This window comes from Onychostoma macrolepis, chromosome 14, assembly GCF_012432095.1.
Source record: "Onychostoma macrolepis isolate SWU-2019 chromosome 14, ASM1243209v1, whole genome shotgun sequence".
Classification (NCBI taxonomy): Eukaryota; Metazoa; Chordata; class Actinopteri; order Cypriniformes; family Cyprinidae; genus Onychostoma; species Onychostoma macrolepis.
In genome coordinates this window covers 22480276-22549809 of record NC_081168.1, presented here as the reverse complement: position 1 = coordinate 22549809, position 69534 = coordinate 22480276, and the positions used below count along the sequence as shown (strand labels likewise).

General features: G+C 34.0%; 4 protein-coding genes and 1 long non-coding RNA gene across 6 annotated transcripts; 3 read left to right on the top strand and 2 right to left on the bottom strand.

Moving 5' to 3' along the window:
• Positions 1–348: 348 nt before the first annotated feature.
• On the bottom strand, positions 349–7153 carry arl3l2 (ADP ribosylation factor like GTPase 3, like 2). Its single transcript, XM_058798223.1, has 6 exons — positions 7036–7153; positions 5461–5604; positions 2656–2772; positions 2514–2564; positions 632–817; positions 349–396 (listed from the first exon to the last, which is right to left on the bottom strand). The coding sequence occupies exons 1-6, from the start codon at positions 7051–7053 to the stop codon at positions 349–351; spliced, it is 564 nt and encodes a 187-aa protein (XP_058654206.1). The 5' UTR covers positions 7054–7153.
• A 2445-nt stretch (positions 7154–9598) lies between these two features.
• Positions 9599–15884, bottom strand: LOC131553792 (uncharacterized). Of its 2 annotated transcripts, XM_058798683.1 has the most exons (9): positions 15785–15884; positions 13631–13698; positions 13022–13081; positions 12380–12463; positions 12251–12292; positions 11585–11611; positions 11192–11434; positions 10959–11060; positions 9599–10870 (listed from the first exon to the last, which is right to left on the bottom strand). In XM_058798683.1, the coding sequence occupies exons 1-9, from the start codon at positions 15826–15828 to the stop codon at positions 10785–10787; spliced, it is 756 nt and encodes a 251-aa protein (XP_058654666.1). In that variant the 5' UTR covers positions 15829–15884; the 3' UTR covers positions 9599–10784. The 2 variants fall into 2 exon arrangements, with proteins under 2 accessions (XP_058654666.1, XP_058654667.1); XM_058798684.1 differs by lacking the exon at positions 15785–15884 and having other exon boundaries at positions 12380–12466; positions 13631–13715.
• On the top strand, positions 14925–28003 carry rgs14a (regulator of G protein signaling 14a). The gene is made up of 14 exons (XM_058798682.1): positions 14925–15135; positions 17643–17664; positions 17810–17976; positions 18909–19001; positions 19961–20104; positions 20336–20503; positions 21505–21583; positions 22945–23048; positions 23456–23671; positions 25307–25380; positions 25846–25972; positions 26081–26162; positions 27026–27097; positions 27559–28003. The coding sequence occupies exons 1-14, from the start codon at positions 15022–15024 to the stop codon at positions 27720–27722; spliced, it is 1626 nt and encodes a 541-aa protein (XP_058654665.1). The 5' UTR covers positions 14925–15021; the 3' UTR covers positions 27723–28003.
• Positions 28004–37410: 9407 nt separating this feature from the next.
• LOC131553793 (uncharacterized) lies at positions 37411–40354 on the top strand. Its single transcript, XR_009274265.1, has 4 exons — positions 37411–37564; positions 37662–37733; positions 37925–37981; positions 39130–40354. It is a non-coding gene; the product is annotated as an uncharacterized LOC131553793 (long non-coding RNA).
• Positions 40355–42846: 2492 nt separating this feature from the next.
• slc34a1a (solute carrier family 34 member 1a) lies at positions 42847–64514 on the top strand. The gene is made up of 13 exons (XM_058797060.1): positions 42847–43120; positions 46304–46366; positions 48227–48361; positions 48561–48704; positions 49991–50134; positions 52987–53098; positions 54201–54396; positions 54554–54649; positions 57858–57978; positions 58904–59071; positions 60201–60317; positions 61895–62019; positions 63214–64514. Exons 2-13 carry the CDS (start codon positions 46312–46314, stop codon positions 63790–63792), a joined length of 1992 nt encoding a protein of 663 aa, XP_058653043.1. The 5' UTR covers positions 42847–43120; positions 46304–46311; the 3' UTR covers positions 63793–64514.
• The last annotated feature ends 5020 nt before the right edge of the window (positions 64515–69534 follow it).

The following is a 69534-nucleotide window of genomic DNA, read 5'->3' as shown; positions in this document are numbered from 1 at the left end:
TCAAACAAAATAGTTTGCAATTATTGTTTGTGAGAGATGTCTGTCGATAGAATGCACCCCATTTCTAATTGCTTTTCTAAAGTCAGTCTCTAGTTCATACACTCAGGAGGCTAATTGTGAAATTTAAAATCAGTGACATACTAAACTGAGACACTAAAGGCAAATGTTTAAAAATAAAACCAATTACTCTTTTACAAACAAACATACAAACAATATATTTAAAGGAAAATGCAAACACCTTTGGAGCACTTTGACCTTATTGTACTGATTACATGGAAATCATGTGGTTACTGCAAGGGTGTTGTTATATGCTTGTTCAGCTCACAAGGTGTTGTACGGCAGAAAGGTTCATTTCTTCCTGTTGACGAGGTTGTTACAGATCCAATTCATACCATCCTGAAAATACACCGAGAAAATGTAGGAAGATTTAGATGATGGCTGGTATGCAGTTTTAACCCCTCAGACTGCTATAATGTAATTAGATATACAGTGATGGCCAAAATTATTAGAACACTAGTATTTTCACCTGCTATTTCTTAGCAGGTGAAAATACTTGTGTTCTAATAATTTTGGCCACCACTGTAACACTAGTTATTTTCTAGTAGTTAGTTGATTATATCTGAGCAGTCACCTGTACACCCTCTCCTGTGACCGCCGAGCAGGCCTGGATCTGCCAGACTCGGTCTCTGTATGTGTGCAGGTTCAAACCCTCAGCGATCTCGCTGGCCGGAGACGCCGTACCCAGATCCTGCTTATTCGCAAAGATGAGGATGGGAACGCCTGTGAGGTTTTCCTCATCTATCAGCTCTGACAGCTCCTACAGCATGCATGGAACACCAGCATTCAAATTTAGGTCACAATATCCAGTAGCCTCCACAAGTCTGTAGTCAAATGCTGCCATTCTGTCTTCTAATTTGAATATATTAACTTTCCTAAGGTAAATGTAATAACATTAGGTGATGTGTTGTTGACAAGCTGTTTACAGCTTTTCGTGACTGAAGCACCACAGATAGATAGATAGATAGATAGATAGATAGATAGATAGATAGATACAACCCGAATTCCCGACATGTTGGGACGTTTTTTAAATTTGAATAAAATGAAATCTAAAAGAATTCCAAATCACATGAGCCAATATTTTATTCACAATAGAACATAGATAACATAACAAATGTTTAAACTGAGAAATGTTACAATTTTATGCACAAAATGAGCTCATTTCAAATTTGATGCCTGCTACAGCATATGTTGCTGCTACAGCTCTAAAACGTTTATATACCTTTCAGCATTCATAGTGCCTTCCAAAACATGTAAGCTGCCCATACTGCATGCACTTATGCACCCCCATACCATCAAAGATGCTGGCTTTTGAACTGAATGCTGATAACACGCTGGAAGTTCTCCCTCCTTTTCAGCCCGGAGGACATGGCGTCTGTGATTTCCAACAAGAATGTCAAATTTGGACTCGTCTGACCATAGAACACTTTTCCACTTTGAAACAGTCCATTTTAAATGAGCCTTGGTCCACAGGACACGACGGTGCTTCTGGACCATGTTCACATTTGGCTTCCTTTTTGCATGATAGAGCTTTAGTTGGCATCTGCAGATGGCACGGCGGATTGTGTTTACCGACAGTGGTTTCTGAAAGTATTCCTGGGCCCATTTAGTAATGTCAATGACAGAATCATGCTGATGAGTGATGCAGTGTCATCTGAGAGGGCATCCAACAAAGGTCTTGGCCTTGTCCCTTACGCAAAGAGACATCTCCAGTTTCTCTGAATCTTTTGATGATGATATGCACTGTAGATGATGAGATTTGCAAAATCTTTACAATTTGAAGTTTTTAAAGTATTCCACAATCTTTTTACGCACTCTTTCACAGATTGGAGAGCCTCTGCCCATCTTTTCTTCTGAGAGACTCCCTTTTATAGCTAATCATGTTACAGACCTGATGTCAATTAACTTAATTAGTTGCTAGATGTTCTCTCAGCTGAATCTTTTCAAACTTTCTTGCTTTTTCAGCCCTTTGTTGCCCCCGTGCCAACTTTTTTTAGACCTGTAGCAGGCATCAAATTTGAAATGAGCTCATTTAGTAGATAAAAGTGTAAAATTTCTCAGTTTAAACATTTGTTATGTTCTCTATGTTCTATTGTGAATAAAGTATTGGCTCATGTGATTTGAAAATCTTTTAGTTTTCATTTTATTCAAATAAAAAAAAAAAACATCCCAACATTTCAGGAATTCGGGTTGTAGATGGATAAATAGATTAAACTTATTTTGCTTTAAAATGTACAAGATCCTAAAATTGTATGTTTATTTATAGGTTTAAAAGACAGAAATTGCAGCTTTTCAATAAGAATTCAATCTTTTGGACCCCACTGTAGGCTATGCTGTACCATGTTTTACTGTGTAATTTTACACAGTTCACCGCTAACATGTAACAAACAAACAAACAACCTTTGTACTGTGGGAAGATTCTAGGAATTGTATTTGCATATGATTTCCCGCCTTACCAATCCTGTTTCCTCAAACCGCTTCTTGTCAGCACTGTCTATGACGTAAACCTACGGATGAACCAACAAACATCTCTTGTTTGTTAGCAAATTGTGACAGTTGACACAGAAAATTTGTATTGTGTATGCAGTCGCTTCTTACCAATAAATCTGTGTTTTCTAGGTATTTTTTCCAAAAAGGACGGATCTTTCTTTGTCCGCCGATGTCCCACACGTTCAGTTTCATCCCATGAGAGGCCACGCTTTTGATGTTAAAGCCCTGGAAACATCTTACTGGTCAACATCGCACAAAACAACTTGTAATTAACTTGTAAATATGTAATTTGATACAAGAGTATTGGTAACACTTAAATATTGGCTTACATTTCATTTTAAGGTGTCCTTGTTACAGTGTAATTATATATTTAAGTACTGAGTGATATTAATTAACTACATGTACTTTCTATATGGTTAGGGTTAGGATTAGGTTTTGGCATGTAACGTGTAACAAGGACACCTTAAAACCAGAGCCATAGAGAGAGAGAGTTGCGACAACTCCGTTGACTCCAATGGACCTTTTTTTTCAGCAATGGCGGATCGTGGAGCCGCTCGATAGTTCCCGGAAGTTCGCGCTCACACTATCGCCGCCGTAGAGATGCAACAGAAGAGACCGCTGTGATGAACTTTTAAAAGGTAAGACATTTATAGGACAAAATTGTATATTATCAGCACAGCTAATCAAATTACCTTGTGCATTAAAACAGATTATTATTAGATTATTCCTCACTTAATTAGTAGATTTACGGGATGTTATTCATTCTCTTCAGGCATTTTCAGAGTAATTAAGGCTTTTAAACGTGATTTCTGCTGCTGGGAAGTTAAATTTAAATTTATTGCAAAGGATGCTCATGGACCTAAGTGAGAATAAAAAAAGTTTAAAATAGGCGAGCAATTTTCATTTCAGAATCATGCTAGGCTAAATTTCCAAAAATGTATTATATAGGCCTACCACTATTATTTTATAGAAGTAATCACAATAAACCTGTACTGTATTACTGTATTTTATACTTAAAAGTCTTAGCTACTGTGTTGAAGGAGCAGATGCCACAGGACTGAAATGTGATGGAGCATCACTTAACCATTTCTCCTGTGTTTTTCTCCTTCTCTATCTGGCTCTAACAAGAACCACCTGAAGACCTGTAATGAGATATCACCCTCACAATGAGTCTCTTCACTGGGTTTGGCAAGTCTTTCCCTGTTCTTTGTGAAAAAGTGCCAGTTCCCAAGTATGATTACATCATATTTTGTTGGCGTAATCTATAGATTGCTCCTGCTTACTATATCCAGCCTCTTATGAAGACTTCAGATGACCAGCACCTGTGAAGAGATGACGCCAGCCCTTAAGAGGACTTCAGATGAAGCTGACTCTGAATCTGAACAAACATACAAAACTGATCAATTTTCCTTTCATTGTAATCAACATGATCAAATCATGTAACCATTGCTTTAATTTGTCCGTTGTTTCTGAATACATGACATTACTTAACTGCATGATTTGTATAGCCTACTTTTAGAACATGTCTGCCATATGAACATTACTTTGACACAGTTACACCTGTTAACAGAACTCTTATTTGTAATGTAGAAACATTCATTTTCCGTTAAGCTGCTTTGAAACAATGTTTATAATAAAAAGTGCTATAGAAATAAATGTGAATTGAACAAAACTTGATGCATCATTTTTTCTCCTCTCCATGTCAGTAGGGAAACCATACATTCACACTCCTTTCTGTGAGTGACTGGAGCGCTCCCATGCAGCACAGCAAACTATAGTGGAGACTGTTCAAGGACAGCATGCTTTATAGTATGTAAATAAGTGCATAACAAAAGTTAACATACATAAAACATATGATTAAATGTGTAAAAATGTTTTCAGTTATTTTAAATTTGAATATACTACAAATATATATTTATATATTAATAATGGAGGGGTGCACAAGAATCAAAAACATTAAAAGAGATTAATTCCCACTTAATCTTAAAATATCTTCTATTATTTGGAATGAATTTTCAAAGACAACAAACTTAACATTTACCATGAGATTAATAAAACGACAATGAACATTAATATGTGATTGCACTTGACTTACATACAAGTTGTGTGAAAACACACACACACACACACACACACACACACACACATGATTATATTTATACAGAGAGGCTGAAGTTACCTTGGTAAAAGACCATGATGTCGTTTATATAGCAAACATGGGCTTTTACTATGGTAACGTCAGCCTGAAATATGTTAACATGGCAGGTAAGGATAGCGGACCACATTAATCCTCAAATATTAGCGGATTTTATCTTTTAAAAGCAACACTGATACAGCTACATATACTACGTATACATTATTTTATAAATAATGTAAATAAATTATTTTATTGTATACTAATTACCAAAAATCGCAGTTCTGTCTCTCTAACTCATTGCATTCCAATTGCCCGCTATTAACTTCCTGGAACTATTGAGTTCTACACGAATCACGTGACGATCATGCGTTTTGAACTTCCGTTGTCGCAACTCTGTCTCTCTATGGCTCTGCTTAAAACAAAGTGTTTCCAAATATTGCTTTATTATGAAATAACTAATGATCACACTAAGAAAAAAAATGGTAGCTTGAAGGTTCTTCGGAGAACCAAAAATGGTTCTTCTATGGCGTTGCTGTGAGTGTCCCCTTTTGGAACCTTTATTTTTAAGAAGTGTTCCAGATCACTCACTTATGAGGTTCATTTAGGATACTGTAGTTTCAAAACTTCATGCCAGTCAGATGGTTTCTTCTTGTCTAAGTGAGCAGTTCTTGGTCAGGATAAGCCACAAACTGGACCATCTTCACAAGACTAAACCTGCAGGTTTATGTTGGGCTTTTCAGCAGACAGCAGGGCTGGTTTTGTGTGTTTAGACTCGCCTGTGTTGGTGTGATGGTGTTCACGTCCTCCGAAGCGAGACACTTGAGCAGTGTGGTTTTACCAGCGTTGTCCAGACCCAACAGAACTATCCTGAGCTCCAGCTCTGTGGATCCCTTCAGCTTCTGCATCACAGAGAGCAAACCCTAAAAAGAACAAACACTCACATTATTCAAGCATACTGAGTTTATATTGTTAAAATGTTTACTTTTTGCCAACAAGAACAGGAAATGTTTTGAACCTGATTCAATTTTGTTATTTTTATTACTTTTTACCATATATGTGTTTCAAATATTTCAGGAATATTCTTACATTCATGTTTTTGCATTTGACTTTTATTCAAAGCAAATTACATTGCATTCGAGGTTTACATTTCAGTTATCTTTGCTATAGCACCATGGTTTATTAATGATATTTGTTATGTTGCTACTTTTTAGCAACACTTCTTAATATATTTTATTACTTATAACCACAAACTAACATTTCTGGAACGTTCTGAGAACCAAAAATTCATAGCTGGGTCAATATGTCAGCATTTGCCAGCCAAAAATGTAAATGTATTGTAATTGCTTATATAGTATGGTTTGATGATTTATTTATTTAGAGGTAAAGGGTTAAATTCTTCAAATGTTGACATTTAACTGAAATAACATTTAAAAATTAGACTTGTTAAAAACAAGTTGTTTTATTTCAGCTTGTTTTTTGTTTTATTTCAAAAATTTTAAAAATTGACAGATAAAATTGATAAATGCTATGTAGACCATAAAAAAAAAAAAATGAATTAATAAAAATGATAAAACGCAACAAATTTACTAAAACCTGAACAAAAATAATATAATATAAAGAGTCTTAATTATACTAAAATAGCACTGGTTTATTTAAATCCATAGCCCCCCGTATGAGTAATAGTAGTGATGCTTGTGTAATAAAAATGTTAAATCAAATGCAAAATTGCCTGCATTAACACTAATGTTCTACTTCTTTAAGCAGTAAGGAAACTAGCATGCAGGGGTATTTTCTCAAGCACAGATTAAGCCTCATTCTGAGGTGAACAGATTAAGCTAATGGTGCTTTGCCTTGGTAAATTTCCTCTAGCACATGAAGCATGTATTTAAGAAAGCTGCAGTTTAAATTAGCAGTAAAATAGTTGACTATTGCACCGTTATCAGATGCAGTTTCTCAGGGTAATGCACAGATCAGTCTGCCAGGCTCCATTCATGTGGTTAAGGCTTATTGTAATGAGATTTATCTGGGTCACGTGACCTATCTCTGATTGCTTATGCCCCTTTCTTTCTATAAGACAATACTAATCATCCCAGATCATAGAGTGTGCTCACACCTAAAACATACAGAATTGATCCAGATTACTGAACATACTATGTTTATGTTTATGCATTTGGCAGGCACTGAATCCAAATTAACTTACATTTCAAATATATAATTGCATGTCCATTAAATTAATGTGTAAATGACTTTATCTAGGCTGTTATTGACAATTATTGAATAGTTTATTCTGGGCTTTCTGATCACAAATGTACTGGGTGGTGATACTAACACAGAGAAAGTGACAAACGTACCTTTGGCGCTTCACCCATTTTGACTTCTGTCCCGTCCTGGTTGCCTTACATTCTCCCGTTGTCTCCGCAGGTTTATGGATGCGTATTTAAATCACGATTACCACTGTGCTGATAATCCCTCTGCCATATTTAGGGGTTTGTGAGTGTGATAGAGAGATAAAATTGTTAGCTTGTGTTGTTCTGGACTCTGTCAATGAGCGTAGAAGACTTGCAGAATGGAGGATTAGGAAAGACGGAATTAGTGTCTCTCTCCTTCCCACCCCCACTGAGACTTTACCAGAATTATCTCTAGCTGTAGGTGCTGAGGGGAATCACAGTGACTTACTAACCCTGCTAACCAGTACTGTTACTACAGGTTTAAAGTAGATGAGTTTTGAGAAATGATGAAATGAGAAATTTAAAAAAAAAAATGAAATGAGAAATTTAGCAGTGAATGGGTGCCATCAGAATGAGAGTCCAAACAACAGATAAAAACATCACAATAATCCACAAGTAATCCACACAACTCCAGTCTATCAATTAACATCTTTTTTAAATACATCATTTTTAACTTCAAACTGTTGCTTCCAAAATAGTCCTCTATCCATGAAATCGTTACAGTACAGTAAATGTTACAGTATTTCTAAGCCTGCAGTTTTCCGCCTAGCTTTGAATGGACATTTGGCTGATTTCTTAATGCAAATCTGGCAACCTCAGGGTCTTCCCCACTAAACTAATGTAAACATCCGCGCTACTGCACGCACAGCTAAAAGCGCTCTAAAAAGGCATGTGTTAACCATAGACCTGTAAACTCATTAAAGCCCTTTGGAAAATTAACCATGTTTTTACTATAGTAACCAGAACTATGGTATTTGCAGTAAAATCACAGTATCCACAAATTTATTATTATCTCACTATAGTAACCATATGCTATTTGTAGTAAAACTTCAGTAACCACAAATTTACCATAGTTTCATTATATTAGTTTGATTTTTGTAGTTAAACTATGGCAATACAAATAGTAGGCTAATATATCTGTCAAAAATCGCTGCCCTCACTTTACTCTCTCTCTCTCTCTCTCTCTCTAGGCTATATATAAACTTAGGCCTACTGGTAAATTGCTGCTAAAAACTGGTCAGGGAAGTATATAAATCTGAACATTATTTTATTGTCAAAACATATGATAATATATATATATATATATATATATTATTATTATTTTTTTTTTTTTTTTTTTCAAACAAATGATCAAAAAGTAGGCTAAATGAAAACTTTGGAATCTAAACTGGGAATCAATAATATTTTAAATTAATAAGCAGAATCAGAATCAGAATGGATAAAATTCAAACAATACCCAACCCAGCCACATGTTGTGAAGTTCACTGATTTCTGAGTATTTTATGAACACTGATCAGTTGATGGCAAAATTCAAAAAGATGGTTATTTGGTGCAACCTTCACACCCGTGGCCATACTGAGAGAATATGATCCAGTTTTCTGAAGAGACTAAAGGTTTGTTTTCTTTTCAATGTTTGCTTTGTTTGCCTAAAATGAACCACATCATAGACTTCAATATCTCTTTGAAAAATAACTTTGTAACTTTTAAACAAGTATTAAAATGAGTTCAATGTAGTTGTAGGAGTGTTAAATAAAAAAAAAATAAAGATGATTATCTTCATTCAGTTGTTCCATTTCTATAGGTTTGGTAACATAAAGCTCTTAATTCCTAAGATAACACAATCTAATCAGTGTATTCCGTAGGTTGCATTAGTGGCATAAGGTATTGTAAGTATACAACAATGTGACAATAAAACAATGCATTTACTTTTTACTTTTGATACTTAAGTACTTTTAAAAACATGTACTTCTGTACTTTTACTTAAGTAAAAATCTGTCTTTACAACTTTCACTTGCAGTGGAGTAGTATTTGATCAGTGGTATCTGTACGTTCACTCAAGTAAGGAAGTTTCGTACTTTGTCGGCCTCTGTTTTGATGTGAGAGGACAACAGGGGTTGAACTTTTCACTGGAGAAAGCATTAATTTGATTTATGTGGGTTACTTGTGATTTATTGTGATGTTTTTATCAGCTGTTTGAACTCTCATTCTGACGGCACCCATTCACTGCAGAGGATCCACTGGTGAGCAAGTGATGTAATGCTACACTTCTCCAACTCTGTTCCCATGAAGAAACAAAAATGTCAAATTAGTGACATGCAAGACAATAGCAGATTAGATTGTTTGATCTTGAGAGAGTTTGATGAAAAGTTTGAGTAGAGATTTTTGACTTGCAGATTTTAGTATCTTGACAAATCTGAGCACAGTTTGCACTATTGTTGAGATGTGATATATTCAGGAGAAAAACAATGTAATAATGTAATCAAGAGTCTCAATTTGCTCTCTAATCTCATTGCTTTAGGAGAAACAATTAAGATGTTAAAGAAATCCCATTTGTGATTTCTCTCCTGTTCAACAGAAAAAATGCTCCTGTCTTTCTAAAAATATTAAACAAAAGAAATCACACAAATATGCAAAGAATCACGCATATTTCAAAAACCCGCTGAAAAAGGTGCTACAACACAAAAACTATTGTGCAAATATTAGACTTTAATGGACTAAGATAAAAACTACACAGTATACTGTAGTTTAACTCATAACACAAAAAATAATGCACTATACCCCATACATTTATTTTACTCAGCCTAATGTATGAATAAGGTTATTTTGTCTGATAGCTCCTCCCCCTCCACTATGTAATTAAAGCTAACATTTGAGTGACATTTTTTGGTAAATCGAGTGCATCATCTGTGCATTTGAAGCACACTTTTTCTTTTCAAATTTTCAGCGTTATTTATACTGCAAAACTGCATAGAATAGTAAATAAGTACGTAAAGTGACACACTCCTTTGGAACGGTAAAAATACAAGACATTTACAATGTGGAATGTGCAATAAAGAGCCAATAAAACAAAATATAAATCAAAATAAGGTAGAAGAGAAATTAATTATACATGTACCTAGAAAAAAATGAGTTGTGCAACACAAGAAAACGAGGTAACACTTTACAATAAGGTTTCATTTGTTAACTATAATGCATTAACTAACATTAACTAACAACATGCAATACAATGTTACAGTATTTATTCATCTTTGTTAAAATTAGTTAATAAAAATACAATGTCCATTGTTAGTCCATGTTAGCTCAGGTCAATTCAATAACATTAATAGATACAACTTTTGTTAATGTTAATTGTGTATTAGAAAATTGTATAAATGCTTAAATAAAAGTATTTTTCAGTGCTAACTAATGTAGTAAACTAAAATTAACAATTGGAACCTTATTATGAAGTGTTTGCACCCAAAACAGTGGAAAAACGAATCTTCCTTGGTTTGCTGTTTTCACTGACTACTGTGGATGATCTCTGTATTTCACATTGGCCATTTCTGCATGTGTTTTTAGGATGACCTAACAAGTTAAACTTGTTTAAAAAAAAAACATGCCATTGCATTCCTTAGCCATATATCCAGCGAGTCAACTTCACACGAAATCATTCAATGATAATATGTAAACAAAATTGATTTGAATTGTATATGAAGTTCATAGAGTTCATTTTAAAAGCTCAATTATTAGTTTATGTTAAAATTGTGTGCTCCAAATGGATGGAAATTTAATATGCAATTCAAAAACCTAAATCCTAAATATAGGTCTAAATATTTTTGGAGTGTAGAATTGAAACGTCTCTGGATCAGGAGCTCCGGGGGAAACGCTCTCTCTCAGTAGTAGCTGGTGACGGTGTTCACAGTGCTGTGGATGTTCTCCAGGTTCTGCTGTCTTTGTCTCTTCCTGGCCTGACTCTGAGCTGAGAGAGAGAGAGAGAGAGAGAGAGATGGTATGAAATACAGCAGGACAACATGCGTCTGTTTAATTGCAGAAGGTTATAAATGTACCTTGTCCTCTCTTGAGCGCGATCTTCATGACTATTGCAAACAGCATGAGGAGAGTAGCTGCTGCTCCGACACAAATCAGTAAAACCAGCAAATTATTAGCAGCTGAAAAGGAGAATGGAAACAAAATACTATCAACTGTATATACTATCTATCTATTTTATATAAAAAACTATCGTCGTTTATTATTATTATTATTTGATATCATGGTCAGAAATAATGAGCAGTACAATCACCTTCTACATCAATTGTTATAGTAGAGTTGTAGTTCCCACAACTACTATCAACCTTGCAGCTGATGACTGAGGTTTTTAGAATGTTCTTGATTTTAAATAATAATAATTTAATTTCTTTTTCCTGTAATTGATTGTCCTTTAGCCAGCTGATGGAGCCGTTGGGAACGTCATGAGTGCAGTTAACAGTCACGGTTGTACCCTCTGGAACTTTGGTGGAAGACGTGTATACGTTCACATTAAAATCTGGGAAGGAAGGTCAAAAGTCATCATACATTTCGTCTGTTTACAAATGATATCTAACAGCTGAAGTAATTTTCTTCTTGAGGGTTAATCTTTATTTCCAATAGCATTGATTTGATCAGTGTTTCAGTCAATAAAGCACAGTACTTGTACCTTTTATCGTGCAGTTTTGCAGGACATCTGGGGAAAAGGAGAATGGGAACAGATTTAATGCATTCTCAGAAACCGAATTATCTTTGTCATTATATATTTTGTATTTTTATATTTTCAGACATTTCTGATTAGTATGGAAGCTTGTTTCCACCACAGTATAAAAAAAAAAAAAAGAGAAAAAAAGTAATTGCAACTTTTTATCTCACAATTCAGACATTTTTACCTGCAATTGAGTTTATATCTCACAATTTTGAGGAAAAAAAAAAAAATAATTGCATGATATAAACTTGCAATTGTGAGATAAAAGTCCGAATTGTGCATTTAAAAAGTCAGTTACCTTTTTTTTTTTTTTTTTATTCCTTGGTGGGAAAAAACAGAGATGTGAGATTTAAAATCAGAATTTTAAGGAAAAAAGCCAGATTTGCTACATATAAGCTCAAAATTGAAAAAAAAAATAAAAAATCTGAATTTTGAATTCTGTTTTCATCTCAGAAGTGTGAGTAAAGAGTAATAATTTATTTTTGTACTTCATAGCATTCGTTGTTGATTACAAAAATTTTCTTTCTCCTAAGCTAGAATTTCTTCATTGATTTTTGTACATGCAAATATTAAATGAGCATTTCAATACAGTTTAAATTCAGAATCAAAAAACAAAGTGTAACTGACCGTTGGTGCAGTTAAGTGAATTGGATTGGCACAGTGGACACGCTTGAGATAGAACAAAGAAATATAATCAGGTTATTTACAAAAGTCGAATGTAAAATACATTGTGCAGGTTCTCTACCTAGACTCTACCTTGTGTTGTATTTCTACCTAGAGGTTGAGAACAGTTCAAACATTCAACCGGTTTACATGTTTCAGCATGTCCAATGCCTGCACCTACTGAGAGAGAAAAAGACAATAAGATATACTGGATAAAATATCAACCTCACAAAATGTTAAAAATTGGAAATCATGTTTTCTTTTATCATACGACAGTTGGTAAACATAGGGTTGAACTTCCACTTCTGACCTGTGGAACTGATCATTTATTTCCAGATGTTTCTTGATTATCTTTTCCTGCTTGTCTTTAACTAAAAAATGACAGTTTCTTACTGACAATATCCCGTGCCACTTTCATTTGTGATATTATCTACTAGTGGTTTCATATTTATTTAATAAAGTTCATGGTTCAAAACATGGTTAAAAAATATAAAGAATAACTTAAAATCATATAGCTTGAAATAAAATAAACATTAACTGAAATAAAATATTATCCAAATAATACACAACACTGAAGCTTATTTTATTACAGCTGTAGTTGCCAATTTTTAATGTAATAAATAACTAAAACTAAAATAAACAAAACAAAACAAAACAAAACAACAAAATCACTAAAACTGTCACTAAAATAAAACGACAATAAATAAATAAATAAATAACTTCACATAAACTTACAGAGATGAAGACAGACGATGATAAGCAGCGTTCTGCTAAACATTCTCGTGATCGTGCGTCCTGACACGAGAGGAAGATGAGTCAAAAATACAAAATAAAAACACATACATGGGAGTTTTATTTTACTCAACATCTGCTCTTAGTTTTTTCTCACCTAAATTATAACATATTTTCTCCATTATTAAGAAACTAATAACATACAGTACACACATACATACATCAATACATAAAAAAATTGCATATAATTTGCTTTAACAATTTAACAATTTGTCACTCAGGAATTGCTACTAAATTTAAAATGTGAAATTTTAGTATTATTAGTATTTAGTTTATAGTAGTATTTATTTAGTATATTAGTATGTAGTATTTTCCTGTAAAACATACTCAAACCATCTTTATTTACAATTTATTTACATTTCCTTAAACTTAATTTAAAACAAAGAATCATTTTTATTTTAACAATACAGGAATTTCTGAAGTTAAGAATGCTGTTCGTTTTTAATTTTGTTATAAACTGTATTGAAACAGAATCCTAAAGGACACTGACATTCTCTCTTACATAGAAAGATGACTAAAATGCACATCAAATATATTCAGAAAGTCTTTTACCTGCTATTTTAAGGCTGTATGTTTCAGATGTGATAGTGTCAGGAATGAGTGTCTCAGACAGGAGAGCTCTGTTCATAGACACATATTTACACACAGATATAACAGATAATCATGCAAATCACCTCAGGAACCTGTGGGCACAGGAATATATTTCTATACACAGCTGACTACTTTGCTTACAGTGATGCTCGGAGGATTCTAGCAAACGTGAAGACCTGTTGAATATATGACATTAATTGTTTTTTCTGTCTTTCATTTGACATGTGAATTTAGTTTGTTTCAATACCATTTGTAATAAAATTAAAGCTACAATATAATTTCTATATCTTTATTTACTCCAAGGAAAGTGTGTTATGTATTCTAGCATGTATTATATTATAATTAAAAAAGTTATGCTAGGCATTTGTATTCAGTATCAACATGCATATTTTCTTGAAATAATATACATACAACCTGTTGTATACTTAAACGTTTTTAACTTTTACAACTGTGTAAAGAAATAAATTTGAAAAAACCTGATACAAAGACTACCATCAGATGGCGTACATATACCATCAAATGCCCTATACACCACTAAAAACATTAAACACTGCCATGCTATGAACTCAAATAAATCATTTCTGTTTGTTTGTTTTTCTGTTTAACCTTTATGCATATGCTGTGTACAGCATGTAAATCAACCAGGCCAAAGAACACATTTTAATCTCTACAATATGTATTAATATGTCAAGGACAAAATGGCACCTCATAGAGGAAATGTGTGTAACCAAGTTTTAAACAAAATGCATGTAAATAAACACAGTATCATATTTCAGAAATGTCATACCATGTTCTGAGCAGCTAAAAAAAAAAAAAAAAAAAAAAAAAGCATTTAAAACATTTTTTTTTTTTAGCAAGTAAAAATATGCCAATATAAACAGCCTACATAAAAGTAAATAAATAAATACAAGTAAATAGTAAATCACATTTATTTTGACTTAGCAACGGGTCAGGTTAAGTCAAAGAACCTCAGCTAGCTTTCTGAAGCCAGCAGGGTGAAATATGCACTTTCTGTACAGATTTAATTTAATTTAATTTAATTTAATTTAATTTAATTTAATTTAATTTAATTTAATTTAATTTAATTTAATTTAATTTAATTTAATTTAATTTAATTTAATTTAATTTAATTTAATTTAATTTAATTTAATTTAATTTAATTTAATTTAATCTGAAATCTTGAAATCTAATTTTTTGTTCTGTGCAATATAAAAATCCTTTAAGTGGTCTGCGCATGCGCGGCAACTGATTCTCTGTTCACCTGTTTGATTTTGAAGCACGTCAAATGCACAAGAGCGCGTGTCACGCAGGTTAAACGCACGCTGTCTCTAGTGTTCTCGACTTCTGGTATTATGGTGGCGATTAGAGGTTTAAGCCAAAGCTTCTCTCGGCTGGCCAGAGGAGCATCTTTACAGATACAATTCAGCAAGAGTCGTATGTTCAAGATGCGCTCGAGCTCGTACCAGGTGAGCTGACAGGTGGATAAAAATATTTTATTTTATAGAATGATGAAAATCTGTATGAATATAAACGCATTTGGTTACATTTATCCTTAATCTAAAATAATAATAATAATAATAAAAAAATATTTTTCTCTATGTTTATTATATTTTTGTTATATTGTTTTTATTTTATTTTCATTTATTTATTGTCCATGTTTTATTATTTTAGCCTAAAATTTCTCAAATGGTTTTTGCTTTTTGTTTCTTATTAGTTGAGACTGTTGAGTTTTAACTGAGACTCTTAATTCACTGATACAATAAGAACATGCTGGGACGCTAAATTGATCTAGCTGTTACATAAGCTAAGCAAAATTTTTAAAGTTAAGATAAAGCTATAGTTTTCTGACAACTTCCCCTAATATGACAGTAATCATATGTAATTCATTATGTTTGCAGTTTATTATTATTTCCCACAGTAATCTCTCTGCTCTGATTCACTAACACAGTATGACAAATGCTGTGAAAAATGTTGCTTAATTTCTCTCCACATGAAAGGACATGTACATTTCATTGTGCAAGTTCCCAGGCCTGTTGTGCATGTTTCCATACTATACTTTAGTAACCAAGAAACTGGTTACTTTACTGACTGTTTAAGTACATTTGTGGCCCCTACCGGGTTGAGGTTATCCACCATGGTTGGTTATTTGATTCTCTCATTCGTCAGGTTTGAGTGTATAAGCGCAGGGGTAGGTGGGCCGTAGTATACGTCTCATACCACACAAAGGGTTGCTTAGTTGAAAAAGAGGTTTAGTCAGAGTAACCGCAGTTCCTCTTGCGGCGTGTTGCTATGGTAAGACTTCCCTTTGAAACAGGAAGTGACAGAGCTGTAAGAAAGACGGCTGGAAGGCAGCATAGCTGTAGAGGCAAACAGTTTGGAGCGACGTCCTCGGTGTGGGCACGGTCGACCCTACCCTGATGTGGCCATGTCCAAGAAAATGAACACACTGGCAGTGCCAGCGGGTCAGATGGTAAGTCTGGTTCAGGCCTGCTGGTGTTTTTTCTCCAGCTCAGAGATGCAGCTTCCCTGATTGATTCAGTTTGTTGGGTGTGTGGCTGTGTGCATATGTTCAGAGTTGTTTCATTGTAGGTTTATGATCATGTGTTTAATCTTCCATTTCAGCAATCCAAACAAGATTTGATGAATATTTACAATCCAGAAGGTGATGAATTTTGGTTTGTGGTGTTTAGTTGAGCATTGCAACTTTCCGATTGTGGCACAGGGAGATAAGTGAGTGGTTTGCTTTGAGGAGTCGCGAATGTGTTGCTGCTGTTTCATTACAGGTGTTTTCTTCTGGTTGGCTTGTTTGACTAGTCTTGGCCTGTTTTTCCATCCACAATCAGTCAGAGGGGACTTTGCATTTACAAATTGGTCTGTGTGTGTTTGATTTGAGGACAAAATCATCCCCAGAAATTCAGCGGAATCTGACAAAGCAGCTTTGGAGAAGTCTAGGGATGTCTTCAGAGGCAAAAATTATTTGTAATTGGAACTAAGTCACTGGTTCAATTCCAGGGAATCTGTGAACCGATAAGATGCATAGCTTGATTGCAATGTAAACTGCTTAGGACAAGTGTCTGCCTAATGCGTACAAGTAAATATAATGCTAAAAATTCAGCAATGTTTACTTTTAGGTAAAAGGAATGGTTCATCCAAACATTAAAATATGCTGATGATAATGTACTCATCCTCGGGCCATCTAAGATGTAGATGAGTTTGTTTCTTCATGGGAACAGATCTGGAGAAATTTAGCATTACGTCACTTGCTCACCTCCTCTGCAGTGAATGGGTGCCGTCAGAATGAGAGTCCAAACAGTTGATTAAAAACATCACAGTAATCCATACCACTCCGGTTTATCAATTATTGTGTTATAAAGCAAAAAGCTGTGTGTTTGTAAGAAACAAATCCATCATTAAGGTGTTTATAACTTTTTTTAAATGTTTTTAACCAGTCCATAATCCAAAATAACACTTTCTCGTCAAAAAATCGTGTCTTCTAAAATTTTAATTTCTGAGTGAACTATTCCTTTAAGTCTGTAAAGGTAATAATTAGCTTTATGTAAAATTTATATAATATAGTGTATTATAAAATTCTCCCTAGAAGTGCGGTGAGTCTTAATGCGAATGAAGCGAATGCATGATGACCCGCTGAGAAAATAAGCATTTCGCAATCAGGTTACCACATTGTTTCCATGGCAATGGAACTTTCTATCACACAGACATTTGTTTGCCCAGTGGGTCAGCTGAAAGCCAACCTCACTAATGTGACATGCTGTTTGATGAATCGTGTTATGTCTCCTAATGAACTTTTTCTAACATCAAACACACCCATTTCCTGTGTGAGTGTACAGCTCAGAAAAAAAACAAAAACGTGCAGCTGTTAAAATGTGATTTCCTGTGATGCATTAATTCATGACTATGATACAGGCCTCCATTGATTTCATGGTAGACTGATTGTGTTTGTTTGCTCTTGCAGACCCAGGCGGTTTCTGATGGAGGTGAGTGTTATTTCTTTACACTAAACCTACTGTTCTTGTCAGTCTTGTGATCGGATCACAAGTGGGCCACCCAGTGCATCATGTCAATCACTTAAACCACTTTTTATGCATGTCTTACTCGTCTCTAACTGTCATTTCCATACAGAGCTCAACTTCAAGTTATCCAGTCGTGGCAGCAGCTCCAGCCTATCAGAGAGCTCGAGCAAGTCAGGTGGTTCTCAAGGTGCGGATGGTCCAGCCAGTCGGGTGGTCACCTGGGCGGTGTGTTTCGAGCGCCTGCTTGAAGACCATGTCGGTCTGCGATACTTCACCGTAAGTTTTAATGCACATTATTATGAAGCAAATGTAAGAATAACTTTGATATTCTTAGTAATATTTCAAGATGAATACTTAGGCCTACCGGAATGAAGCAGCTTAACTTTACTTGATTATCCAAACATAATTTTTTTTTTTTTTTTGGAAAAATGATTGAATATCAAATATGATAATCAGGCTTTTGAGGAACATTTATTTGTTCATCTCTCAATCATCATTATATGACATCACATTATGTTTTGATCATCAAACTAAACATTTAAATATCATCTTACTAAGACCTATTATTGAAGATATAGTGTGACCACTGATATTTATATCATTTTATGTAAGTATATTTTATACTGTTGTAAAGATCTCATTGATTTACATTACAAGCTATCAGAATTTCATCTTACTTTTTGATCATATAAATATCAGCATCTGCTCCAAATTGCGTATTTTTGCTCAGTTTGGGCCTCTGAATAAAACAGCTGTTTTTTCTTTGAGTGTGAGCATTTAGAGATACCACACCATATACAAGATTTATATAATTGTTAGGGATTGTGAGTTAAACAAACCTCTTCTTTGTGCAAATGTAATGAATGCTATAACTTTTCAAGAGATATGGCTTTCGCTTCTGATATAAAATTAAACAATTTTTTATTGTTTCATGTTGTTGGCAGTAGCATTAGATATTAGCATAATAAAATATGACACCTTTTCTTCTCTTCTCTTCACATCCAAGCAGTTGATCAGGATTTCAGGTTATTAAAACTAGTTTTATGTGTCAGTATGTAGCAAGTTGATGCACAAATGTTACTGGTTATGTAACATTAATTCGTAAAAACACACAATTTACACCTAGAGCTTTGTGAATTAAATGTGAATCATTGAAGTGTTTTGTTTTTTTCTCTTTCTTTCGGTCTGACTCTAAACACGTCTCACAGGAGTTTCTCAAATCAGAGGTGAGTGCTGAGAATATCCTGTTCTACCAAGCCTGTGAAAAGTTCAAGAAAATCCCACCCACTAAACTGGAAGAGGTATGCAAAATACTTTCTTTTTTTTTTTTTTTTTTTTTTTTACTTTCAAGATGAAAATGTTTAATGTAAATGAAAATAAAATTTTTAAATTTAATTTTAAAAAGAAGAAAATCTTATTTAAATGAGAATTTTGGATTTCTAAAGATACATTATAACTTAATAATAATAATATATACAAATTTCCTGCTAATTTTAAGTAAAACTGAATGTACAGAAACTGGATGGGTTAAATTGATGTTTAATATGTGAATATGCAGTCATGAAAAATTCATGTCATCTTAATTGCATTTTAGCGTCTTATGCAGACACTTCACTTTTATTTTAAAGGTGCCATAGAATGGAAAACTGTATTTACCTTGGCATAGTTAAATAATAACAGTTCTGTACATGGAAATGACATACCGTGAGCATCAAACACCATAGTTTCCGCCTCCTTATGTAAATCTCGTGAATGCAAAAGACCACTGAAAAATAGGCGAATCAGAACATAACACCGACTGTGATGTTACAGTCGGGATCACTAATAGTTACGCCCCCAACATTTGCATATATATATTACCCACCCATGTTCTATGCCAGCCGAAGGCACGGAAAGTTCACTGACAAACTACGCAATTCGCGCTCAGAGTCGCAGATGAATCGCCTGCGATATTGAACGTGATATTGCGTAGTTTGTCAGTGAACTACGGCTCTGTGTATTAAATGCTGCTCCATTTGAAAACAGGTGATGGAGATTTAGCGCTAATCACGGAACCGGCTTTACTGACTAGATGCACATGACTATCGCATGCAAAATATCATGCAGCCCTACTAGAAATGTTATTTTTGCACATTGATTTGTCTTTGAGTGTTTGTCATTTGCATCTGCGCTTTTTCTTCTCTGTATGATCTGAATCTTTAGTCATACCTAGAAATCAAAGGCAATTATCTCCCTAAAACTCTCAAATGTCCCCCATCAGCTGAAGAAAGAGGCACGTTCCATCTACGACAACTTTCTTTCTGAAAGCTCTCTGCATGCGGTTAATATCGACGATACAGCCCAGATGGAACAGACTGCATTAGAGACGCCTACAACCGACATGTTCGATAAAGCACAGGCACAGGTATGAGATATGGGTGGGTGGTATGATAAAAATCACATGCCAATACTGACATATAAAATTACTCATTGTGATATACATGTCATTAAATATCATAAATATTGTTTTTGCTGAATATTTAATGAGCAAAAGTGATTGCGTATGTAGAAACTATGCTGTAAAGCATCTTTTGGATAATATGATAAATACTTTACAAATAACCCCCCCCCCCTTCGTTCTTTTCCCCTGCTGTAGATCTTTAAGCTGATGAAAATGGACAGCTACACGAGGTTTGTCCGCTCTCAGCTGTACCAGAACTGCATGCTGTCTTGTGTGGAGGGTCGTCCTCTTCCCAGCATTGGAACCCCGGAGCCCAAAAGCAAAATGTCCAAAAAGAGTGCAACGCCACCTAGTAACAGAAAGGTAACGCTTTTAAAATCTATTGAAGGCATGGAGTTATTTGAGAGAGTACTTTGGAATCAGTAAAATATTTTAAAAGTTTTAAAAGTCATTCCTGTGACACAAACCATAGTCCTAACCGTAGTAATATCAAGTCAGACTGTTGACTAACGGCAGAAGGTTTGCCCCTTATTCTGACCAAGATCTGACAGGATGTAAACACGTGAAGTGACCATAAAAATTTAAACAAGGTCGCAGTTATACATTAGTTCAGTCTGTCCAAATGTAATAACTGATTATCTCAGACATACTGTAATTCTGAAAAATATACAGTTCAGCTTTTAAAATGGATTTCTACACTACCGTTCAAAAGTTTGGGGTCGGCACCTTATTTTTTTTTCACCCAGTGATTTGAAAAAAGTCTCTTCTCTTTGGTTCAGCAAGACTGCATTTATTTGATCAAAAATACAGTAAAAACAGTAATATTGTGAAATATTTTTACAATTTAAAGTAACCGTTTTCTATGTGGATATATTGTAAAATGTAATTACTATTTTTTTTTTTTTTTTTAAAGCTGAATTTTCAGCATCATTACGCCGGTCTTCAGTGTCACATGATCCATCAGAAATCAGTCTAATATGCTGATTTGCTGCTCAAGTAGTGTTTCTTATCAATATTGAAAACAGCTTAATATTTTTATCTAGATTTAGACTGTACTGTATAGAAAGTTTTTGCATGCTGATCTTGAATCGGGGCTGACAGTCTTTTTTTTTTTTTTTTTTTTGTCACCTTTGAATAACTAGTGAGTAGTTTTGCTCCACTGGTTTGTTGCTTCATAATGTCTAAATTGCAAAATATCTGTAGTGCTTTTTCAATATGCCTTCAGTTTAGTTTAGTGTGCAGTAGAGTGAGAAAGTGTTGTCAGCTCCACCGTGGGAATATGATGCTGTGTCAGTGAACTACTAGTCTGTAAACCACAGTGAAAAAAGTTCTGATACGTGTATAACTCTGTGTTTTTGGAATAGAGTGTTGAGTTGAAAGTGCCCTCATCCGACAGCAAGACCAACAGGAAGAAGAGGTTAGAGAAGAGAGGCTCATGGGGAGGTACCATCTGACTCAGCGCTTCTCTATCTGTGTGAGGCATCTTTGTGGACGTGTCTGCAGTGCATGCCACCGTCTCACAAAGAGTCGCTCTCATGAACATGCATATTTCATGTGATTAAGGGTTTGAAGATGCCCATAGTTAAAGGCTCATGCAATGCATTGTCATAATTTATATACAAATGGTCATTTTCTACTCTGATTTTAGCTTCTGATTTGAACACTTCATTTGAAAGGGCATGTCTGCTGTGAGACTTCAATGGAAACGCCCACTGCTGTGATTGAGCATAACTATACATGTGGAAGTCTCACCGAAACGTTTACTGTAACAGCCGCCTACTGTAACAGTTTTGATCATAGCATTGTATTTTGATCTACTCGTGTTGCATCAAAGGTTGCAGCACTGCATTGTAGCCGAACACAGTCATGTCTACTCAGCACACGATGATCTTCTTATAATTACTGCACAAACACTTTAATCAAAACTAACATAGTGAAAACACGATGTAAATAAGAGCAGAGTGTAAATTGTAGCATTGATTATAACAGGAGTCTTGGCAAATATTCAGAAATCAGATCACTGATAGACTCGCGCAGCTCCAGAAATTATAAAGAGGAGAAATCGCTTTCTGTATATAAAAATAATCAAAATATATAGATAACAGATGGTTTCCACACTACTAACAGGAACAGTGTGAAGTTAATTTAGTCACTGGCTTGATTCACTAATGTGTAAATGGCAAAATGTCCGTAAAATTATACATATTACACCAATCACAGCTCTTGATGCTTGTGAAATATAGTTTTAGATTTTTATATTGTTTCTCGAGTTTAATTTATAATGTTAGCAAAGGTTTTTGCACGAAAAACCTTCGTTATTCGTCATGATTTCACAAGGGTAGAAAATCATAATTCATGTTTTAAACAAGGGTGTTTTGAGTTCTGAAACTTTCTGCACACTTTTAAAGATAAAGGTTCTTTATTGGCATCAATGGTTCCATGTAGAACTTTGAACATCCATGGAACCTTTCAAATTCAGAAAATGTTCTTTTGTAGTGGAAAAAGGTTTTAGATTTTAAAATTTTCTTTAAAATGGCTAATTTAAGAACTGTTCACTGAAAGGTTCTTTAGGGAACCAAAAATAGTTCTTTTATGTCATCACTGCAAAAACACCCTTTTTGAGCCTTTATTGTTAAGAGTATATGTTTTCATTGCAGAGTAACATTGTTTAAATATCAAGAACCTTTTGATTCTCCATTTCATGAGCCCTTTAATGTCTCTTTGTTTGCATGGTTTTCTTTTATGTTTTGAGCTGTTGCACATGAACTGTTCGTAATTATGCTAACAGTATTTATGTTTCTCAGCTGACCAGTCGTATCATCATGTAGTGGTGTCTCGTAAAGAGTCTCAGATCTCAGTGAAGTCTAACAGCAGTCTGGAGTTGGTCTCTGGATTTGGGCGAGCTGAGGTATTTACATCAATCCAAATATTCCCTAAATGCGCTTTTAAAAAAAAAAAAAAAAAAAAACTAATAGCCATCACAGCCTGCTTGCTTTTGCTAGCTGCCCTTGTGGGAAAAAGTACACTTTAGCATACAAGAGTATTTAGTATGGAAATATTTTGCATTCAATTAACACTTAAATATTGGCTAAATTGATCTCTGATCTCTTCTGGAAGCTGCTTCCAACTGGCATAATAGCTAAGAGTGGAGTCAATTTGTTTTTGTGGACATAAGCTTGCGAACAAGATAATAGACATGAACTAAAAGTTTCAAAACTGTAGTTTGATTTCATTTCAGCAGTTGCAGGAAAATTTTAGATTGAAAAATGGAAAGCATTAAGTTTGTAATAGTTTTTCGTTCTTAATCTCTGTCAGAACGGACGCTGTAGTGTGCCTATCTCTGATCCAGAAGCCTTGAGTTCTGGTTCTCCTACAGCAGATAAGTACTGCTGCGTCTTCCTGCCGGACGGGACCGCCAGCCTGGCCCCTGCCAGACCCAGCATGAGCCTCAGAGACATGCTGAGCAGCCTGTGTGAGAAGAGAGGCTTTCCTCTGAAAGATGTCATCATCTACCAAAATGGCAAAGATAAGGTCAGTACAGCAACCGATCTGCCTTCAGTCATTTATCTAACCAGTGACTTCAGCATTATGACTCTACAAGATCTTTAACAATGGCAAGCATTGTCAGGTTGCATTTTATTTATATAGCGATTTATATTATACAGATTGTTTTAAAGCAGCTGCCCAGTAAAAGTTCTTCAGTTATGAAATTAATACAATTTCAGCTTTAAATCGGCTACGAAAAGCCAATAGTGTCATTATTCAGCTCAAGTCAGTTCGGTGTTTTAGTTTGTTCAATAATAGTGCAAAATATTTGTCTATTGTATACTCTATATATATATTTATATTTATATTATTATTTTTTATTTATTTTTTTTTTTAAAGCTGTAAATGTAGTTTTTGCAAGATTATTTTCTGCACTCTCTCTAACAATGAGAATTCGATTTGAAGTGGCATTAAAACATCCAGTTTATGACTTTATGTAAATGAACCCTGCTGTGATTGGCTAACTGCTTTGCATGTGAAATGAGCTGCAACTAAGTATTTCTAAATATTTATAGATGGGTTATTTTAGTACCATTGAGATACTATTACTGGTTTATTAATATTTCAAATTAGTTTTTATTTTTATATTCTGTTTTTAATTTAAAGTTTTAGTAATTATTTTATGTATGTACACTGCCGCTCAAAAGTTTGGGATCAGTAAGAGTTTTAATGTTTTTTTTAAAGGGAGTCTCTTCTGCTCATCAAGGCTGTATTTATTCAATCAAAAATACAGAAAAAAAACCCAGTAATATTATGACATCTTATTGCAATTTCTAATATTGGTTTCCTATTTTAATATACTTTTAAAATAGAATTTATTTCTGTGACGCAGCGCTGAATTTCCAGCATCATTACTCCAGTCTTCAGTGTCACATGATCCTTCAGAAATCATTCTAATATGCTGATTTATTATGAGTGTTGAAACTGTTGTGCTGCTTCATATGGTTTTTTGGAACATGTGCTACTTTTTTTCTTTGAATGCAAAGTTAAAAAGAGCAGCATTTGTTCAAAATAGAAATCTTTTCTGACAATATACGTCTTTACTATGACTTTTTATTAATGTAACGCATCCCTCCTGAAGAAAAGTATACAATATCACAGGTCCCCAAAAAAATATGAAGCAGCACAACGGTTTCCAACATTGATTATAAATCAGCATATTAGAATGATTTCTGAAGGATCATGTGACACTGAAGACTGGAATAATGATGCTGAAAATGCAGCTTTGATCACAGAAATAAATTATATTTTAAAGTATATTAAAATAGAAAACTGTTATTTTAAATTGCAAAAATATTTTTGATTAAATAGATACAGCCTTGATTAGCAGAAGAAACTTCTTAAAAAAAAAAATAAACTTTTGAGCGGCATTTATTTATTTGGCGAATGGGCATAGCTGAAACACTGTTAAAATGTTTTCTCATGTAAAGGTACACCTTTTTTTTGGGCTGAATTGGAAAATTAACAAGTTTAATTATTATATTCTGTTACATATTACATATATTTGTCTTTTGAGCTTTTTAATGAACCAGTTTTAAGAGTATATTACTGGTCTAAGTTTTTTTTTTTTTTTTAACCATCATATTTGTGAGGATAATGAACGTGTTTGCTTCTCGACAGCCTCTTTCTCTGGATCAGGACAGCTCTGTGTTTGGAGATCAACAGCTCACTTTGGAGCTTAAAGTTACATTTACGTGAGTCACACATGCTATACGCACACAGACCATAGATAATCTCATAAACACAGCAGTTTAAAAAAAAAAAAAACCTTAAATCACTAAAGTAGTACCTCCATTAACATTTTAAGGATACCCCAATATCTTATCTAGGCTAATAAATTGGCTAATATTTCGCTGTTTTGATTATAATAGCATTAGCTAATAACAATACTCAAAATAAATGTCTAAAGAAACAGTCCTTATTTCTAGCAACTTTTTTTGCCAAAAAAAAATTATATATATATATATATATATATATATATATATATATATATATATATATATATATATATATATATATATATATATATATATATATATATATATATATATATATATATATATATATTATTATTATTATTTTTTTTTTAATGGTTCTAGTTTTAGTTACCTGCAACATCCCTGGTGCTCAGATGTGTTGACAGGTTTGTTTGTGTGCAGGCTGGACATTACGTTTGCAGGAAGAATGATAGGAATCATCGCAAAGTCAAGCAAGAATTTGGGCGATGCACTTTCCACTGTCCTACAGAAATACCAACTGCAACCTCAGGATGTGCAGGTTACTCTGGTGTGTAAACGCTTTATCCCACATGTCAAAAACTGATGTGAGATGGTGAACAATGGAAATTTTTACCTAGTATATGAAATGAAACTTCTTTTTCCCACCTCATTTCAGAGTGGCTCAAGTGAACCTCTAAACATGAGCACAAACGTGTTTCGTCTTGCCAGCAAAACAGTGCGTTTGGACAAAGTTAAAGGTGCGTTATTTCATTTTAAATTGATATTGTTTTGGAGAGAAATTCAAAATTAGGCACAATTAATATAATTGTACTTAAATAGAAATAAACTTATTTTTAAAAATAATTGAATAATCTTATTTAAGATGTTTTAACTCATTTTATTTAAATAATTTTATAATTACACTTATCTATCATTTTAGTTTATGTATATTTGTGTATGTGCATTACCAGGCAAAAGTTTGTTTTATTATCTTGAATATCTCTTGATCTGCTCAAATGGTTCAAAATAAATTTATTTTGTAGACTGACATAAATTGTGCCTAATTTTGAAAATCTCTAAAAAACTAAAATTAAAGTGAAAAAAAATAAAGTAGATAATTTGGACCAGATTGTGAAGGAAAAACAAACTGTTAAATACATAAAGTTAAGGCCTTTATTTTTGACATTTTAAAGTCAGTCAAGCTGACACAATGAACTGTTTCTTTTCTTTTCCACTTCTAGTATCTTCCTGCAGGATTTAAATCAATGTCTCTGAGTTTAGTTATGCAAACCACTCGTGATATTCTCTCTTTCTGTCTCTCTCATGTCAGTTTGCGTTAGGCTTATTGTACTTTCCCGTCACAGTATTTTTGCCCCACACAAATGCAACCTCCACCTCAGGGGTCATCGCAGGCTTTAAAGCAGCGTTGTAAAGCTCATTTTCTCGCTGTAGCTCTTCAGATGAAGCAGAGAGGGCTGGAGGGACCACCACATTACACCAGACCTTAAAAATAGGATTATGGGGGAGGTGTTAACTGACATGAGATCCAGCATCTTTCTTTCCAGTGATCTCATTTCCTCACTCATCAGACTGTTTAATGATGTGTATCTCTGCGTTTTAGTTGGTTTGGAGACTCAAGCCGCTTCAACACCCAAAGCAAATTCCAGACTCAGAAAAAACCAGGACATGGACGGTAATGCAGAAGTCTTACATTATGGTGTATATCAACATGCTAGTTTTGCAAGCTTCAATTGAATGTCAAAGCCAGGAAATGCACATTGTGTGATCTCCTGTGCAAACTACCCTGTGTTTTCGAAAAGAAAATATACAGACTGTGCATTTACATGCAACAAGAGCACACTGCATAGGATACTGTATCCCACAATGCAGTGCTCCCAATTTGTCCATCCATTGTGTAATCATTTGTATTTATTTTTTTACATTTTGTTTCTTATTATATTGTTATATTATAAATGTATTTTATTACATTAATTTTTGTACTTTTTTAAAAAACATTTTTTAAATGATTTAATTAGTTTTATTTATTGTAACACATTAGGTATATTCCATACTAGCCAGTGTACTACAAGTATGCATAGCTTGTATTCTATTATGAATATGACACATCCAATCTGTCGGACTGTTGTCTTTCAGGTCTTGTTGAGCTGCTGTCCCGCGCTCAGTGCAGTCGTGTGGATGACCAGCGTGGTTTACTCACCAAAGAGCAGCTGAAATTACCGCAGTTCCTGCAGCTGCCAGCAGGGAACAAAGAGCAGACTTCCTGTGACCAGACACAGGAAGAGGGTTGTGCCCTTTGACCTGAGAACCATTCAAGCAACTTAAGACTCAAAGCTGTATGGCAGACTGAAGGAGAGAAACTCTGATAAGGTTATGCAAGGTTATGTGTGTGTGTGTGTGTGTGTGTGTGAGAGAGAGAGTGTGAGTTGAGGTTTCTTAACCTTGAGAGTGATTGAATAAGGTGTATATTTTGTATATTACAGACACTGCCACGTAGAGCTCTTAGAAACGCTGCATGTCAAATAAATTAATTATTGAAAAATTATGGGATGTTGCCTCAAAAAAAAAAAAAAAAAAGAAATCCAACTACATTTGCCTGCTAAAACAATTTATTTATTTTCATATCAGATTGTATTGTGTGCTCTTATTTATCAGAACATATTTGGTATGGGAACACATTAGTATGACTTTATATTGAGTGTTTTTTGTTCACAGTGAGTTTTAGTGTCTGATTAAAAAAGGTTTTGTGTGAGCTGTTGTGGGAAACTGCACTGTTGCGTGTGATTTTAGGCACTTTGTTTCATGTGGTGACACAATCTGATATGAAATGAGACAAGCACGGTCATATTTAGTTTTTAAATAGTAATATATTTTTAAATTTCCTAAATGAAATGTCATTTCCAATCCATGTCATTCCAAAACTGTATGACTTTTTTTTTTTTTTTTTTTTTTCAGATCATTCATTTAAATTGTTTATGTATTATTTGGCTAGTGCTGCTCTTCTCTGTAAAATGAAAGCATATATTGGACATCATTTAGTTTAAATTTAAACTAATTTTTAAATTTTTTTAAAAAATCACAGTTCTACAAGACAATTCTAAATTTACATCTTGCTGTTCTGATTTTATATAACACATTTGCCTGATTAAAAATAAAGGTAATTGTGACTCTCGCAATTGCGAGTTTACATTTCACAGTTTGGACTTCTTGATTACGAGTTTATATCTTGCAAATCTGACTTTATATCTCGCAGTTGTGAGAAAAGTAAATTGTAAGAGTCCAGTTACCTAAAACAGGAGTAAACAAGTTCCATGCGATATTCCAGGTTTTCTCAAGTCATGAATGCTTTCATGGTATACTGTATGAGCATAGAGCAGTGTGAAACTTCAGAATGTCTCCTTTCCTCGTACAAAAAGTTATACAGGTTTAGAATAGCGTGAGTAAAAGATCATTACATTTCCTTTAAATGCGTTTCTACTTTGATATTGAGTCATGTACTGTCATTTCAACTAGAGCAATGAATGCACAGTATCAGTCTTTTTTGCTGTTTTCCTCTAGTGTGTGTAGAATGTGTCACTTCCTCTCTGATATATGGCGGTCTCAGATTTGTTTTGTCTGAAATACATTTGATCAGAGCTGCATTACGGTGTTGTCATTAACTAGGCTAAAACTATTAAAAAATAATTTTTGATGATTAAAATATTTTGATAACTAAAAATATAAATATTAGATGAAAGTTAAGACAACGTAAACTAAATTTATTAAAACTGAAAATATAAAGCTGAATGGAAAAAAAAACACACACACACATTATGTAAACAAATTTTTGGTACGAGTCTTTCAATTACAGCATTGTTTTAACCACTGCATGTGTGGAACTTCACTGAAAACTTTGTTTTATATATTGTTACTTTTGATAAGAAACAAAGTCTCATCTTTCAAATGATTGTCCATTTTTTTTCTGGAAATTCAAACAAGAAATGCCTTTTTGACGCTCTTTGATGTGGCGCGACAGATCACTGTATAAAAGCCTCAGTTCAAACGGCAGAGCGATCCTTCCTTCCTCTTTACTAGTTTTAATGCGAAATAAACATGAATGAACATCTCATGCTTCATGTAATCGCTCAATCATTGTTTCAACCGCAGAAAGACTTCAAAACTAAATGTCACATAGTATTTGCATTTTCATTTCATCAAGTCATCAGTGTCCACAGCTTGTTAGTTCGCTAGAGAAATGAAGAAAATTCGTGATATATTAGACTATGTACTCATATTTTACTTCAACTGTTAGTGATGTCTTATTTAATTTATTTTTAAATGTTATGAAACATGTAATGACAGCCACGGTGTAAATTAATATTTCAACAATAAATAGAAATTGTATTGTAATTGAGAAGTTAATTTAAAAACTGCAATATATAAGTTTGGGCTCTGTTGTTAATTATAGCCTTAGTAATGTAAAAGGGCTCACTATAGTTTGGAGCATAAGTAGAGGTACATTTTTATCCCTACGAAAATTAATTGCAATTGAATTTATTTAAAGAGAGAACAATTTGTTCAGGAAACCACTGGGGGAAAAAATAAAAAATAAATAAAAATAAATAAATATATATATATTTAATTTATGTGTGTGTCCATCCATCCATCCATCAGTATGCTTGACTTTATACCTAGAAAGGTAAACAAACATTTTGTCCCCCGTTTACTTTAATAGCAGCATCAATGTCGTTCATTTGCTCTTACTCGCCAACTGAAAATATTTTCAAAGTAATTTTTCGTCATTACACATTTTCAATAATCCTGAGACTTAATTTTCACATTTAATCAGACACATTGATTTGAACAGAGAAAAGGTTGCTTTATTATTAAATATCGCCAAAAACATGTTTACCTTTTGAGTGCATTTTAATGTTAACTGTTTCCAGCCCTTTATCTCCCTCTGTCTCACCTTCATCATTCTCTTACACTCATCAGTAGTGTGTGTTCGTGACTGGGCTGATGGTTGTGTACGCTGGTCTGTGAAATTATGAATGGGACGTGTGTGTGTGTGTGAGAGAGAGAAAAAGGGAGGGATGGAGAGACACTGCATCGTGAAACGAGAAGGATTCACTCACTGGCTGCTCACCTTCACAGACAGACAGGAGAAGGGTAAGCCTTCATCTATTTCCGTTTTATCACCCTTCCGTTATAATCAGATGATTAATATTATGTTTTTGTATTTGTGTAAGTATCGTGTAATGTGCTCCTGTCTTGAACACCAGGATGTGTGTTATACTGGTGTATTTGTATGCAGCAGCTGTTCCAGAATCACTGAAGGGCGAATTGACTCAAACTGCTTCCTATTCTGATGATTTGTGTTCAGTAACATGGATTAAAATGGTGTTTGTTTCCTGACATTCAGAGCCCTGCTTCTGATGTAATGTTGTTAGACAGCAAATCTTGCTCTTTAGTGTCTATGGAAGAGGATAATGTGTCTATTTCTGTTCTCCCCACTGAATGTTTTCTTTTAATAATTTATTATGAACAACAAATGAAGGTGTTGGTGTGTTATTAAATATGTACTGCAGGTCTGACTCACAGAAATATCATCACAGCATAAGAATATGACTGACGTGACTGGAACTGATGTTAAAGAAATTGTCATTTACTCAAAAAAAAAAAAAAGAGAGATTTTGAAGAATGTTGGTAACCAAACAGTTGACTGTAGCTGTTGACATTATTATTATTATTATTATTATTATTATTATTTTATTTTTTTTTTACTGTGGAAGTCAATGGCTATCATCAACTGTTCTTCAAGATATCTTCTTTTGTATTCAGTATATAAAGTTGTATCAGATGTTTGATAGTTATATACCAGATTACTTAAATGCTACTGCAAGATGCTTTACTATGGTAGCATTTTTTTAGCTCTTTTCTAACATCATTCCAACTTTAATGCATAATGTCTAAATATTAACAAACCTTGAATTGATCAAAAGTACAGAGACACAAATTTGCATTGCTGTTTAAATGAGTCTTTAAAGAGTTAACACTGATTAGAATAAGTTTCTCGACCTTCAGAAAGATGATAGTCTCTTAGCATTATTTAATCCTCATTTGAATTACAGAACAGGCTGATAGGTTTTACATTAGTCCTCTTAATTGAAGCGTAGTGTGAGGTCACATCTCACCTCACCCTCATTTCACTTCTAAATCACTTCATTGGTTTTAAGCCCCTTTTTTGGGGGCTTGTGTTTTGCACAGAACTGGAAAAACTAGATCTAAAGTCAAGTGTCATTGTTATTATTGCTCAGTTCTCAAGGTTTGAGTTGAGGATGGTTCAAAACACCACAGTAAAAAGGGAAAAATCATCCATTAGATCAGTGGTTCTCAACGTTCTCAACCCAATATTTGAAGGCTATTTTTGTTATTTTTATTGTACTTATGACTAAGCTGCTTGTTTTTTTTTTTAATTTATTTTTTTTATTAACAAACTATACTAATTGGTTGATTTAACCACAATTCACAATTTCAGAAGTTTCAAGAGCTGTGTTCATTTAAAAAGTGTGTATGTACTGTACATATTTAAATATGTAAGTTATATATAATTTCAATTTTCATTTGAATTTTTTTTTACCATTTTACCTTTGTTATTAGTAGTAATGCAATTGTTCTATAAATAACTCTAATATACCAAAACAAAATTGAAATGTATTTATCATATTGAATAAATTACATATACAATTACATATCTGTTATGCAATATGAGAATTTTAATTGACTGTTTTTCATGTTAGTGATATTATTTTATTATATAATGTATGTAATCTATATACATTAATAAATGATCATAATACAATTATATAAATATCTATATATAAATCTATAGATTTATATCTGGTTAATGCACTTAATACATTTATTTCAAGTTATGACTTAAGCAATTTAAAGTTAATAATATAATTTTATTGCAGTATAGATTATATAGTATATAGAGAGTTTTAGAGTAGACCTTTACAATAATTATGAATTATTAATGTTATAAAATTTATTTGATGTATTAATATAATTGTATTATATAATTTGTAATGTAGATAATTGCATACATTAATATATAATACAATTATATAAATTATAAATCTATATTCTATAATTTATGCAATATATAACAAATACATTTCAAGTTATGTTATGACTTAAGTATTTATTATTAATAAAAATATAATTTTATTATAGTGTGTATATATGAAGTTCAGATGCAAAAGCCTCTAAGTGCCTTCTGAAATAAATAAATATATATATGCATGCACACACACACACACAGTGGAGAAAAAAAAAATTTGATCCCCAGCTGATTTTGTACGTTTGCCCAGTGACAAAGAAATGATCAGTCTATAATTTTAATGGTAGGTTTATTTTAACAGTGAGACACAGAATAACAACAAAAAAATCCAGAAAAAAGCATTTAAAAAAAAAATATATATATATAAATTGATTTGCATTTTAATGAGTCAAATAAGCATTTGACCCCTTTGCAAAACATGACTTAGTACTTGGTGGCAAAACCCTTGTTGGCAATCACAGAGGTCAGACGTTTCTTGTAGTTGGCCACCAGGTTTGCACACATCTCAGGAGGGATTTTGTTCCACTCCTCTTTGCAGATCCTCTCCAAGTCATTAAGGTTTCGAGGCTGACGTTTGGCAGCTTGAACCTTCCGCTCCCTCCACAGATTTTCTATGGGATGAAGGTCTGGAGACTGGCTAGGCCACTCCAGGACCTTAATGTGCTTCTTCTTGAGCCACTCCTTTGTTGCCTTGGCCATGTGTTTTGGGTCACTGTCATGCTGGAATATCCATCAACGACCCATTTTCAATGCCCTGGCCCTGACGGTACATGGCCCCGTCCATCGTCCATTTGATTCGGTGCAGTTGTACTGTCCGCTTAGTAGAAAAACACCCCCAAAGCATAATGTTTCCACCTCCATGTTTGACGGTGGGGATGGTGTTCTTGGGGTCATAAGCAGCATTCCTCCTCCAAACACGGCGAGTTGAGTTGATGCCAAAGAGTTCGATTTTGATCTCCTCTGACCACAACACTTTCACCCAGTTCTCCTCTGAATCATTGGCAAACTTCAGACGGGCCTGACATGTGCTTTCTTGAGCATGGGGGCCTTGCGGGCGCTGCAGGATTTCAGTCCTTCACTGCGTAGTGTGTTACCAATTGTTTTCTTGGTGACTATGGTCCCAGCTGCCTTGAGATCACTGACAAGATCCTCCCGTGTAGTTCTGGGCTGATTCCTCACCGTTCTCATGATCATTGAAACTCTACGAGGTGAGATCTTGCATGGAGCCCCAGACTGAGGGAGATTGACAGTTATTTTGTGTTTCTTCTATTTGCAAATAATTGCACCAACTGTTGTCAGCTTCTCACCAAGCTGCTTGGCGATGGCCTTTATAGCCCATTCCAGCCTTGTGTAGGTCTACAATCTTGTCCCTGACATCCTTGGGCAGCTCTTTGGTCTTGGCCATGATGGAGAGTTTGGAATCTGATTGACTGATTGCTTCTGTGGACAGGTTGTCTTTTATACGGGTAACAAGCTGAGACTCCCTTAAGAGAGTGCTCCTAATCTCGGCTCCTTACCTGTAAAGACACCTGGGAGCCAGAAATCTTGCTGATTGATAGGGGATCAAATACTTATTTGACTCATTAAAATGCAAATCACTGTATACAAAAAAATCGGCCCTGGCATTGTTTGGTCCTAGTGGCCCTATGTTATATATTACAAGTATAATACTTTGGCGCCTCCGCTCTGTCTCTATGACTCGTCAGGATTGTAGCGCGTTCTCAGTGATTTGCTGGTATGCGCGTGATTTCATGCGTGAGGTAAACTGTCCGCGAAGCGCTCGCCCAAGTGGAAAAATTCGCTGTTGCTGCTAGATCTCGATTGCCGAAAATTACATTGTGTTTAATGCAAAATTAACCCGACGAAATCACATGAAAAAAACAACAACAACAAAAAAACATCATAACTGTATATTTTCATGCTTTCTCAAGCAAAGCAAATTTTGAAAGTCCACTAAAAATATATCTGGTCATAGACAATGTTGATGGCGTTATTGTCAACATGCCTAAGTAGTAAATAAATAAAAAAAGTTTATAAAAATGTATATAAAATTTGAAATAATAACAAACATCAGGAAAAATAGGAAACAATATCTTTGTTTTCCGTATACTTGTGTCGCTTACAGTTAGTAAAGTCCTTCTGTGATTTTCATTGTTGTTTGCAACGTTACTTGGCAATATTTATATATTTATTTATATTTATATTTATATTTATTTTATTTTTGGTATTTTGCATGGTCTAATGGTTAATCTTAGCACTCAGCATACCCTGTTAAAAAAGTCGCCGCTCGCCACTGGTTAAGTGGCAGATCAGTGGGTTTAATGCGGTTGAATTAATGCGAAAGAGACATACTAGGTTACAGATGAAACCTAAAATACTATGGATGACGCAAAATAATAATTATAATATGACCGCGTGGTGAACCATGAACTCTATTTAAACACGGTCTCAATGCTATGTATACATGCTGTGTAGGCATATCTATCCTTACAAGTACAATTTTGGCTGTATTATTTGTGTCCCCTTCAAAAATTGCTCTTGAGAAATTTTACGTTTATTGTCCCCCCCTACTGTCAGATTAAATTTACGCCCCTGGGTGTACTGGCTTCTGTGAGATAATGTAGCCTAAATACCAGGGATTGTACATTTAAAGGGAATACTTTTATAGTTATTATTAATTGTTAATGTTATAGAATTTGTAACATTTTATCATTATTAAAAAATTATTAATTTAAATACTTGTGAGGCTCTCTTGTACAAACCCCAACCAATGCAATACACTTTAGAATTAGTGAAAAAAATCTATTGGTTGCTTAATATACTCTAACCAAACACAAACCTTATTTTCTCAAAAACATAAACATGTACATACATGATGCTTAACATGGTATTGTTGCCCAGTTTGATTACAGTGTAATCAGTCTATAGCAATTAAGATGTTTATAAGAAACTGAAAAAAACACATGTCAGGGCATTTCAAAACTGTCAGGGCCCCAAAACCCCCTCAGACCCCAGAGGGTTAAAACAATCACACTTTGGCAACCACCTTGAGCAGGAAACCACAGCAACCTCTTGAAAAGCTTTGCCACCACGCTTTTCTGTCCTAGAGAGCTAAAAGGACAACATTGTGTACGGCTCACAGAACAACGTTAGAATCATGAAGATCATTGTTATCATTCATTTATCCGCTCGTCTGAGCGTGTGTATGTGTGTGTCACTGTATCGTGGTCTCTCTGGCTCAGAAACGTCACCTTTAGTGTTGTTGACTCACTGGTGTGGATGAATCGATAGGAAGTGTGTCTTCCTCCTCTCGAGCCACAGAGCTCTTCACAGTGACACCAGAACATCGAGAGTTTAACCTCTCACACTCACACTCATCTCTTTCACTTCTCACACGCACACTGTTCACAGAGGATCAACAGGCGGTGGATTGTGAGGGTTTAATGAACAGCTGACTTTAAAATTATGATTTTTATCAGCATTAATTCACCCCCAAGGCTTTCTGGCTACAAATTTTTGGAATGAAAAGTAGATATTAGGTTGCATGTCAGAGCTGCTTTTTTTTTTTTTTTTCTTCCATGCAGTAATTTATACTGTCATGCAAAAGTAGCATAAAAGTAAAGTCTTTATGCATCAACATTAGATGTTAACACAAGGCTGGTGTGACCAAAGCATTTTTGCTTTTTAGTATCAAAACGTCTAAAGTGAACTCCTCCTATGCCCTGTCTTTGAATCGCATTACTTTTTTTTTGTTTTGTTTTTTTTGCCATTTTTAAAAACAATTGAAGAACAAGTCAAAATTATTTTGTGCTGTCAGACATTATGCCAGAAAAACTGTACAGTATCATCATATTTAATATGCAAAAGGCCTCTAAATTATAAATATGGTCAAAGCTTTGCTTAAAAACTTATTTTCTTTACTGATTTTTATAAAGTAAACACAAGAATAATTTTATTGTTGGTAATATTTCAAGATAAACACTTACTGGACAGAAGCAACTTTGCTTTACTTGATTATCTAGACATCATTTTGTGGAAAAATTATGCTCGAATGTATAACGTAAATGTTCCTTTTGAGCAATGTTTATTTGTTCATCTCTCAATCAGCATTATATGGTTTGATCATAAAACCAAGCATTTAAATATCATTTTAGTAAGACACATTATTCAAGCTATAGGGTGACGACTGATTTTTATAATTTTATGCAAGTCTGCTATACTGTTATAAAATCTCACTGATTTCCATTCCAAACATCAGAATTTCATCTTCATATCAGCGTCTGCACCAAATTGCATATTTTTGCTCCGTTTGGGAGAATACATTTTGAATAAAAATAAATGAATGAAAATAAAATGGAGATTGTTGTCATACTTTGTGAGCCACAGAAGCCTGATATTTTGTGAATATCATACTCAACAAAAAACATGCGCACTTTTCTCTCTCTCCCTCTCCCTCCTCTCTCTCTCTCTCTCTCTCTCTCTCTCTCTCTCTCTCTCTCTCTCTCTCTCTCTCTATATATATATATATATATATGGTTTAATAAACTGTTCTTTTTTTTTTTTTCTTTTTTTTTATAGACTATTTTTTCAGGCATTAGAACAGGGGTCACCACACGGTTCTGGAGGGCCGCTGTCCTGCAGAGTTTAGCTCCAACTTGCCTAAACACACATGTACAAGTTTCAAGTATACCAAGCAAGACCTTGATTAGCTGGTTCAGGTGTGTTTGATTAGGGTTGGAGCTAAACTCTGCAGGACACCGGCCCTCCAGGAACAAGTTTGGTGACCCCTGCATTAGAGGGTTAACTTTTATTGAGGGTTGATTGTTTCTCTTTAGACACTGGTCAGTGTGCTGCAGTGCCCCCTAGTGGTAGTGAGACGCGACACAAATCAGCTCCATATACTGTGTATAATAACCTCTCTTCTTGTGTATAATAATCGTTCCATTCTCTTCTCTGTCTGACAGGCGGCTGCGCGGCTAGATCAGATTCAGTTTGAGACACTCAGTCTGAGCTCACGACTAAACCATGGATCAGAAGGTTTGTAAAACTTGCTGAGCTGACAGAAAATGGCTCTTTTGCTGAGTGCTCGTTTTACTGTGCTGAATTTCTCTCTGTGTGTGGTGTATCTTTGCAGTCCACTTCACCCCAGAGACATGCGGTGAAAAGCAGGTCGAAGTCTACAGAGGAAGTCCAGCAAGCTAAAAAGGTCAATTGATACAGTAGTTGCATCAATATAAATGCATGTACTTTCCTTCAGCAGATTTGTATTTGTTTGTGTGTGTGTGTGTGGAAAGTACTGAGGGTTATTAACACCAAAGTGCTGAAAGAATGCATAGGACCACTACGCAATGCATTTCCCAAACATTATTTGAATAACTATCTTTTGATCAATGTTAGGCCTTCCACATCCCCCAGAAATCACTGCCTGGAGGGTCAGAGCTGGAAAAGGTGAAGGTGAGTGTTGAACCGTGTTTGTCATGACCAAATATTCCTATAATGATAGCAAAAAAAAAAAAAAAAAATCTTAATGGATGGAGAAATAAATGCCTCTGACTAGAAAGAAAATATATAGCTATTTATTTATTTGAAAAATAAATTTTACACATGCATTTGACAAATATTAATAAATGCATAATAAATACATTTACAATTTAAATTAAATATATAGGAAAAATGAGTATTTTCCCCAATATTTAGTTTATTTTTCAATATATTTATTTATTTATATTGTCAGTAAATAAATAAATACTTCTAAATGGCCCAATTACTTCCATTATAAAGCTTGCATAAAGTGTCCATAAAGAGTTAAAATGATTCTCTGTGGTAAATGGTCATTTCTAGCAAAAAAAAAAATTCAGACTAGTGGAAAGAAAACATCCAAAAGACATCTAAAAGTGTTTCTTTTATAGCACTTTATCTATTTGTGTCAATAGATTTCAGTTACAATACCTATTTTTAAAGGACGTTTTCTCAAAATGAGTTTTTTTCTCCTACACTGAGCCATAAATCTCCACTTCAGAAGATTTTTAGCTCTTACACACACACACCAAACTTTACATTTTTATTTCTGTCTATATCGTGAAGGTTTTTACAGAGGGATTTGTTCGTATATAATTTGGTTGATTATATAGAACATTTTATTCCCCCCAAAATTGTGAAAATATATTGTTTTCTGTCTTTTCTAAGTATTTTCTGAATTATTGAGTGACAAAAAAGAGACACAGAAATCCCTTTGTAAAACATTTGATCCAGTGTTTAGTTTTTTTTTTTTTTAACTAGAAATGTATGCAAATTAGTGCATATTTCATTAAATAATGCCTCATTTGCACATTTAAACCTAACATTTTAGAAAACCTGTAATACAAAAAATGTTTGCAATTATCAGTGTAATCAATAAACTGGGTAAGTAACTATTAGTTAATATTAGTTTTTAGTTTTATTTTTTTTACCCTATTCACCTGCAGTGTCTCACCTTAAATGCTGTTTCATGATCTATCATGATCTAGCTCTTAAAGATTTTATATAGAACAGATAAATTAAATCTAAATATATCCAGCATGATATAAAACCGTGTGTTTATCTCTTGGTTCTGTATGTTTCAGGAGGGACCAGAAGAAAATGTGACTCCAGCATCATCCACGGAAGAGCTCAAGTGATGCTGCCATTAATCTGTGTTTCTCTCACACACAAACACACACATAAAGACAAATGCTTGGTTTTCTAAACAAGGTTTGGTATAGTACAGTTAAAGCATTAGTTCTTCTTTTTGTTGGATTTTCAGTACAGCTCAACACATAGAATTATGAAACCTGTCGATCTGCAGCACGTTCAGTCTGCATCTCTGTACACTGACAGTACAGATATAAACACAAAAAATGCTTTCACTATGAACATCCGCGCATGTGTGCTTTTACAGTAAAGAAGCACAAGTTAAATTTAAATCAGTTTAAATTAATAGTATCTTTTGCTTTTTTTTTTTTTTTTTTTTAATTACCTCATCATAATTGGGCAGGACAGTTTCTGCACAGCCAGTAGGTGCTGCTGTTAATGTGTAAATTTTGGCAGTCATATTAATATTTTGGGTGTCTGACATCATAAATCTACAGAGCCCCTAAGGGATATTGTGATGGAAAAAATATGAGATGGAAGAATTATATTTCAATGCATTTGTACTGAATGCTTTTGCATTTTGCATCACAAAAGTGATACGTTTCTTGAGGGAATGTAAAAGTTTTACGAGTAAATGCAAACTTTTCCTCTCATCTTATTTTTTTAAACCATCATGTCTTTTTAAGGGCTCCATAGAATTCCTCAGATATCAAAAAGTATAGTAATTTTTTCAATTTAGTTTTGGTGAATGCTCTTTTCTTCTGTGTTCTGAAAGTTACAGCACATTCTTTTCTAAGAACGCTTAATGCGGGCTTTTTTTCTGCAGTTGTTTCCGCAATGTTTGTCGAACATTTTCACTCCACACTAGCTTTCTCATGTATTTGGGCCCCTGTAAGTCAAATGGTGTCAGATGCTCATTCGTTGACTTATTTATTGGCATCAGCTGAATCACAGAGCTGACATACTATATGAGTCAGCTGAAGATGTTGTGTAAGTGTTTACAGTATCCATGCCATAAGTTAAGCAGTTTGTGCTAATAAAGTTTTAACCACTCATCATACTAAAGTTCAGTGATGAAGTGAGTGAATTTGAGAATACAGGAGTCACTCTCACAGCTGTAAACAAGATGCATGAAAACCTTGCAGTCTATATAGTTTCTGACCAAAGTAAAATTGAACTAGTATCAACAAATGTTAAGGTGTGTTTAAGTAATATTTCACCCCCATTATATCACTTGCTCACCAATGGATCCTCTGCAGTGAATGGGTGCCGTCAGAATGAGAGTCCAAACAGCTGATAAAAACATCACAGTAATCCACAAGTACTGCAATCCATACCACTCCAGTCCAGTCCAGTCCATCAATTAACATCTAGTGAAGCAAAAAGCTGCATGTTTGTATAAAGAAATCCATCAATAAGATGTTTATAACTTCAAGCTGTTTCTTCTGGCTCAAATACCAGTCCTCTATCCATAATCCATATTCTCTAGTGAAAAAGTCAATTCGTCTGAAGTTTTGAAGTGAGAGGACAACAGGGGATGGACCTTTTCATTGGAAGAAGCTTTATTATGGATTATGGTCTTGTAATTTAAGCGATGGTTTGTAGTTAAAATGCTTTAATGATGGATTTGTTTCTTAAACGCAGCTTTTCACTTCACAAGACATTAACTGACGGTCTGGAGTCATGTGGATTATTGTCATGTTTTTATCAGCTGTTTGGACTCTCATTCTGACGGCACCCATTCACTTCAGAGGATCCGTTGGTGAAAAAGTGATGTAATGCTATATTTCTCCAAATCTCTTCCAATAAAGAAAGAAACTCATGTACAGCTTGGATGGCCTGAGAGTGAGTACATTTTTTGGCAAATTTAAATATTTGGGTGATACAATTCTTTAAGACACAGCTTTTAAGCAGGCTTCTACAACACAGATTTAATGAACTAATTTCTCATGAACTGCATTTTTTATATAACTCTTTTATAACTGACTTTATAACTCAAAATTGCGAGATATAAACTCACAATTGCGAGGAAAAAAAAGTCAGAATTGTGAGTTTATATCTCGCAATTGTGAGTTTATCTCACAATTCTGCAAGAAGGAAAAAAAAGAAAAAGAAAAAGTCAGAATTGTGAGATAAAAAGCCGCAATAACCTTTTGTTTTATTTTTTATTCAGTGCCGGAAACAGGCTTCCATACTACTTAAATACAGTTGCCGCTTCTGTAAATAACCAAACTCTGTGTGTACAATGAATGTGGCCTAAACGATGCTAAACACTTGCAACCCCTTTTTTAGACTTATTTTTAAAATGGCTGTCCTGAGATTAAATTTTTTCAGAGGTGAACCGGTGCATCATGCTGTCTGACTGCTGACACTGCAGGCCCCTCCACAATAATTAATCTGACCAGACCACACATGACTGAAAACTGACCACAGCTTCATGAGCTAATGCTAAAATCATTCATATTGCTCCAATACTTGGTCCAGTTTTTAATTTTCAGTAACTAATGACAAGTTTAGTTGTTTTGTTTTAAGCGTCACCATTACTCATTGGGCTTAGTAATTTAATAAACCCATAACTTTAAATATCAACTTTTTGTATGGGCAAACACCACTAATTTTCTTTCGTAAATTAAAAAAAAAAAAAAAGGTTTTTATCATCACAGCTGTCCCGAAGACTTAAACATGGTGTGTTTAACTCTAACACAGTATCTTCTTGTGTATTAATCACCAAAACATTTAACAAAAGTAGTTGTACATCAAAACTTGTTTTGTTGCCCTGAGGTAATGTCACTAATGCCAGCTGGCAGCGTCTCAAAAGTTCACCTATGTTGACGAGATCGAGGAAGTCAGATAAACTAGAAAATGTTATTGTTTACCAAGTAACCTTTTCAGGAAGATGGAATGAGATTTTCCAGTGAGTTCACCAGAGTTATCATATACTCATAAACTGAAAGACGTTTGGTGTATTCACTCAGAAATTGCTTGTAATTTCACACTGAATTACAAAGAAGCGGCGGATCATATTGAACCAGAAGTAGAAAGATTGAAATAATATTTTCAATAAATAATAAATATTGAAATATAATAATAAATATATTTTCTACAGGCAAAAACAGGCAAAATGTACTCCAATAGTTTTACAACTTTAAAAAAAAATCATTTACAGTTAACTAAAACGAAAACCATAAAAACTGAAATAAAAAAAATAAATTGTATATTTTTTTTCCCCCTTATTTCAGCTAATTGTCAAGGCAACATTTATATTTGAATTTAGTTTAACAATGTACTAAAATAACAAACTAAATAAATAACTGAATAAACAAATAAAACCTTTTATAGACATTTACAAAAAAAAAAAAAAAAACTTATTTTTGAATTGTAATGAAGACAGAAAATGTTAAAATTCAGAATATTAATAAAAACTATATTTGTCTCAGTGACACTAAAATAACACTGTAGTGTCTACATTGGATCCAACCATGGAGATATAGAAACATTTCACACACATTCAAATATAACATTTTTAAATTAAAGACAGATCTAATATTTAAAAAGATGTGAAGTGTAAAATTAATTTAGAAAAAACAACAACAAAAAAAAAAAAAAAAAAAAGAAAGAAAATTGACATTGTGGCATATCACCACAAGATGTCATGATTTTACAGTAAAGAGACACCAAAGTCTGAGGAAACAGGTAGACATTAAACAAAATGCCAGTTTTCTTATAGAATCTTTAGAACTGTTCATCTGACTTTGATATTAATTTTTAAGTGGTTTATTAACACAGCAGTTTCTGCATCACTGATCATGCGTTTGGGTCTTCGCTCGTTTGACTGAACTCTGAAGGCCCATGAGTTAATTAGTCAGAGAAGGTCATTATTGACACCTCATGACAGGGTTTCCCATATAAACCTCCTTTACAATGTGGACTGTCAATTTAAGAGCCTCATCAACCACCGTGGCAACAAATCCGGACCCCTAAAAGGTATGATTTAATGTGACCTTTATATTAATCTGTCAATGTTACTAGTGAAGAATCACCTGCTGCTTCTTGTGTATATATTAGTCAGGCTTGGTATATTCTTATTGAACCTTCACTGTTTTTTTTGTCTCCTGTACTGTACACTGTTTCAGTCTTTCTATTTCATTAATAAAAAAGGTCATTGTTTAGGTAAGCACTAACGTCAAACTGAAGCCATAAAAAAGTTGCTTGAAATAAACTTTAACTGAAATAAATAAAATAAAAAATAACAAAACCCCTAAAATGTTTTTAGGCTATTTATTTAATTTACTTCTCATTTTCTTTTAACTTGATGTACTATAGCTGAAATAAAAATAACACGAAACATATAGAGATGACAAAATACAACCATTTAATTAAAAAATGTAAAGCTAGAGTGTCCAAATAGTCACTACAATCCACTATGGAGATATAGAAACTGTTTCATTTCACATATATTAAAATATAAGTTATAAGTAAAACAGATTATTGAAGTATGTTTTACAAGAAAATACTATTTCAGTCTTTCTACTTCAAGATTTTACATTTAATTAAATGTTTTACGTGCCGTTTCTTTGTAATCGTGATATTTATCATCGATTTTTGAGTGAAATTAGTTTTTCCCTTGTTTTTTTTTTTCCATCAAGTGTATATAGTGACCCCAAAACACATTTGAACACTTTATAATGTCTTGATGTAATTGCATTAGATAACAAACAAGTGACATTTATTTTAAAGAAAGCACTCTCAGGGCTCTTGTTGTTCTGTGCACGTATTCCTGATTGAGTTCATGCAGTGTTGTGGCAGGCTTGCATTCAATAAAACCATATTTGGCCCTCAGGGTCACAATGGAGAGCCCGGTCCAGTGCTCAGAATGGTATTGCACAAGCCGTCTTGTGATTTTGCCGCTTGCTGTGCTCTTGTGCTGACAAGGGTGAGATTTTAATGCCATGTGCGGCTCCATTTATACAAAAGCAGGTCAGTGTAAGAGCACAGGCTCCAAATGCAGAGCTTTCAGTGGCACAACTGAGAATGAAATGGTGTCTTTGAGTTTATCATTTGGTTGCTGCAAATGTGTGGAATGTACCAGTGTTTAGGCCTTGGTTTATTGCAAAACATATGTTTCAAGGCAGGGAAACTCAAAGTCTTGCCCATGCACGGTACTGTACATTGCCACAATACAGTACAATGCTTTAGCTAAAATAATCAGAAAAGTCACTGCTTGAGTGCACTTTGATTGTGATATAGTTTGATTATGTTCACAATCTTTTCCAAATTTGTCATTGGTTAGTAGTTCCAGAAATACATATTTTCACCCCAAATTTCTGTTATGGGCTCGTTGGGATGCTCAGAAGTACAGAGCAATTTGTTGTCAAACTGACATAGAATGTCCTTTCAGGAAAAAAAAAAAAGAAGCAGCAAACTTTTAAAAGTAAAAACAGACAATTTAACCCAAAATTAAATGATGCATTTGCTTTGACATCTCACTTCAATTTTAAAACACTGCATATAACAAGAAACCACCATTTTGACTTTGCAGATTAATTATAGTAAATGAATAGCATCTATTTTGCAGAAATATACATATTTTTTTACTTTATATAAACATTCAGATTCATTTACTGGAGAGAAGTCTGGTTTTGTTAAAAAGTAAGTAAAGTAAAACAAAATGGAAACAATTTAACTGTATAACAAGAAAAAAAAAATGTCTGTCAATGTGTTCATTCAAAAAAATAAATAAAATCAAAGTGAAAACAAGAATCTTCTTAGCAGATATGTGTTTTTGTTTTAAGCATTTCTTACAGTCATGATAAATGACATAAATGTATTCAGAAATGTTCCTAAGTTTTAAAGAATGTTTGTAACCAAAAAGTGGCTGGTCTCCTTTGCCTTCCTAAATAAATAAGTAAATAAATAGTAAATACATACATATCACATACAATGCAGACTGTCCATCGACTGTTTGGTTACCAGTATTCTTCATTTTTTATTTTTGTATTTTTTGAAATTCATACAGCTTTGGAACTACTTAAGGGTGAGTAAATGGTGACACAATTTTGGGTGATCCCTTCTAAGAGGCTTTTACCTTACAGGTGAATTTGTTGCGCTCTGCCATTTTTGCGGAATTTAAGTTACCCGCTCAAAAACATCCTCCCAGAACAGTGCGGGAGAGAAACCGAATCTATTCGCCTTATAAGTCAGTGAATGATTTTGAAACTGATATTTCACGGTAAAATAAAAGTTCCACACAGTTGCTTTAACTAAAACCCAGATTAAATGTGTGTTCCTCCACAGAGAGCCACGAAAGCAGAGAAAGCGGCACCTGTGACAATGTCGCATCCGCTGAACAAGAACATAATCTGTCATTCACTTTAATTGCTCTGACATTCAAGAGCTCCTGCTTTCAGAAATGCATTAGTATGTGGTCCTGTGAGAGCTCTTTCCAGACAGATTGTGTGATCAACAGTAACCTTGACATAAAAAGCACATTTACCTGTTATTAAAACAGAGCACCTGTGAAACAAAGCTGATGGCTGTGGAGGCATTCAGATGGGAAACGCGGCCGTGAGGGACCACAAATGTGTTGTCGTCTTCACTATCTTGACAAGCATTCACTTATTTGAATGAGCGTCAGAAAAAAGCAAATAAGAAATAAATTAAGTAGACCATAATGGATCTGAAATGACAGCAGGTTATTCATTTTGATGTTGTTTGAACAAATACTTGAGTAGTTCACCCAAAATGAACATTTTTATTATGTAGGGTACTGTAGTATTCATCCTCGAGTTGTTCAAAATCTGTATGCTGTAGAAGACTATTACACTGTAAAAAGTGATAAATTTACTTTAATTTTAAGGCAATGGGTTTCCTCAGTTTTTTTAAGTTAAGTAAATAATAATTTTTTTTTTTTAAAAGTTAAGTGAACTTGACAATTCACTTATTTTTTTTAAAATGATCATTTACTTAAAAAATTTAAGGCAACGGGTTTCCTCAGTTTTTTTAAGTTCAGTCAACTTATCACTTTTTACAGTGTAACATTTGCATATGAATTTAAATATGCAAATCCTCTGTAACCTTTAAACGAAGGGAAAAAGCTGAACACCTTAGTCAAAGATCAATATGCAACAAATGGAAACGGTCATGAAATATATTTTGATCTCTACACAGACTGCAACATGTCCTCACGGCCAATCAGAATCACCTCTGCAGAGCAAACTATCACCTTCAATGGTAAGATGTCAGAAACATTTAGACATTCAAGTTAAACTATCAAGTTTTCAATGTTGATAATGTTTATTAAGCATCAAATCAGCATACAGTATCAGAATGATTTCTGAAGGATCACGTGACAATGAAGGCTAATGATGCTGAAAATTCAGCTTTGCATAACAGTAATAAATTACATTTTATATTACAAAAACAAAGACTGTTATTTTAAATTTGAGCAATTATTTTCAGTAATTTTTTGCTGAATTTTTAATACATTAAATGCAGCCTTTGTGAGCATAAGAAACTTTTAAAATATTTAAAAATCTTTACTGACCCCCAAACCTATATATATATATATTTATTACATTTCTATACATTAAATATATTGTCATATAAAGTATAAACATATATGAAATGTATTCAAAATTTTAGCTATTTCATATATTAACAAATATTCATGTTTATGTATGTGTAATACATGTAAATATACATTTACATTTAATAATTTAGCAGACACTTTTATCCAAAGCGGCTTACAAATGAGGAGAACAATAGAAGCAATCAGACCAACTAGAGAGCAATGGTATACAAGTGCTATGACAAGTCTCAGTTAGTCTAGCACAGTACACGAAGCTAGGTTTAAAAAAAATTTTTTATTATATATATATATATATAAATAGAATATAATAGGTAAGTGCTAATATTAGTTGGTCAGGTGCTGGCGAAAAAGAAAATGGTTAAAGACTCAGCTGTCCGAATTGAGATCGGGAGGTCATTCCACCAGCTGGGCACAGTCCAGGAAAAGGTCAGTGAGAGTGATTTGGTACCTCTTTGTGATGGCACCACAAGGCGTCGTTCACTTGCAGAACTCAATCTTCTGGAGGGCACATAAGTTTGAACTAGTGAGTTTAGGTATATTGGTGCAGCGCCAGTTGTCTTCTTGTAGGAAAACATCAGTACCTTGAGTTTGATGCGAGCGGCTATTGGTAGCCAGTGTAACCTGATGAAGAGAGGGGTAACGTGAGCTTTTTTCGGCTCATTAAAGACAGCTCTCGCTGCTGCATTCTGGATCAGTTGCAGAGGCTTGATAGGCCTGCCAAGAGAGCATTACAATAGTCCATACACAAGATAGGCATACATTTAAAAATTTTATTACAAAACCACATATAAACAGATATGTTGTGTATATCTTGTTTTAATGAGGTTATATAAAATCTAGGCTATATTGTTGACAAAAAATCATCATATGGATATTGTTAGAATATTTCTATATACATTTTATTATGGGGATTTTATATATGTTATAAACTTAATATCTTTATTCTACCCAGAGAATGTACGCACACTGTAAAAAGTGATGTTGACTTAACTTAAAAAAATTGACGAAACCCGTTGCCTTAAAATTTTTAAGTAAATGATAATTTAAAAAATAAGTTAATTGAATTGTCAAGTTCACTTAACTTTTTTTTTTTTTTTTTTTTTTAATTATGTACTTAATAATTTTATGGCAACGGGTTTCCTCAATTTTTTTAAGTTAAGTCAACTTTCACTTTTTACAGTGCATGTAAAAGTTCTATATTGCATGATGGGTAACATACTGTATATGGCAAAGTCATGTCATGTCATGTATTATATTTACATATGGGTATACATACATATCACATGTCAGGCCCTCATAAAGTATTAGGACACTTAAGTCTCACTTAAAATATCACCATGTTGTTGCATTATATTACAATAAATGAGACCAAGTGGCATTTATTTTAAAGAAAGACAGCAGAAGCACTGTTGTGGGTTTTTATGATGAAAGAATAGATGTGTTTACATGCTCAAATTGTATAGAATAAAGCATAATTTCTTAATTTCTTTTTTCTGACCTAGCGGGGGGTCACGACCCCAGAAAATCCAGCACAGTTCTGGACCTGGTGAGCGGCTGCCGTGACCAGATCTCCAACACTGATGCTGACCGTCCTTCATCCAAATCCTGGGAAGCAAGACAGCTTCCCATAGTCCATTGTGTGTCTAAGTCAAATGTTCTGTATGAATTTTTTTAGGACTTTATAGGCTTTTGCATTCCGGAATGCTTATTTTTAACTCTACAAAGTAACAATGTTAATAAATCAGCTCACATGCACATAGACAACACTGAGACAGGAACATTGTGTAGATGAAAATGTATTATACTGTATCTAAAGAGGTTTGCTCTTCTCTGTAGTGCCCACAAAGACCAGCGAGGACAGACGTGGAAAAATGTCTTCACTCTTCATTAACCTACTGAGGATTCCTCTCCTCTTGCTCTTGCTCTATGGGTTTGTGTGTTCACTGGACATCCTAAGCTCTGCTTTTCAACTGGCAGGAGGTAATTATTCATCCTTAACTGACCCGAACTCCACTTTTTGCATCTTTTAACCACATCTATTCTTCTAGCACGTTGGCATTTTACTTGGTTTAAAAAATTCCTTACATTTCTCAGTTTTTTTCACGCTTTATTGTCATGACAATTAAGCATATTTCTCAGACAAATTCCCAAATTATTTATCTTTTTCTTTTATTTTTGGGGTCAAATGTGATTTGTTTTCATGCAATACTAAAAATCTTACAGACTCCAGACTTTTGAACCTCAAATGGCATTTTGAAAGATTTATTTATATGTATTTTTTATTTATTTACTTACATAGGCTATAAATGAATATGAATATTGCACATACACAAATAGACAAACTTTTTTTTTTTTTTGATGAACAACATATAATAAAGATAAAAGAAACAGACAAAAAAGTGTCTTTTGGAGTGTTTTTTATTTCATATCGTTGAATATATAATATACAGTATGTATATTTACTTTAAAATTTTAAATATTTATTTGTTATAGACAAAACATGTCTTTTGTAAATATAGTGTTTGTTTTTATTTCTTATCATAGAATATATAATATACATTTACTTTAACCTTTCAGCCTTTTTACATTTTTTCTTTTATTTTGGGGTCAAATGTGATGTGTTTTCATGCAATTAAATTTTTTTTAGTTATTAAAGCTCCTATGTGATCTTTTAATTTCAATTTAAATTGTATTATTAATTACCTGCTGCTTTGTGAAGAGGGTTGTTTGCCATATTTCAAAGACCTTAACACTTATACATGTGAAGAAATGCTGTGTTCTCAAGGTTGTGATAATTGGTTAGGCATTAAGATTTAGTTAATCAATTCTGTATGACAAGGAAGAAATTGATTTGCATGATTAGCTTCAGCATGGTGCTCTGTGGTGCATGTCATCTGTACAAAAAAACCCATAATATGCTGTTAAAGGTTCAGTTCACCTAAAAAAAACAATGTTTTTTCATTATTCTCTTGCCATTCCTTGTCAAACCTATTTGAATACCTTTTTTTTCCTGTGGAACACAAAAGAATAGGGACAGATGGAAAAAAAAAATGAATCAAAATAATCAACAGTACCTGTCCCTACAGTTTCACTTTGTGTAAAGTTTTGTGTTCCAAGGAAGAATATGTTGCAATTACAGTACATGAGGATGAGTAAATGATGACAGAATGTTTATTTTTGGGTGGACTGGTCTCTTTAAGATTATGACATCAAATCTAGTTCACTAAAATAAATCAAATGTTTCAAATGTTTTGCTCTATTGTCAGGCAAAGTGGCTGGAGACATTTTCCAGGACAATGCCATCCTATCCAACCCCGTAGCAGGACTCATGGTGGGGATTCTGGTCACGGTTCTGGTCCAGAGCTCCAGTACTTCCACATCCATTATAGTCAGTCTGGTCTCATCTGGATGTAAGAGAAACAACTCATTTTTAGTTCTTTTAGTATTTCTAGTCTAAACCAATAATCTCCGATTAATGTCTTTTCATTATGGCTGACAGCTGATTACATTTAATTAATTGAAGTGCACTATACTATTCAAAATTTTGGGGTTGGAACCTTTTTTTTTAAAGAGATTATTAATTATTAAAATCAAAAGTCACAGTAAAGACATTAATGATGCTAAAAAGGTTTCTATTTTAAATAAATGCTGATCTTTTGGACTTTCTATTCATGTAAGAATCCTAAAAAATGTATTATGGTTTCTACAAAAACATTACTCAGCATGACTGTTTTCAACATTAATAATAAGAAATCAGCATATTAGAGTGATTTTTGAAGGATCATGTGACACTGAAGACTGGAGTTATGATGCTGAAAATTCAGCTTTGCATCACAGGAACAAATTACATTTTAATATATATTTAAATAGAAAGGAGTTGTTTTAAATTATAATAATATGTCAAAATATTATTGCTTTTACCACGTTTTTGATCAATCAAATAATTGCAGGTTTGGGGAGCATAAGCATGTATTTTCATGCATACATACGTATATATTTTACACAGACATAAATATATATACTTTTCATTTTTGCTGTGAAACACCCCCAAATTAAGATAATTTAAAGGCAAAAACTTTAAATACACAAAAAGTGCCTTTAGAAGTCAATATATTGTTTGTTGTTAATGGCCCACAATCAGTCTTTCTAAGTTAGTTATTGTTTTATGTACTTGTGCAGACAGATGTAAAATAAGGACTTGTGTTTAAAGGCCATTAAACTATCTTGGCACCTTGCCTTTGAAGCCAGCTTTATTTTAAAAGCCTTTTGACATTAGCTTAACTTTTTATCTGATCCAAAACTTCATGACATCCAAAGTTCTTTTTGAATTGTCTGTTAACAAAACAGCTGCGACAAAGCTTATTTCAGCGATCATCTGTAAAACTGTTTTGACTTCAGATACTTTTTTGCGAAACTTGGCCCTGGATGATGCAACCATGTTCTTTTTATTCCACATTATTTCCGGAAAGCCTTATCTCTAGATGTTGTTCCTGCTTTAATCAAGTGGCATCTCTCACGGATGAGCTAATTAGCTTGTGCATATGCAGCGTTGGCCTCAAAGTCTGAGAAGCTTGTGAAGTGTGACTGTCAGAGCTCATTCCAAATAAACATCAGAGTTCAGATGCAATCACAACAGATGCAGCAATTTAATGAGGGAGTTTTGTTTGGGTTAATGAGCTTATGTTTGACACAATAAAGGGTTTAATATATAGATGCTACCGTAGGGTCCAAAAGTCTGAGACCACAAGCAAAAAAAGCACATGACATTCACTGTGTGAATTTTCAGTGCAACTTTTGCTCAAATTGTTGTGCTGACAATATAATTCATGATAAAATAAATGCACTAAAGAAATATTTAATCCAAAAATGAAAATTTACTCACTCTCAGGCCATCGAAGATGTACCTTAATGGGAACAGATTTGGCATTACATCACCTGCTCACCAATGGATCTGAATGGGTGCCGTCAGAAGGAGAGACCAAACAGCTGATAAAAACATCACAAAGTAATCCACACGACTCCAGTCCATCAATTAATGTCTTGTGAAGTGAAAATCTGCATGTTTGCAAGAAACAAATAAATTATTTAGACATTTTTAACTTCAAATCATTGCTTCCTGGCTAAAATATGAGTCCATAATCCACAATTTAGCTTTCTATGAAAAAGTCATCTTGTTTGAATCAGGAGAGAAATATGCACAGATCAAGCACCATTTACAATCATAAACAGTCCAAAACAGTTCTAAACAAATATATCGATAGATTTTGATGCGAGAGAACAACAGGGGATGGACTTTTTCACTGCAGGAAGCGTTATTATGGATTATGGAAACATATTTTTAGCAGAAGCAAGGGTTTAAAGACTAAGCATCTTAAAGATGGATTTGTTTCTTACAAACACATAGATTTTCACTTCACAAGACATTAATTGATGGACGGGAGTCGTGTGGATTACTTGTGGATTATTGTGATGTTTTTATCAACAGTTTGAACTCTCATTCTGACGGCACCCATTCACTGCAGAGGATCCATTGGTGAGCAAGTGATGTAATGCTAAAGTTCTCCAAATCTGTTTCCATGAAGAAACAAACTCATCTACTACAGCTTGAATGGCCTGAGAGTACGTACATTCTCAGCACATTTTCTTTTCTGGGTGAACTATTTTTTTAAATTAAAAAAACAAATGCAAAATAGATGCATTTTCACTAGTGGCCTTGACCTTTGAACCCCACCTTATGAGTGCGAATGTAGTAAATAGAGCACAGGTATATGTAGTTGAATTTGTTAGAGCAGGTGAGTTTCTTAACCCCCAACAATCAATATTGATCTTTTGAAATGGTTTGAAGAGATCAACCTTGAGTGACACAAAGCTCTTTGAATATGAATTGACTTTTTCTCTGAGTAAATGAATTGAAGCTGATGGATGTCAGGAGAGTGGGTGCCATTCACGCAATGCTCTGTGGGCCTTCAGTTAAAACATGAGCTATGTTTCCCTCCAGCTGCAAACCCCGGCAGCGTAAGGGGCAGTAATTACTGCAATTACTGATGCTAAACTACCCATTCATAGTATCTGAATGGAAATTTGACTTGACTCTAATGCTCGCCTGATTTAAGAGTCAGTGGAAACAAATGAAATAGAAATGACGAGGTATCTGCCGTCAGTGAACAGAAGAGATGGACAATATTAAGTAGTATTTGCAAAAGCATGCATCATTACTGCTATTGCTCATGCTTTATGATCTATGTGATGTATGTGTGTGTAGTGCTTGAAGTGAAGTCTGCCGTCCCCATCATCATGGGCTCCAACATTGGCACGTCTGTCACCAACACCATCGTTGCCCTGATGCAAGCAGGAGAGAGGAACGAGTTTAAACGGTACCAAATGATTTTCACCATTGCCATTATCATCACTATTTAATTAAACTGGCATTCAACCTTTCTGATCACTTAAAGTATCCATGAGTTCAAAATGCATTCTTATTTTTGGCAGAATTGATTTGAAGTGAACATGAAATCAAAATTGTCCCCATTTACATTGTCAATGCATGTTCTAGGTCTTACTGTGAATAATTTATCAGTGAATGCTACTCCTAAGAAAACAAATTGTCTTTCTAATCTGTTACCTTTCATTAAAATGACTTGCGTCACCTAGCAACATTACTTAAGGTATTAAGTCTTGTTTTCTGGGGGGAAAAAAAGAAAAAAAGATTAAAATTAAGTGATTTTATACTTAAAACAAGAAAAATCCATTGGGGTAAGAAAAATAAACTTAATTCAAAGGAATATTAGTTTTCTTTTTCTCATTCCGTTGGCAGCTATTTGATATCGTTTTAAGAATAAAGTCATTAATTATACGTTTTTCTGAAAAATAGTGTTTATATATTGTGTAATTTTGCTTCCAAGTAAATGCATCTTTATTTAATATTTTCTATTTTTTATTTTTTATTTAATTATTTGTTAATTTCTTTATTTAATTTTCTATTTCATTATTATTATTATTATTATTATTATTATTATTATTATTATTAAAAAAATGTTTTATCCACTGACCATGTTCCCTCATGGCATCTTATTTTTATTTTATTTTTCTTTATTTTTACTTTCTTATTTATTTCCTTTCTTTCTTTCTTTTGTTTATTTACTTTTTATTTAATTATTTATATTTATTATTTATTTAACAATTTTTTTATTATTATTTGTTATTGATTTATTGATGTGTATTGTTTTGTTTATATTTATTTATTTGTTTTATTTTATTATCTGTTTATTTTATTTTTATGTATTTAATCATTATTTTTATTTCCTTTTAATTTAATATATATATATATATATATATATATATATATATATATATATATATATATATATTATATTCTTTCTATTAATTTAATTATTTATATATATTTTTAATCTATAGTGATCATGTGTATTTGTAGTTTTAGACCTCATGTTGATCACCTGTGCTCTCGTTCTCAAGGGCGTTTGCTGGGGCGACGATCCATGACTGTTTTAACTGGCTGTCGGTGCTGGTTTTGCTGCCGGTGGAGGTGGCATCTGGTCTGGTGAGTTACCTGGCCAGAGTTACTGTCAGCAGCTTTCAGCTGCACAGTGGAGAAGAAGCGCCTGAACTACTGAAGAAGCTCACCGAACCCTTCACCAAACTCATCATACAGGTGTGTGTGTGTGTGTGCAGTATGTTTTTAGACTCACTCATGTTTCCTTGAGTGTTGAGATATCCAGAATATTTTGTGTCAGGCTATAATTTCTGTCAGTACTCGCCCACAGTGACACAGAGAGTGTGATATTGACTGTGACGTCTCGTCCTTCTAGCTGGATAAATCAGTAATAACAGGGATCGCTCTGGGCGACGAGTCCATGAGGAATCACAGCCTTGTGAAAGTCTGGTGCAAGTACAGCAGCTTTGTGGTAACTTTCTCCTGACACAAACATTTTTCATGCACCAGATCTGCACTTTTACCTATAATTAACTAAATAACTTTTACCTATAAATTCCCTCATTAACCTGAAGTTTTTTTTTTCTCTATGAAAAAGATGATGCAATTTAGTTTTATTTTAGCTTGCATAAATTAATTAATGGATGAATGAATGATTAATTGAATGAATGAACAAACAAACAAACAAATACTATAATAATATAAACAGAAGTACAAAATCAAAGCGACAAAATAAATGTTTTAATAATAAATATAAATATAATAATAGTAATATAAATTATATTTAAAGTACAGAATGAAAAAGATGAGAAATGTTTCCATAATAAATATAAATATAAAAATACATAAAATAATAAATTATAAAAAAAAAAAAAACTGAAAGAGACACAACAAATGTTTTCATAATGAATAATAATAAAAATAATAAATCAAAATAAATACTGTAATAATATTATGAATAATTAATAAAATACTAAATGAAACAGACAAAAGAAATGTTTTAATAAATAAATTCTATAATAATATTGCAAATTATAAATGAAAATCAGAATCAGAAAGAGCTTTATTGCCAAGTGTGTTTACACACACAAGGAATTTCTCTTGGTGTTAGGAGCTTCCAGTACAGAGGTACAAACATAGTGCAGACAACCTATAATTAAGATAATAAAAACACTAATAATGAAGAGAATAGACAATAAATTATAAATAACAACAGTTATAAAAATAAAAATATACAGAAAATAAAAAATGTCCATAGACAGAACTGTGAATGTACATATGTCCTATGTACGGATGAAGGTTTGACTTATTTACAGATATACAGTACTGGGGTGTGTTATGTGTTGTTCAGGTGGGCTATGGCCTGGGGGGAAAAGCTGTTCTTGTGTCTGACTGTTTTGGTGCACAGTGATCTGTAGCGCTGGCCAGAGGGCAACAGTTCAAAGAGGGAGTGAGCTGGGTGTGAGGGGTCCAGAGTGACTTTCTTAGCCCTTTTCCTCACTCTGGAGATATAAAGATCTTGGAGGTTGGGTAGAGGGGCACGATAATCCTCTCAGCAGTCCTGACTGTCCGTTGTAGTCTTCTGATGTCTGTTTTGGTAGCTGAGCCAAACCAAACAGTTATAGATGAACACAGGACAGACTCGATGATGGCAGAGTAGAAGTGTTTCAGCAGCTCCTGTGGCAGGTTGAACTTCCTTAGCTGGCGGAGGAAATACAGCATCTGCTGTACAAAATACAAAATGAAAGAGAGAAATGTTTTGCATCAAAATTAAGCCTATGACCAGAGTTGGGTACTTGGACTCGGACTAGAATTGTGAATGGACTTGGACAGACTTGGGTGTACTCGGACTTGGATATTTTGGACACAGAAATTTTTCAGAGTACAGACGAATCCATGTCATGTGTTATATATATATATATATATATATATATATAAATATATATAAAATATGGATGGGAAAAAAGTAACAACAAAATTAATATAAAAAGACATTAATAAACATCTCCCACTTAAACTCAATTGATTAAAAACTAGGACTCGACAAGGTAGACTCAGACCCAACACTGCCTATGACCTTTAATATTTGTTTAATTTTCACGACCTTTGAACACGTTCTCATAAAAAATAATGAGAACGAATTTTTTAAATTCAAATTCAATTCTCATTACTGTAATTGTTACAGAGTGAACAGGGTGAGAGATGGTCGGATCCATTTGCGTTCACAAACATGCTCAGAAACAGGCAGGGTTGAAACACCAGCAAACAGATTTGGCACAGGCGAGACAAAAGAATAATCCAAGGACAGACTTGATCAGGCTCCGGCGAACAGTATCCAATAGGGCAAGGCAAACGGGTAATCCAACAGACAAACAATAATCCATGCGAGGTACAAACAGAGTCCAAATGACAAGACTAGAGAGAAATCAAAGACAAGCAGAAGATCAGTAAACAGGCAATAGGGCAATGCGACGTGACTAGACTAGGCTGGAGACTACACTGTGAAAAAAAAAAAAGTTGAGCGAACTTAAAAAAAATGTTTTTACCAGCTTCAGCTGATTTTTGAGTTTGCTCAATTTATTTTTGTGGGAGATTCTCAAATCTTTGTTGTATAAACTTGAAACGACAAGTTGAGAAAACTCAAAAATCTGCTGAAGCTGGTTGCCTTAAAATTTTAAGTTGGCACAACTTTTTTTTTTACAGTGTAGGACTGGAAACTAGGACAAGGAACTGTCTCCATAAAGTAGCTATCACCTAACATAGTGATATATGCTAAACAATACCCAGAAGTTTGAGAAGGGTCTGAGTGGGTGTAATATAGTATGTGTGTGATTGACTGCAGGTTAGTCCAATCAGTGCAGTGGAACATGTTAAATGTAGTCCAGGGTGATGTGTAACAGTCTGTGTGGTGTGAGAGTCAATATAATGGAAGGGCGACTTCTGGTGGCAATCGGAGGGAAGGCCACGGACCGGATTCGTGACAGTAATGCACTAAAATGGTTTACTTCTGTGTTTTATTGCTGTTTATTTTATTATTTTATTTTAATTTAGTTTATTATTTTGCTCTTTATTTTATGTATTCTCATTATTAGAATGACAGCAGTCATTTTGTGTTTAGTAAATTAGCATGAAATACAAATAACATGATGTTTAAATGCTTCACAATTCACAATTTTTCTCAAATAACAAAGGGAATTTGGGTGGATAATTTGTTGAACTAACTTTAATGAAATGTCAGAATGAAGAAAAATAAGCTTTATTTCCCAATTTTTTTTTTTTTTTTTTTTTTTTTCCCTCTGGTTTTGGGGTGAAATGAGACCATGTTTCTGACAGACAGGTTTTGTGAGTTTCACCTTCATACATTTTGCACTAGACTAAATTTCGTAGTCAGGGCAACACTTCATGAGTAAAGTAAAGTTTTTCTGGTCATGATGTGTTTGGATTGGATCTACAGGCGCTTACAGACTATTGAGAAAACACATCTCCTCTCCAGATGATCTGCTGTCAGTCATTCTGCCACTTGTCATCCGCTCCACACTTTCTTGTCATAGTTCACAAGACTGTGTGTCACCTTCTCATGTTTATCCACTCCAACCGACCATATTTCACAAGAAAATATTTAGTCTTTTCTGTTCTGCAGTATAGTTTTCAGGGAAATATTCCTCTTTCTCCCTCTTCAGTCCTCAGTGAATGTGACAGCAGCTGCCGCCCAGAACTGCTCCACTGAACTGCATTGTGGGAAGGATAGTGATCTCACCTGGATCACACAGAATATCAGCTTGCAGATCAACACAGAGAAATGTGAGTGTCATTTCAAATTGAAAGGTGTACTTTTCTTATTACTTCATCAAGAATTAGTGTGTGTGTGTGTGTGTGTGTGGTTGATTTATGGGGACACAAATGTGTCTAATGACTGATGGGTTGTAATGGGTATTACAATATATACAAAAAGATGAGAAAATTGTAAAAAAAAAAAAAAAAAATGAATATGCATTTAATGTATAAATTGTGTGTGTGTATATTGTATATGCATTTAGTATAGTGATTTATTTTTATAATTTTTTTATTCTTTTCTATTTATTTTAATTTTTTTGTATTTTATATTATTTCTTTCTCTTATTTGTAGTACTTTTTGTATTAGTTTTCAAAACTAAAAGTTTCTTTTATTTCTTTATTTTTATTTATTGGTATTCATTTTTGTATTTTATGTACTTTTAATCATTCAATTTCTTTCTTTCTTTGTTATTTCTATTTATTTGTATTATTTTGTTTTATTAATTCTTTTTATACTTATATTTTATTTTATTTTTATTTACACCTATTTATTTACTTTCTATTTATTTCTATCTCTTTATTTATTATTGATTTATTTTTATTTTATTTTATCTATTTTCTTTTTCTTTCTTTTCCTCACAATTTAATTGTTTTAATTCATCTCTATTTTTAGTTTACTTGTATTTATTTATTCTCTTTATTTTTCTCTTTATTTTTATTTCTATCTATTCTTTTTCTGTGTATTTGTATTTTATGTACATTGAATTTTTATTTATTAATTTATGCTCAGAAAAAGAGTCATTAATATTTGCTATTCAGTCATTTATCATAAACCACTGTCCTGGTTGCTTTTGCATGTCCTTAGCCCCCCTAATTTTAATGCATCTGTGTCCATTAATGCCTATATTTTGTTGTCTTTTTTGCCTCTTGTTCCTCCGTTTGCTTTCCACAGGCCGGCATCTGTTTGTGGACTCAGGATTGTCGGACCTGGTGGTGGGGCTCATTCTGTTAGCCAGCTCTCTGATGGTGCTGTGCACGTGCCTGCTGCTGATCGTCAAAGTGCTGAACTCTCTCCTAAAAGGTCAAGTTGCAAAGGTCATCGAAGAGGTCATAAACACGGGTGAGCAGCCATGGGGCAGGAGGAAGTAGAGCCAGAGAATGACAAGTCTTACTTTATTAACAGTAGGGGTTGCTGTAGGGGTGTAATGGTACACATATTTGTACTGCATTTTTGCTGAGATTTTTAATTATTAATACATTTATTTAAAGACCGAGCCACAGTTTGTTCAGCAAACCACTGTTTAATAAATAAGAAAAAAAGAAGCTATTTTATGTTTGGTTTTGCCCCGCTGCACCAAGTAACCAAGGTACACTACCAGTCAAAAGTTTTTGAACAGTAAGATTTTTAATGTCTTTTTTTTAAAAAGAAGCCTCTTCTGCTCACCAAGCCTGCATTTATTTCATCCAAAGTACAGCAAAAAGAGTACAATTTTGAAATATTTTTTTACTATTTAAAATAACTTTCTATTTGAATATGTTTTAAAATGTCATTTATTTCTGTGATTTCAAAGCTGAATTTTTAGCATCATTACGCCAGTCACAGGATCCTTCAGAAATTATTCTGATTTGCTGCTCAAAAAAACATTTATTATTATGTTGAAAACAGCAGAGTAGAATTTTTCAGGTTCCTTTGATGAATAGAAAGTTCAGAAGAACAGCATTTATCTGAAATAGAAATCTTGAGTAACATTTATAAATGTCTTTATCATCTCTTTTGATCAATTTAAAGCTTCCTTGCTAAATAAAAGTATTAATTTCTATAATCCCAAAAATAAATAAATAAAATAGAAAGAATTATACTGACTCCTGTATAATCTGTATAAGTCTGTATAATGTTACAAAAGCTTTTTATTTCAGATAAGTGCTGATCTTTGGATCTTTCTATTCATCAAAGAATCCTGAAAAAATAAAAATCTCTCAATATTACTGCTTTGCTGTATTTTGGATCAAATAAATGCAGGCTTGGTGAGCAGAAGATAATTCTTTTAAAAAAAACATTAAAAATCTATTTCAAAAGTTCAAAAACTTTTGACTGGTGATGTACATATCAAAAGGTCATTTTTGTGTACCGCCACACCCCTATTCATTTGTAACTTTTGCCATTTTTTGTTTTGTATAGGCACATAGCCCTATGCTCTTACTGTACATCAACAGCTGTTTCTTTTGTGTCTATCTCTAACTCCGTATAGATTTCCCGTACCCTCTCGGCTGGCTGTCAGGATATCTGGCCATGTTGATGGGAGCAGGAATGACCTTTATCATCCAGAGCAGCTCTGTTTTCACCTCGGCTATGACTCCACTCATAGGTACATCTCTAATGAATGAGTTCTTCAGATCATTGTATTAGAAGTGACCCTGCCAACAAAAGCTCATTGTTGACATCGCATGAATGAGACGACCAGCAGGCAGCAGCACAAGATTGCTCAGAAACACATTAATAATGCATCCACCCGAGTCCAAAAAGGCTTTTTATGTGTTCATACCGTGGGCCAGGAATGTAAAAAATGAGCGTGCAACAGTCAAGTAAACAAAACCCAGCAAAATGTATTGCATTTTTAAGGTAAAACTATAGACATCACTGAAATTGCTGTGAAAATCTGTCTAGGGGATTGTGTTTTCATAGCTCGATGTGCAAACACTTAAAAAGGAGCTAGAAAACTTTAGCAAAAAGTCCCAAGTTCAAAAGTTATTATTTTTTACATGATGCATTACATTTTAGATGGTTATAAAACCATGTGACAATTCAGCGGTTTTGTTTCGCTGTAAATTAATGAACACAAATAATCAGCAGTTCTGATTAAACTTTAATTTTTGATCTACACCCTGGTGTTTTCTTCAAATGTAGAGCAAATGTGAGTGTGAACTAGTCGCTAATAGTGCTTTTGGCTCAAATTAAATATTAACTGCACCCCTGTGAAATCAGGCAAAATGATGGTGCTTTCCCGTTCAATTATTTCATCATTAATTTACACCCATTATCTGGAAATGATTCATCAGCTGCCGCATGATTATGATAATTATTAACTTTTCAGCCAATGGGGATCCCTCTGTGTCTTTGAGATTACAGTTACTATGGAGATCATCTTTTATTAAAGCCCCTGAAGAGTTGAAGTGTCACTACTGGACGTATTATTAATAGTAGAATAAGGGTTAAAAGATCATCAGCGCTGACAAAGGGACAGAAACCCTGTGACCTCACAGCTCGTTCCAGGAGAACATTTACATGTCCCTGTAGTTTGTTTTTTGACATTTTCCTACTGCATAGAAAAAGTATAATTATGTGTGTGTTTATATATACAGTATTTAAGAATTGAATACTTTTATTCAGCAACAAAAGTGACAGTAAAACATTTAAAATGTTTTTAAAATTCTATTTTAAATAAATTCTGTTTTTTTAAACTTTCTATTTGTCAAATAATTCTGAAAAAAAGTATATGAAGGCGCACAACTGTTTTCAACCTTGATAATCATAAGATTCATAAGATGAACAGCAAATTAGCATATTAGAATGATGCTGAGTAATGATGCTCAAAACTCAGCTTTGCATCAGAAATAAATTACATTTTAAAATATATTCACATCGAAAACAGTTCTTTTAAATGGTAAAAATATATCACATTATTGCTGTATTACAGCCTTAGTGAGCATAAAACACATATTTTGAAAATATTAAGTTGTCTCGAGGGCTGTATCTCATTAACTATGGAGTCCAGTTTCACAAACAGCTGATACCCTATCATCCGTTTTGTAAGTTGGTTTCAAATATCTAGATCCAAACTGTCTTGGTTCTCAAACCAAAAGCCAGTTCCATACATGCTTTATAACATTGCTTGCATTACAAAACACGTTTTGATTCCTGTATGTCCATCTCTAACTCCTGCAGGCATTGGCGTGATCAGTCTCAATAGAGCGTATCCTTTGACCTTGGGTTCCAACATTGGTACGACCACCACAGCCATCCTCGCAGCCCTCGCCAGCCCCAGAGAGAAGCTTCCTGCTGCATGCCAGGTACAACAACGGCACACAGCCATTACTGAGCACTCTGGAAATTTCGTTTTCTAAAATTATTAAACCTTATCAAAAATTCAAGGCAAATCTGCTTGCTTTTTCAACTGGATGATGAGGAAAATGTATCTTCTGGACACACAGCACTTTTCTTCATTAATGCATTTGTTTATACATTTTTAATGGTGCTTGCTTAGTCATACTGAAGATTTGGGGTTTGTTCAGATCCCTAAACACAAGTATTAAACTCAGAGCTTAACTCGTTCTGCATCATTTGTTTATGAATCATGTCATGAATAACTAAAACTGTTCAGCATGTTGAAGAGAGGGGTACTATTACTTCTCAAGAAAAAGTCTCATAGACTTCAACTGGGTGTGTTTACACACACTAATTAGCCTCAATCAGAATTAATCCAATCCAATTTCAGATTCTGAAAGATGTGTAAATGCAGTGTGATTCACATGTTCGTTTACATGTGCACTACATGTATTACAATAGTTGCGAAGAAGTCACTAAGGCTGTTTCAAGTATAATTGTCATTTTTGTCTTGACGCCTAAAAAGAAAGAAAACATATGTCAGTTTTTTTTTTTTTTAATAAACAAATATTTAATAAATATTTAGTCTCATCCACTGACCACTTCGTAAGACATGAGGCATTAATACACATATGGACATTTGCAAACCAATTCTGTTTGGTTAAAAAGCAGTTTTCTTGTTTGGTATTTTTGTCTCATTGGTTTTCCTGTACAAACATCTTTGAATCAAGATACTTTAACTTGAAAAGCAAAATGACATAAGATATTAAGTCTTGTTTTCTGAAAATAAGTTTAATAAAACAAGTTTATGATTCAAATAAGAAAAACATATCTGCCAAAAACAAACAATTCCTTTTGAATTGTTTTTTGCTTAAACTCACTTAATTTTGATACATTTTTCAGAAAACAAGACTTAATGTATCTAGATCTAATAATGTTTTTTTGCAGTGTACAGAAGATAATAGTTTCATCATCCTACTGAATTTAGTTCAAGTTTTGTTCTTAACCAATCAGTAATACTAAATATTCATATTTAAACATGTTACAAAACTTTAAAGTACTGAATATTTAAAAACAGACCCAGGCCATATCTATAGCCCCCACTCACATAAGTGAAAAATCTAGTTTGCTTTATTCTTCTACTCTCATATTCCCTCTAGATTGCCTTGTGCCATTTTTACTTCAATATTTTTGGGATTTTACTGTGGTATCCGGTCCCGTTCACTCGTCTGCCCATCCGTATGGCATCTGCTCTGGGCGAACGCACTGCCAAGTACCGCTGGTTTGCTGTGCTCTACCTTCTTGTGTGTTTTCTGCTGCTGCCTTGCCTTGTGTTCGGCTTCTCTCTGGCCGGATGGCAGGCCATGGTCGGCGTGGGTGCACCGTTCGCCGCGCTCACCATCTTCGTCCTCCTGGTCAACCTGATGCAGTCCCACAGTCCCACACACCTGCCGAAGACACTGCGCAGCTGGGACTTTCTCCCGCAGTGGATGCACTCTCTCAAACCACTCGACAAGCTCATTACCAAAACAACGGTGCTGTGCTGCAGCCCGGCTCGACTTAATGACCCAGATGTGCTTGTAGTGACTCCAGACACAACAAACATCAACCCAGAGTCAAAGAAACAAACCGAACAGTGGTATGACAACCCTGCCCTGTCCCTACCTGAGGAGATTTCCTCAGAGCCCAGAGTGTTTAGACTTAAAGGACTAGAAAGATGCAACAGCACGCCATTGTAGATTTGTAGTCTTTCCAAAATAAACCATTATGGTCTAAATGGCCAGTCTCAGATGTATTATCTATTCTAAAACTTAGTGAGCCGCCTATGTAGACAGCATATGCATTAATGTACCACCTTGTTTTGGCTCAATTCTGAGACAGCATCCGCATTCATGTAGAAGCTAATCTCACAATGCACTTCAACAAGCTCAATAAGAACAAATCTATTCAAGACGGCAGACAGATGTAATTAAAAATTGACTACTTTATCTGGTTTTTGTGTGTACTACATATTTTTATGCTTAGAGTTTACAGTGCATTCAGAAAGTATTCAGACCCCCCTTCACTTTTTTTTTTTTTTGAAATTTTATGCTGCAGCCTGACACTACAGTTGTTTAAATAATTTTTTTTTTCTCATTGATCTATACGCCGTACCTCAATGACAAAGTGAAAACAGAATTTTAGAAATGTAAATTAAAAAAAATAAAAATAAAAATTACATAAGTACTCAGTACTTAGTTGAAGCACCTTTGGCAGCAATTACAGCTGAGTGTTTTTGGGTATGACGAAACAAGCTTTACACACCTGGATTGATCAAAAAAAAAAAAAAAAAATCCCAGATCAGTGCAGTGTTGCAGTGAGGTTTGTCCTTCTGTAGGTTTCTCCCATCTGCACATATGATCATGGAGCTCAACTAGAGTGACCATCAGGTTCTTGGTCACCAGTCTAGACAAGGCCCTTCTCCATCAATTGCTCAGTTTGGCCAGGAGGCCAACTCTTGGAAGAGTCCTGGTTGTGCCAAACTTCTTCCATTTGAGAATTATGGAAGCCACTGTGCTCTTGGGAACCTTCAGTGCAGCAGAACTTTTTTTGTAGCCTTCCCCAGGTCTGTGCCTCGATACAATCCTGTCTCTGAGCTCTGCAGGCAGTTCCTTCAACCTCATGGCTTGGTTTTCACTCTGATATGCATTGTCAGCTGTGAAGCCTTTTATAGAGAGGTGTGTGCCTTTCCAAATCATGTCCAATCAATTTAATTTACCACAGGTGGACTCCAATCAAGGTGTAGAAACATCTCAGCAATGATCAAGAGAAATGGAAGGCACCTGAGCTAAATTTCAAGTGTAAATACTTATGTAAATGTGATATTTCAGTTTTTTCCTTTTAATAAATTTACAGACATTTCTAAAATTCTGTTTTCACTTTGTCATTACGAGGTACAGAGTGTAGATTAATGAGAAAAGCAATGTAAACAATTGTAGTATCAGGCTGCAACATAACAAAACTGAAAAAAGTGAAGGGTTCTGAATACTTTCTGAATGCACTGGATATATCCTAATTTAAATGCTGCATTTATTTGATCAAAATACGGTAAAAAACAGTAATATTGTGAAATACAATTTATTCCTGTGAATACTCCAGTCTTTACTTCAGTCTTCAGTGTCAAACGGTCCTTCAGAAATCATTCTGCTGATTTGCTGCTCAAGAAACATTTCTTCGAAATTTAAGGCAGTTCACTAGGTTTTGGAACAGATGCTCAGTTTTACATCTGGTGCTTTTCCAAATTCTAAATGCACTTTTTCAGCAAATCGGTCTAATTGTATTCACCATAATATTTTCACAATAGGTTCAGAGAATTATATGAAGCTTCAGCTCGAGGCCATTGTGTCTCTGAGGAATCTGAGTGAATGTCTTGTTGTTTTGTCCTGCAGTCATGCATGAATGTTTATTATCTGCAGCGCTATGTAAATCTCGCTGAATAAGCGGTTCGAAAGTCTGCATCGACAGACGGGATCTGTATGGCACAAACATAATAACTCAGGGCCATCCTATCATGCCATGTGTTATTAAATATACCGATATTAAAATGCAAATAGTTTGCTTTTTAATTTCCTTGCATAATGTCAATAAGAGAATGTACCACAAGGAGTATTATTGGAAAATAGTTTGTTTTAATTAAGTATTAAACTTTCTCCAGTGTTTTGTATTGAAGTTCATTTTAAAGCATATATTTACTTTCAGAATGTAAAAATTGCAAGAAAAGTGTTTTGATTTACGGAGTAGTATCCAACGAGAAACACACACACAAAAAAAGTATTTTTCATACTGTCAAAAACACATCATTATAGATAAATGATCAGGAACAGACCTGATAGTTTTAAAGATATACAAGCATGCATGTTATTTTGTGGTGTAAATGTTCTTCTATGTTGCAAATTCTGCATTGATTTAAAGATTTATTTGACAATAATGTAGCAAAACCTAAGTTGGTTGGCTGATCTTAACTAGTTTAAGCTGGTCTCCCAGTTTAAAAGTGCCCAAAACCCATTTAAAACCATCCAAGAGACCAGCTCAGACGGTTTGACATATTTGTTGTATAATGCATTCTGTTTCTCATGCTAATTTTTAAAGGTAGTATACGGTATATGTACATTGTGCAGTATTCAGTAAGCTCCATTCTGAAAACCAGATGGTGACGTAAATTCCCAGGTAGCACCTCATGCTAGGGTCGGTGTGACAGGCTGAACGCTAATTATCTGGAGACTGTGGAGATGACATTTCAGATGTTTTTATAGGCACATTGACTCACAGAAACGAACACAAACACACACGTAGACTGACATTGAGATGAATAGGAATGCTAACGGATAGCACACTCCGGGTGTCATGGACTTCCTTTGCTGATACTGCAGTTAATGGGTGGGTGTGTAAAAATCTAATTTAAATAGTTGCATGGCAGTGCCAGAAGGTGTGGAACATGCAGACCACATTAAGGAAATTTGAGGGCAGAGGGCAATTTTTTTTTTATTTAAATGATTGGCTTTGCTTTAATATTCAACTTAAAACAATTTTATGGTCATTTATGCTTTTCTGCTGCTTGATAACCATTACCTTCATTTCACTTTCAGATGTAAAAGAGCAGTCCGTTAAATAATTTTTATTAGAAACTTATATTGCATGCATTTTGCACATCATGAAGCTTGGGTAGATGAGCACATCTACAAGATGTAGATGAGTTTGTTTCTTCATTGGAAAAGATTTGAAGAAATTTAGCATTACAACATTTGCTCACCAGTGGATCCTCTGCAGTGAATGAGTGCCGTCAGAATGAGAGTCCAAACAACTGATAAAAATATTGCAATAATCCACAAGTAATCCACACGACTCCTGTCCATCAATTAATGTCTTGTAAAGTGAAAAGCTCTGTGTTTGTAAAAACAAATCCATCATTAAGACATTTTAACTTTAAACTGTCACTTCCAGCTAAAATATAAATCCATAATATTGTGTCCTCCAGTAAAAAGTCCATCCAAATGTCCTCTTGCATCATAATCCACCAACATATTTGTTTAAAACTGTAAACAGTGCTGATCTGTGCATATTTCTCTCCTGATTCGGACAAGACGACTTTTTCACTGCATGGAGAAAGCAACATTATAAAGTACTCATAATTAAGCAATGGTTTAAAGTTAAAACACCTTAATGATGGATTTGTTTCTTGTCGTAATGCTTTTATCAGCTGTTTTGACTCTCATTCTGACAGCACCCATTTACTGCAAAGGATCAATTGGTGAGCAAGTGATGTAATGCTGTTTGAAACAAACTCATCTACATCTTGGATGGACTATGGGCGAGTACATTTTTAGCAAACGTTCATTTTTGGGGGAATTATTCCTTTAAATATCCATGGGTCAGTTCTAAGGATGCAAATCCAACTCAAACATTTTCAATGAAAAATTATAGTTGAATCCACATCCAGGCTTAATCTGTGATCATAAATGGGGTCTGAACAATGGGTCTTTAGGTCAGGGAATCAAAGAGCTTATTTAAACCAAATGTTAGAGGGTTTTTCTTGGGAACAACGCAGAGAAACCTAATATGTTGAGGCTGCATTGTGTATTCATAGAAGTGAATGGAAGATTAAGTAGTATATGTGAAGGACGTAACACCGTTTTAATTAACTGTCTGCTTGCCCAGGTCTTATAATGTGAGTAATGTGACTTCTAGGTATGCGAATGAAAGCTCAAGATCGACTTCTGCCAAATGCAATGGAAATAATCAAGGTGAGAATGTACTAAATGATAGAAGTCTTTTCTGAGAGGATGAATTTGTGGGATTTTTTACATTTCTAGATAAATTTGTCACAGACCTTTGCTTATTAGATTATCTTTCCAAGTGAATCACAAACAGCGATAAGTCCTTGAACAAGCTGTAAGAGTCTCAAGCATCTCTTGGTGTCTGACTTTGTGATTTGCAGTCTTTTCATGGAAAGATCAGAGATACATTCCTGAGAGTGTTTCTGCTCGCCGCAACAACTCTGATGATAAAAGCTCAGAAGCCATGATAGAAAAACAAGTTTCTGATGAATCCCCTAGAAACGTCTCTGAAGAAAAACACAGCTGTTATCTTAAGATTACCTAAATGTATAAATGGGCAGAAAAGCCGAACAGACTCAAGGCTATTTAAAAAAAAAAAAAAAAAAAAAAAAAATATATATATATATATATATATATATATATATATATATGTGACAGTTATAAATTATATTTTGGCAATTATATACATAACATTTTCTTCATGAATAATGCATAATGTTAAAACATAAGAAAATAAAATACATGCACAGTATGTTTTTGGCAGATGCTTTTATTCAAAGAGATTTACAGAGCAGACAGACTATTTTGATCAGTATGTGACCTTGTAGCTATAGCCAGACCAAAAACTTTCACCTTCAATTACTCTGTAATGACATGCACTTTATTTGAAAGATAGTGATGTTTAATGCAGCATTTTTAACAGGGACGCCATAAAACACACTCACTTCTCTTCGCTAATGAGTGCTACTTTTGCCTCATAAATGTTAAGAGGGTTATGTAATCAGTGTTACGCTGAAATCATTTTCCCATACATCTAGTAAGAGAGGACAGGTGTTGTCTAACTACACACACACTGCTGCAGCATTCAAGTTTTGTTCCAAACTAAACAAGCTGTCTGCGTAGAGCCATTAAAGCTATGGCTTGTAGTCCATGTGTTGTAGCTTGAAAGTCATTTTTATGCCAGTGTACTCCTACTGTAAATGTTCACAAGCTTTTAGCTGATTTACATCTTTGATGACTCATCTTGCACTACACAGTATCTATTTTGACCAATCAAATGCTCTCTAGAATAAGAATCTCCCTCCAGCAAATACAACCTGCAAGTAGCAAATCATGTTACATGGATAGGATGTAAAACTAATTGGCTATTTAATTAATTTGATTTGTCCTTCCCAAACTTCCTGTTTCAAAAGGAAACAAGAAAAAACAGGGGAAAAAACTGCACTTGTTGACTGGTTTAGGAATGTTCTGGTCACTAAGATGTAGATAAAAGGTATGTGGCCAAATTCGCTTCAAGTCAGCATCAGATAATTCACAGACAATACCAAAAAAAGATACCAAAAAACAAGCTATTATAATAATTCAGTGTAGATTAAAAACAAACAAACAAAAAAAGACCTTTCCCCCCCGATATTTAGGTGCTGAGCATTTAATGTTGTATATTTAGTAAACATTTAAATTCAAAACATTTTATACAAACTTTCATTATTAAAAATTCAATAATCCATATTCACCTTTCAGACTTCACTTTCAAAATATTCAGTCTGTTTAAAAATACAACCTGTAATATTCGACAGACATTTATTTTTTTATTTAATTTTTTATTTTTTACATATTCGCTCCCACAAATTCAGTGGTTCAAATTGGGCAGAATATTCAATATTGCAC

Excerpts from the sequence above, each read along its gene's own strand:
- arl3l2 (XM_058798223.1), bottom strand. Across the intron at positions 2,773-5,460 it reads ACACCATCACACCAACACAG|GGCTTTAACATCAAAAGCGT; the intron begins GCGAGTCTAAAC and ends AGATGTTTCCAG. Across the intron at positions 2,565-2,655 it reads TAGAAAACACAGATTTATTG|GTTTACGTCATAGACAGTGC; the intron begins GTAAGAAGCGAC and ends GTTCATCCGTAG.
- LOC131553792 (XM_058798683.1), bottom strand. The coding sequence starts at position 15,828 with ATGAGAGAATCAAATAACCAACCATGGTGGATAACCTCAACCCG. Across the intron at positions 12,464-13,021 it reads CATCGTCTGTCTTCATCTCT|GTGCAGGCATTGGACATGCT; the intron begins GTAAGTTTATGT and ends CTCTCTCAGTAG. Across the intron at positions 11,435-11,584 it reads GCAAAACTGCACGATAAAAG|ATTTTAATGTGAACGTATAC; the intron begins GTACAAGTACTG and ends CTTCCTTCCCAG.
- rgs14a (XM_058798682.1), top strand. The coding sequence starts at position 15,022 with ATGGTGGCGATTAGAGGTTTAAGCCAAAGCTTCTCTCGGCTGGCCAGA. Across the intron at positions 19,002-19,960 it reads CACCCACTAAACTGGAAGAG|CTGAAGAAAGAGGCACGTTC; the intron begins GTATGCAAAATA and ends GTCCCCCATCAG. Across the intron at positions 27,098-27,558 it reads AAAAAACCAGGACATGGACG|GTCTTGTTGAGCTGCTGTCC; the intron begins GTAATGCAGAAG and ends GTTGTCTTTCAG.
- slc34a1a (XM_058797060.1), top strand. The coding sequence starts at position 46,312 with ATGTCCTCACGGCCAATCAGAATCACCTCTGCAGAGCAAACTATCACC. Across the intron at positions 53,099-54,200 it reads GAGAGGAACGAGTTTAAACG|GGCGTTTGCTGGGGCGACGA; the intron begins GTACCAAATGAT and ends CTCGTTCTCAAG. Across the intron at positions 57,979-58,903 it reads GCAGATCAACACAGAGAAAT|GCCGGCATCTGTTTGTGGAC; the intron begins GTGAGTGTCATT and ends TGCTTTCCACAG.